General features: G+C 38.8%; 1 protein-coding gene across 1 annotated transcript; it reads right to left on the bottom strand.

Annotated features, from left to right (window-relative positions):
- Positions 1-60,546: 60,546 nt before the first annotated feature.
- Positions 60,547-65,936, bottom strand: PCDH20 (protocadherin 20). Its single transcript, XM_052786017.1, has 2 exons — positions 65,792-65,936; positions 60,547-64,663 (listed from the first exon to the last, which is right to left on the bottom strand). Exons 1-2 carry the CDS (start codon positions 65,930-65,932, stop codon positions 61,967-61,969), a joined length of 2,838 nt encoding a protein of 945 aa, XP_052641977.1. The 5' UTR covers positions 65,933-65,936; the 3' UTR covers positions 60,547-61,966.
- Positions 65,937-72,089: the final 6,153 nt, after the last annotated feature.

Genomic DNA, 72,089 nt, shown 5'->3' with positions numbered 1-72,089 from the left:
AATTTAAATCTCTATTCTTCCCCTCAATGTGTTAATGTCTTTCTCTTTCCTTTTCTTTTTTCTTGTTATTCTATTTCCTGAGCAGAAGCCTGGAAGTTAGTATTCCTAAAACATGCTGGGTATTTTTTGTGTGAACTGGAAGTGGAACAGGAATAACTTTCAGAATGAGTCAGATTGTATATTGAAAAATACATATGCAAAATCTAAAGTCAATTTAAAAGCCAGAAATGCTGTAAATAAAAGGATTATCGTGATGGGATCATTTGGTGCTGATTTCATGTTTTCTATCTTATTTGTTAGATTAAGATTTTTTTTTTTAATTAAAAATCATGAACTACACATGCTCAATTTATTGTTTTTGGTGACCACTGTCTTCAACCATTATCACTTTAATTCACAGCAAGTCAAAATAGAGTGATTAATCTTCATTAGTGAGTAATTTCATAATTTTTTTTTTCTTTAAATTCTCATTTTTTAACTGTTTGGAAAAGTGGAATGACTTCTTATGTAGGGGCATCAGCTCCTATGAATAGCCAGTCATATTGGTTTTATCTGTTCTAGTAACTCAAGAAATACTTACAAACAATCACAGAATCACAGCATTTCAGAATCATGGAATGACTGAGGTTGGAAGCTGCCTCTTGAGATCACCTAGTCCAACCCCCTCCTCAGAGCAAGGTCAGCCAGAGTAAGTTTCTCAGTGCCATGTCCAACCAGGTTTTGAACATCTCCACAGAGAGAGACTCCACAACTTCTCCAGACAGTCTATTCAGGTGTTTGACCACCCCCAGAGTAAAAACCAGTTTTTTCTTATGTTCAGGTGGAATTACCTGTATTTTAATTTGCATCCATTGCCTTTTGTCCTGTCACTCCACAACTCGAAGAAGAGTTTGGCTCCATCTTCTTTACTTCCCGCCACCATCAGATGTTTATACACATTGATAAGATCTTTCTGAGCCTTCCTTTTTCCAGGCTGAAAAATCTCAGCACTCTCAGCCTCTCTTCTATGTCAGATGGGCTGGAGCATCTTTGAGACCTGTCTTTGTGGCCCTTTGCTGAACCTGTCCCAGTAAGTCCCTATCTTTCTTGTACTGAGGAGTTCAGAATTGGACATAGCACTCCAGATTTGTCTCACCAGTGCTGAGCAGAGAGGAAGTATCACCTCCCTCAGCCTGCTGGCAACATTCCTCCTAAGGCTGCCCAGAATGCTGTTGGCCTTCTTTGTTGCAAGATGAATTGCTGGGTCATGGTCAGCTTGTCCACCAGGACTCCCAGGACCTTCTCTGCAGAGCTACTTTACAGTTGGTTGGTCCCCAGCATGTGCTGGGGCGGCATTATTCATCCCCAGGTTCCAGACTTTGCATTTTCCTTTGTTGTACTGCATTAGATTCAATTCTGCCCAGTTCTCCAGCCTGCTGAGGTCCCACTCAATGGCAGCACAACCCTCTGGTCATCAAACAGTACTCCTAGATTTGCATCACCTGCAAACTTGCTGATAGTGCACTGTGTCCCCAAAATAATGGGCATGTCAAACAGTATTGGCCTCAGTGTCAACCCCTGGGGTACACAACTGGTGACTTGCCTCTAGATGACTTCATAGTGATGACCATAATCTTTTGGTTCTAGCACATGAGCTAATTGTCAGCATACCTCACTATCCATACTTCATTTAGTTTGAATGTTATGAGAGAGAGTCCTGAAAATCATACTAAACTCAAGGTAGACAACAATCCCTGCTCTCCCTTCATCCACTAAGCCAGCCATCTCATTGGAGAAGGCAGTCAGGTTTGTCAAGCATCATTTTGCTTCATAAAATGATGCCAACTACTCCCATTACCTTCTTCATAAGTCTGAAAATGTTTTCCATGATTGTTTGCTGCACTACCTTCACAGAGATCAAGGTGAGCTTGACCGGTCTGTAGCTCCCTGGATCCTCCTCCTTGTCCTTCTTGAAGATCAGAGGGACATTTGCCTTCTCCCAGTCCTCAGGGATGTCCTCTGATCACCATAACATTTCAAAGATGATTGAGAATGTCGTCACAATGACATCAGCCAGCTCCCTCAGCACCCGTGGGTAGAGCCCATCAGGTCCCATGTGACAAGGGATGTTAGGAGCATGGCTCCTCCTGCAGCTCTGGCCAGCCCAGGACTTCCTCCTGCCTAGCCACTGGAGCTGCTGGATATGGCTGCTGCTTTCCAGTTTGCAGGTTCAACCAGCAGTGAAGCTGAGCATCTATCCCAGCCATGGGCTTGTCCAGCTGGGTGCTTGCTGCACACACGCAGCATTCACACACTCGTCCCACAGGCACCCCACACTTGTGGGTCCCCCCAAATACCAGCACAGACCCTTCTCCCACCTCATACCCCTGCCCAGACCTGGGGCCTCCTACTCGCCGGCTGCTCCAGCTCAGAGTTTCCCAGGGAATCCACACACACAGACCCCACACACACCCGGTTTGGGGAAGGTACAGACACTCACCCCCAGCAGCCGGCACCCGGCACACGGGCTGTGCCCCGCGGTCCCAATCCAGCTGCTGGTGCTCCTCACTTGTCTCACTCACACCCATCCCCCTAGTAGCTGTTTTTTGGGACACACAGCATTCCCGCCTCAGTGGCTGGAGGTTAAAGACCCCACAAGCACCAGTAGCTGACATCAAGTCCCCACTGGCTCCAGTAGCTGACACCATCCCACCATGTGGCACCCCCATCCCCGTTCTGACCCCAGGAGTTGGCACCCAGTCCCCTCACACCCGTTTTCCCCCCCAGTAGCTGGCACTGACTCCTTGCAACACTGACATTCATGGGATAGGGAGTGAGATTACACAGCGAGATTACACAGCGAGAAAGGATTTAGTAAAACAGGACAGACTATGGTGACTGGGCACTAGGCTCATTTTACACACAACCATCCCCTTTTATACCACTTTCTGTCTACCTCCTTTAGTTCCTCCTTGCTCCCCCTTTCTCTACACATCCCCCCATCGGTCTGTATAGCTCTATCAATGCCCACACCCCTCCCAGTCCATGTCTTCTCTGGTTTACAGTCTTATCACCTGCAAAGTCCAGGTTGATCTTCCTGGAAGTGGTGCCTGTGGTTTCTGGATAGCCCATCAATGAGTGTGACTGGTGAGGTTTGTGTCTTGACATTGTCTCCATGTGTCTTTTGTCAGGTCTGTGTTTGGTATATGTTGTTTCTGCTTTCCCCCTTTTCCCTTAGTTTCCTGATTGACAAGATCCCCCATCAGATAACCTCACTGGAATAAATATTCTCACACTCCCACATGCCCTCATCAATTACTGTGACAGACCAGGTTTGGTTCTCATCACTGCCTCTCCTATCATTTGTTAGTTAGGTTTGTGTCCCTGTTTGTTCTTGTTTATGGCTTCCTCCTTTTCTTATTATCCCCTTTTTGCAGTGAAAAAGGTCCTCAACTAGATACCCTTAAAGGAGCAGACACTTTCCTTCCACATAACCTGACACAATGGACTTTTTCATATCTAATTTGTTTAGACGTTCCCTAATCTGATCCTTCTCCATCAAGGTGTTTCCCAGTGGTCACAGGGGCCTGAGATTCATCTGGTCATACCACTAAAGGCTGAGGCAAGGATGGCGTTGACTACCTCAGCTCTTTCCGTATCCTTTGCCATCCCACCTCCTAATCTATTCATCAGAAGATCCATGTTTTCCCTAGTCTTCTTTTTGCTGCTGATATATCTGTAGATGCCCTTTTTGTCACCCTTCACGTCCCTTGCCAGATCCAACTCCAGGTGGGTTTTGGCTTTCCTATCTGCGTTCCTGCATGCTTGGACAATGTCACTATATTCCTCCCAGGTCACTTGTCCTTGCTTCCACCTCTTGTATGTTTCATTTCTACACTTGAGTTTTGTCAGGATCTCCTTGTCCACTCTTGCTTTAGTTCCTGCTCTCTGGGATGAACCATTCTTGAGCTTGGAGGAGGTGATTCTTGATCCTTCCAGAACCTAGGTCCCAATAACCTACACTGGAAACCAGCAGACTGCTCCTGTGCTAAACATTTCCTCCACACCTATCATGGGGCGGCACGGGCCACCAAGCTTTCTCAACAGACAGTTTGCGGGCTATCATCCTGTCTTGGGGGGTAAAAAGTGTGTAACAGGTTGTAGGCCATTTCGTACTGCTTGGCCTCTGTGCCACAGAACTGTTCCAGGCACATTCAGCTTACTGGAATTGACATAGCAATGGCATTTGAGTCTTCTGCTTTTAATCTTTCTGGATTGTTAATTGTCTTCAGCCCTAGATTTCTGCACTGCTGCTCACTTTTCCATTAATCCTTAGAAATCTATTGCTGGTTCGTTTGATAGATTTCATAAACCAAAGACGCACTTCTAGCTGGACACATGGACTATGACTGTACTGATAATTAAAGAAAAGTAAGGGCTGATTATGTGTCTTCCTCTCTAAGGGCACCTGGTGGAGACTGGTATCTGTGGTCCCTAAGGCTGACTGCTTCTACAGCACAGCAGCTGCATCCACGCTGCATCTCACCCAGCCCTCTGGGCCCCATGCTGCAGCAACTTGGCCCTATCATATAGTTATCAGTTTCTGTGCTTTTTCAGCTGAATGGGTCTGAAACAATTTGGTCGTTGAACTTGGGCCAACCAGAGGAGTGTTTTTATAGCATGAAACTGTTTCAAACCCTAGAAGTTACATGAGAGAAAGCAGTGATCCTTGAGGGTGAAAAGCCCCAGGTGGTAAAGGACTGTTCAGAGTGAAAGTAGCCAAATTGTGCAGATCAGTTCTGGTTTTCAGGGTGGTGCCCCAAATAATATTTCAGACCTTTGTTCAAGCATTGTCCTAGAGAGTGCTACCTGGAATGGTGTAAACGAATAAGGCAAGTGGACTGCCAGAGGCTCAGTTTATGAACTTGCTTCCGGTTCTCTGTTTTTCATTAGTTTCAACATATTCACAGAATTCCAGAGGAATGCGTGGAGGTTATTTGCCATCTATAGTCAGCTTAGTCAATACTAAAGTTTTCCTCCTGGGCATGAAGTCTAGGCCTGACAGTGGAAAGCTGATGGCAGAAAAAGATAGATGATGCTTTAAATGAGATAAATTATGATAATAAGTCTTTGGTGTCGGGCACATAGAAATAGGACAGAAACAACTGTCCTCTAGTTTCTAATCAAGACTAGCTAAGAGGGTAACTAGCTTCTAATCGGGAGTAGCTAAAATAATAGATTCAGCATTCACAAGTTAGAGAATATTGTTTTCAATGGAAACAAGTGGAAGTCTTTTAAATGCAACTTGAAAGTTTGTCATTAAATTTAGATAAAATGTAGGGTTGAGACTCCAGAATTTTTATCTCTTGAATCTGTGGAGGGGGTTAAAATATTTTTCTCCCGAACAGAGCAACAGTGAAAATTAAGTCCCTCAGGGATCACTTTTATCCAGATTTTTTTTTCTAGTTTCTGTGATTTGCTTTTATTTTAACACATGCCTCCTTTATTCTTGCCCCTGTTCTACAGGCCCCTCTCCATTGCATGCTTTCTCTTATTCTTTCCTTAGGAAAATAAGAGTTTTCATATGAAGAACTGTGCTCCATTCAGGGCAACACTGCGTTCCCTAAAGCTGCTCTTACAAATGCTTCTGGAGACATCACTGGAATCCAGGTAGCCAACTTTTATATGATGATGACCTGATCATGGAATAAACAGGTTCTTTATGGCTTTTTCCTCTCCTAATATGTGTTTATATTATTTCACCTGTTGCTGTCTGTGCATCCGTGAAATTATTAATTCCCTGTGATAGTCATCTCCATAATAACACATTCTATCCACTCTTCCATTTCTTCCCTTCACTTCCTGCATTCTTTTTATACAACCCATTCCCTCATTTTTCATTTAATGGGAAAGTATTTTGCCATCTATCTGGGTAAATATTTTATTTGTTTCATGGACCTGACCTATATATGTTTGACTTAACATTAATATCAGACCATTTATTTTACAAAAAATATATTTTCTACATATTCTATGTGTAGGAAATATATATTCTATATATTTTAATATTTCTATATTTTTGCTCATGCCCCCAAATATCAGAAAAAGCATCTTTAAGGTGTAGGTTCCTGATATATCATGCTACACTGGTTTCAATGAGATGCAAATCTCTTAATCGAAAGCAAACTAAAAACATTTCTGGAGCAATATTTTTGTGAGATAGCTTATGAAAAAATTGGAGAGTTATTTTTGTGATTTAAATGGGGTTATAAATAAAGCCACAGATCTTTTTAACTCTGTATCCTCTCCCCACAGAGAATCTTGAGGCAAAAATAGCTTAAAAAACCCTCTCCATGTCTCATCTGTTTCATGTTAAATGACTTCATGCTCTGCACATTAAGAGGTGTAGTTTCCTTTTCCTTTTACTGATAACAGCTCTTAAAAGACTTCTAAGTAACATTGCCTGGTCTGGGTAAATGTACACAGACTACCATCCTTGCTCATATTCAGAACTTACGCCACAAAACAAGCTACATAAAAAAAAAAAAAAAAGGAAAAAACAGCACTGCACCTAAGAGTTGCTGAGGAAAGGATGACTTTCATTCTTTGAAGTCACTTACATTGTTGCCGTCTCCAAACTTCCATTAATATTTATATCATATAGATTTGCATGTGGACCAGAAGAAAACCAGGTGTTTTACTTTATTGTATTCTAATAGTTTTATCTATCCATCCACAGTATGTGGAGTTATGCACTGGAATATATGATTATTTATAACTGTTTCTTGACAATTATTTCTAGTGATTAGATCACTAGTCACAGTTTACCCATTTTAAAATGCTTTGATATTGCTTATTAATCTTAGCAAATGATCCCCATAGAACAAATGAATAACAAATTCATGACAAGAATGACAGTGAAAGAATGTTAAGCCTGTCTGTCTGAGCACTGTATAGACAGGGAGCAACAGATTCAAGGTTTCATGTATAACCTTAGTGCATAATAAGTGTTTGTAATCTTTAACAATGTATACATTATCACTCAAAGCAATATCTTAGAATAGCATCTGTATTTTTCTAGTACTGGTGTCCTGGATACCTGTGATTATTTTTTTTTCTCAGTCTTCTACCATTAAAATGAAGTACGTGTAAGAAAAAGTGTCTTGTAAATCAGACCTTTTATATAGCATGTTCTTTTTTTGTCTATGGTACATATTTTAATAATATTATCCCTCAGCTGTTCATGAAAGCCCTAGAACACGTACAAAAGTTTCCTTAACTTCAGTAGAAATTAAGCAGGTGTTTCAGACTAATCACTTGCTGAAATGCTTTGTGGAATGGGATTTTAATCAGCAACTCTACTATATATTCCTTTCTAGAAGTATAGATTTCTTTCAATCTAATTGAGAGGGTGAGCCAGTTAAGTAAGCTAATTTAGTGGCATATGTCTGAGCAGTGCTAGTTTTATTAGGTGCCTTTTAGAAGCTATGTCCATTAACTACAAAACTAATAGCCTGATTCTGAATGCATTTGTTATAGAGAAGAAATACTTACTCCCATGTTCCCACTCACGTACTACTCACCAGAGTAAATGCAGGTCTTTGTAGGTTCAAATCTTTATTTAGCCCATTGTTGCTGGCATCTCTTCACTGTTGTTCTACATAGTATACTTAATCTGCAGTGCATTATTTTGTCACAATTTATGGCATGCTTTTCATTCCATAATTTCCAAGGACTGCTTCTTGGACTCTTTGCAGTACAGGTGACAAGTATCTAAGCTGCAGAAGCTGTTGATAATATCTAGGGACTGTTTACAAGCAAGAAATACACACAGTGATGAGCTTCAGGCACAGTTTAATTCCTCTCAACATGCCTTTAATGCAGGTATATAGGCGTTTATGCCTAATAAGCTGGGTCTCTAGTAGGGCCTCTAATGTTGGATAATTGTACTCGGGAGAGTCACCATTCATAAAGCATCTTCAGCTGGGTCTTTCTACTTCCTTTTCAGTAGTTGAGATAAGAATTATCTCTACATTTTGACACCAACACAAAAAGCTGATTTTATATATGATATATATATATATTTATATATGATATATATATGATTTTATATTTCCAAAACTGGTGGGAAACAGTTTTCCCTTGAACTGTTATGCTCTCTAGCTCTATGTAAGTGTTACTCTGCAGATAGGTTCCTTGAAGCAATGCTTTACTGGTTTACTTTATGTTTTACCTGAGGCAATAGAAGCTGGAATAAGGGTATTGCATGCATTTAAAAATTGTATACTCCTGTGAAATCAGAATAAGTTTCCTAACGTTTCCTAAGGGATTTAATGAAAGATCTATTGCTTCCAAATTTCTGAGTCCAGGTTTTAATTCTTCCAGTGGCAGAGATGATAAATTATGATAAATTATTTCCCTCTTTCTTAAGTGGAAAAGTATATTTTGTTACCTGGCTCCTATTAAAACGTAATTGTAGGGATTATTTGTTGCCTGAAAAAAATTTAAATCAAGATAGAGTGCCTTTTTGTAAGAGAATACACAGTTCAGTTGCAACTCTACTGAAAGCGGGAACTACTATTTGAAATGCTATGTCATATATTATACTGGAGGTCAGACTAGACATGCACAGGTGTTTCTTGATCTCTACATTTATGAAGCCTGAGGGAAAAAATAGACAAATCATCTTTGCTTAGAGTTGGACTATACGTAGCATCTGCCCAAAGCATAAAAAATTTCAGAAAGCTGCAACTCCTGAGACCAAGAATTCTGGATGAAAAAAACAGTTCACAGTTCTAACCACAGTGACTAGTGTGTCTAAAACAATAATTAAATATACCTTATCCGCTACTTTTCATTTTCAAAGCATATTATAAATGTTACATAATTGATTTTCACAAGAACCCAGTTAAGAAGATAAATGCAACTAAATGAATTTAAATTGTTCTTCGTATTCAGGTTGCTTTTTGATGTTATCAGGATATGGGAGGGAGCAGAACTCCAGCAGTCAGCTTCCTTGAAGCCCTTTCACACAACCAGGTACGTGCCCTGCCTGGTGTTTGACTCTAACATCCTGTGTTCCTCTTTATCATCTAATTCTTTCCCATTTTTTCTGCAGTTGATATCTTTCTTGACATACTAGCTGGTAGTTTGTGATGAGACATGGGAGCTGCGTCTACTATAGTAAGTATTTCCAGTTGGCTTAAAAACTGAGACTTTCCTTAACTTGTTCTTTTTTCTCCCTTTTTGGGAGAACAGTTTAGTCACAGCAGCTTTCCTCAGTGAGTCTTATTACAATTAACATCCATGATGATTCTATTTATTGTTGACTATAGTGAGAGGGTGATTGGGCCATTAACACTTAAGGACTTTTTTGGCTCATTAACCAAAATGGACACAAAAGATGTTATGAAACTTGTTTCATTTCCACTAGGCTCGTCTCTATAAAAATGACTTTTCAATAAAAATTAGTCTTTGCATTTAGTAAGTCAAAGAAACCTAAAAAACCCTTTAGAACTCCTTGAAAGATAATGGTACTTAATGATCTGTAGCTTTCTTAATTTGGATAAGACCCTTGCAGACACTTTTGTTTTGAACTGGAATCTCTGAACTGTTCTTGAAGAAGAAAACCCAAAACCAGAACTTGGTATAAATATTTAATTTTGGCAGAAGAGTGTGGTTAGATCTAAACCCAGGCTTTTTGTCAGCCAAGACACTTATTGTTTTCTGTCACTGTGTTTGGATCACGCTAAGAAAAAATGAACTGATGAGCAAATGCTGCTTAAATGGCTTGGCTAGCAAAGGGAACAGCTGCTGCTTCTGACTTATGATATATCCTTAGTCCACATGGCTATAAAACTGTTCTACATATTACTTCCCAGAATAGCATGCTTAGGGGTGTTTTATGTTTATGTAAACCAAGACAAATTTGTTTAAGTGTTTTAAGTTAGGGCCCAAATGCCCAAGCATTTAGCCATTTGCTTATGGGTTCTTCCAAACTCCAAATACTCTTTTGTTCAATAAATAAATAAATAAATAAATAAATTGTCCCCTCTTGTGAAACTGTGTGAAAAACTGTACTCCTGATTATTGTGAAGAAAAATCTAGTCTAATCAGGTTTTACACTAGGCTTATCATTGTGGAATTTGAGCACTTGCAGCATCCAGAATTATGAAAAGACTGCGGAAGAGAAACAAAAGATACAGTAAATGTGAACTACAGGGGCTCGGCAGCATGATGTAAATAACTAACAGAAAAAGAAATTAGTTTGAAGGTCAGAAAAACATCCCATTGTTGGGACTTATTAAACTGAGGAATTAGTTCCTCAAGAACAAAAACAACAAATGATAAAATACTTGAAAATAGAACAGAAGTACATGGAACAATATCTTGCACTAGCATTAGAATTTGAAGGATATTTCAATGCTTTGCGAAGCATGTATGCTGTAAATAAATGTATTTCTTATCTGCATAGTTATAATCACCTTGTTTCATTAAAGCAGAGGAGTTCTAAAAATCCAATGTGGTTGTTACGGTTTTATTGTCTTGACTGAATTAATGATTTTTTCCCCTATTTATATGAGCAATTCATATCCCGGACTTCTCATTTTCAAATACTGCAAATCAATTTTAGAACATTAATAACAAACATACTGACTACAAATGCAGTGCAACACAGGAACAGATTTCCAACAGAAGCTGAGGAATCTCCATCTCTGGAGGTTTTTAGGACTCAGATAAACAAATCAAGGCTTGGTCTAGTGTTTGGTGATAGTCCTGCTTCAAGTTCAAGGATGAACTACAGAGGTCTTTTCCAGCCAACAGTTCCATGATTCCATGAACTTGCATGAGTTTAAATTTCTATGGTCCTCATACTGATAAAAGTTGTTCTAAATCAGTGTCAGATTAAATTAGCTGTTCCCCTCTGATTTGCTGGGAGGGTGGAGAAGGCACTCACACTGTCTGCCTTTAGCATTCAACTTGAGATGCCTGAGATAAAGACTGAAGTTTTTGAGGCTTCTCTGCAAAGTGAGTGGAGAATGAAATGGTTCAGAACACCCTGGTCAGGCTTTGGTTCTTATTTGTCCTGTATGAAATCAAGTTCTTGCCATAGCGCTCTCTATAGGTGACCAATGGAGGCAGGGCTGTTAATTTAGGCACCTAGAATAGGTTTCATCTGATTGAACTTAGATAACCATATCTGAGCTAGTCATCCTAAGCTCTCTTTGCAGTCAATGGAGAAACAAAGTCATTTTAAGCATGTGCTTTATCTTTTCTTATTTCAACTATGAAGACAGTGTAGGATGACTAGCTCAGACATAAACATCTACAGGAGAAGGACACAATGCTGACTCAATCTAAATGATCTGAAGTTAAAGTTAGATGAGGTGTATCTCAATGATCTGGTTAAATGATTACAGTAGACAGTGTGAATAAACCCCATAGTTTTGATTACTGAAATTTTATCATAAAGTTAGACACATAAGCCTAAAGATATACATTGATGTAAGGAGATAAAAGTAGATGGTGCAGGGACCTGCAGCACTTCATTTATGATAAACATATATTTGCTGATCTAAGCTCACATTTGCACGATCTAGGACCACCACATTTTTCTGCCTTGGTTATCACCATGCAGATACAAAGAAAGTGTAACCAATGTAAAACAGGTTCTTTTCATTGCACATACTGCATTATGGTCACACCATAATCTGATAAAAGTTTACTGTGGACTTAATCTTTAATAGATCTATTCCCTAGCACACACTAAGCAGAGAAACTGGCATATGGCATGAGATGCAGATGGATCAGCTCTGCATGATCTGTAGTCTATAGTAGTTTAAGCTACGATCTACAGTAGTTGAAGCACACATTTGCAGATGGATTTTTTTGTGCCCACTTAGACTTACTCTTTGAAAAAAGAAGTAATTCCAGAAAGTAAAAAATAATTACCTACTGAAAGGTTCAACCCCAAAGCCATAAGTATGAAATTATCCCCTTATTCTATGCTTTTAAGAGAAGACATTTGCTTTAGTAGCTAGAATAACATAAAGAAGATGGCAGTCTATTTTGGTTTTATGCATGATAAAAGCATCAATGCAACATTTCAGAAAGTGGCCTTAGCAGGTGTGTACTCTGGAATATAAAAAAGAAAGTCTTAAAAATGGAAGAGGTGGTAGGAAGTGGACGGTTGATTCAAGAGAAAGGTGGTTATTTCACAGTTCTGTGACATGATTCTGAAAAAGAAAGTACACAAATTATACTGTGCTGCCTAGTGCCTAAGTCAGGCAAAGAGACTAGGAGAAAGAACTAGCTGCCATGTTCAGCTGCAAAGCCTTCAGTCAACATAGTCTTGTAGTATAGACATGACAGTAGGAAACTAGTCAGGAAAATATTATGGATCTGTGAAGACTGATGTCTAGATTTCAATAATAATTTTGAAGTATCTTCCTATGCCAAAATATTCTGATACGCCTTGAAAAGTGATCAAATACAATAAAAGATAGCCTCTGATGGACTGAGAATAGCAGCATCCCATTAGAATAGCCAATATTCTCTTTCTTATTTATCTTTCTTTTAAAGACATTTTTACCTTCTGTGGATGGTGATAGCAATAGGGACTGAAGCGCAGATAGCCTTGAGAAGGCAAAGTTCAGCAATAGGAAAGTAGAAAGGAACATCAATGTCAGTATCTAGGTAATAGATAGTAGTTTATTTGTAGATAGGCAGCCAGCTTTTAAAACATTTAAACTACTTATATCACTGTGTGGTTGCTGTATACTCCTAGTCTGTTCTGCTCCAAGGGATGCTGAGGGGATTTAAAAGCAAAAAAATAAAGATATTAGAGACAAGTCCTCTTACTCATACTAAGTGGAACTTTCCTCTCCAAATCCCTTGCAAATGTATTGCTATTTAACCTACACAATCTGGAACACAGGTATTTGACTGTTTTTTCCATTTATATACGCATGTGATTTGAGGCATTAACAGCATCATGTTTTCTCTCCTTCTGTTCAAGGCAAGAGGGCAGCAAATATATAACATGTTTCCAGGCCAGGCTCAGAATGTGTAAAAACTACATGTTTCCAGTCAGCCACATTACTGGAGTAGGAACAGAAATCCAGTCCCTGCTTGGCTTCGATACTTAATTTATTATATTTTAACCCCTGTGTTTAACCCCTGTGTTTAACCCCTAATGACTTTTTGATCTCTAAAATCTAAAGTTATCCTCAGCTGTATATTTTCTGATTTGTAATCGGAAATAATCAGCTCTTCAGCTGCAGGCAATATGTGTTCTATTCAGCAAATCTGTTGTATGACTCACAGTTCTGTACAAAGAAGCTGTTCTCTTACTTATGAATACTATCTCCTCTCCAAACTTTCCTTATTCAGGCAAAAATTGTATTGATCTCTGTGTTTACTTGAGTGAGTGTATGCGATTAGGATCTCCAGGTAGAGTCATGAAAAAAAATGAAGAACTATTATATAAACTTTTATTTAAATGACTGTTACTGTTTTCCAACTAAAAGTAATTCTTACACAGTTTATACATACATTCCTATGGCTTCCATGGAATTAGAGAGCACAAGTGATGCCATCTGCTGTGAGCAGGTCTTCATCCTTCTTCACAGCCACCTCATATCTCAAGTCCCATAAACAAAACTAGTAACCATGGACAAACACTTCATTCAGAGAATAAACACAGAGAAATTCCTCTTGAAAATCAATCAAATGTTCAGGAGGAGCCAGTCCGTCTGTAAATGTTTTTTTTTTTGGCATGAAGATGAAGCAAGCTTCCTTAGGAAATTATCTATACAATGTAGTCCCTTTCATACAGACTCTTACAAACTGTACTGTCCTCATATTCCATGCAGAAGAATTTTAGCATTCTTCTGGAGACAGGTGCTAAAGTGAATGAAGTGGGATGCATTTCCGAACACATGAACTCTCTTGCTGCAAATGTTAGACAATAGGGCTAGCTGTATGTAGGCTTGTGACAGAATAAGCTTTTCCAGATATGGCTTCCAGAGTTGGATAAAATAATTTTCAATGACACAGCATAGACAAAGAATCATAAACCAAAGTAGCTACTTTTGTGTCTCCCTGGAAAGAATGTAAGCTTTCTTTGACAGCTGAAAAGAATGTATTTTTCTGAATCCTACTCTCTGAATCTAGAAGCCAAGATGAATCCAGGAGAAACCAAAGAATGACCCTTACTATTATTACGAAAAGCTGATGAAAACCCTGAGTAACTTCATCCCTAATCTTGCTGATGATTAGAGTTGCCTCCAGATCCTGCCCCCCTCCCCCAACTTGCTTTCTTAACATAATTTCTTATCTAACTAAATAAATGTCTGAGTTAGCTTTATGTCCTTACCCAAGTAATGAATTCCTGAGGGAAGAAAATATTCCTTTAAAAGAGTATCATCGATGTCAGAGATAGCATTTGCATTTGCAGTCTTTTCTTCACCATTAATTATTTTCATGTGTGTTTAGAATATAGCTTCTATTTGAGAAAGACAAGATGTCAAGTAGACAGTTAGCTGAATATTAGGTTTAATTTCAGCACATCTGCATAATTGAATTACATGAGATTGATAAGTAATGCCGTTTGCTTAGTATTAAATAATCAATTCAATTTACTCTAATATACTTTCCATCGTTAAACCCACTGTTACCACTCAACTTGCCATCATCATTGCATCTTGCATATGATTCCCCAGGCGAATTCTAGTGGTGGTAATATGTCACCTTATTAGAATCTGTATTTCTGCCTATCCTATTGTTCTGAATTAATAAGCAGCAGATATTGCAAATTGCAAAATAAAGTGATACTATGAATTATTAATAATTTTTCAAAAAAAGAAAATTATTACTGAATGGACTATATGCAGTTTATGTTTTCTTATTTCTGATTGAAAAGTAAATATCAGAATTCTTGGGCTCTGTTGACAAACTTACTGGGTAAGCATTGATAGCGCTAGGCTTTTGTTTAATGTCAGTGAATCGTGGCTAATATTTATGGTACCTTAGTGAAATATTCACATTACAAACTGAAACCATATGGAATATGCCTGAGTTTAATTATGAATTGGTGATTTGCATTGGTATTTTTTAAGCAGAATAAGAAAACAAGCTGTGCAATGTAGTCTCCCACATACAATCTGCATTTGTGATTCCCTTGCACCTTTTCAACAATTCTGTCCTCAGACAACTTTCGACAAAATAGTGGATACAGGTCTTGGTACTTGCTGAGATATCTAGACCAGCTGAAAAAAAAAACCAATAAAACAAAAACCCCCAAACTATCAGAAAAAAACCAGCAGAGATTATTAATTATGGATTTAATGTAATTGACTATAGCATGCTTTTGAATCATATGCAATTTATTTCTACATTTTGATATAAAATCAGGTAAAGCTTGGTCATGAAATTATCTGAGTTTTCACTTAAGATTTGAATTTGTATTATATACATTTTCACTTTCTCTAGGTTTACTGAAACTACCAAGTCATTTAATTTCTGGGCTAAAGTGTTTTTGAATGAATACCTGAATAGATAAGAAACTGTCTGCAAAAGAAACAAATATGCATACATATGAAAAGAAATATCCCTTTACATAACAGGAATTTGTTGTATTAGAATCTGCTTTTCTGAGAGTGTCTAAAGAAATATGATTGGATGGGGTTGTGGCTAAGGCACTGGATTAAGAGATCAGTATTCAACTTCTGGTTGTGTAACACATTTCCTGTGACCTTGGACATATCACCTAGCCCTTCCCTATCTCATTCCTCTTTTTTCTTTGTATTATGATATGAATCCATTTTACTTAAAAATAATGCATGGGACAATGTTGATAAGATTTGCTAGCCAAAGACATGCCACTGAAGCAATTAATCAATTGAAGGAGACAAAGGTATATGACCTCACTCTTCACAAAAAGTGCTGTATATATACATGCAAATGCAATTACTTTTTGTAAAAGTGATGGAGAAAATTAAAGTCTGCTGTACAGAGCCAACAAATTTGCTTCCAGCAGTTTATTTATGACACTTCTATTTCTTCAGTCTGCAAATGATCTGGGTATTTTCCATTTAGGAATCAATTTCATAACTGGAATGCTAAGGAATAGAAGTAAAATAAATTTAATATTATCTAAAGTTCCTTGGACTGACCATTACCAGCTATCATCTTAAAAAGGTTCCATCCTTTCCTCAAGAATTTCATAAGTCCTACTGACTCAAAGAAAGAGTTACAAACTAAGTCAAGCTAGTACTTCAAAGATGTATTTTGGAGATAATATATTGTGAGAATTGACATGGTTTCACTACCATTATATGAACTTCATTTTCAGAGGATCATGGCCCTTAAGCTTTAAAAAATAGCTACATTGAAGGGCTAGAATAACCATTAAAAATAACTATATGGGTTGGAATGACCCATATATAGTTACTTTGCTCAACATTTTAATGATTCCTGTCAACGGTCTTTCTTTAAATCTTTGATACTTGGCTGAACCGACTGCTGAAAACTTGCTGTTTGAAAGAGCAGAAAGTGTCTTTTCTTAGGTCATGAAATTCTACAATGGCAGCATGAACTTTCTTTGTGCCAACTGAAAAGCAGATTTATGCTACAACTGGTACAGTCTTTTTGGGCCAAAGCAGCACATCATTTATGCGAAATCGAGAAGTTATTCTTAGTCTAATTAAAATATAAATCTAGTCAAAATGCAATAGTTATTATTAGTAGTCCTGGCATAATGATACTAACAGTTTTACTCTAAATTATCCAATTAATCCAGAAGGCTTCTGCTATCATCCTGTGCTTTTACTCCTTTACATCCCAGCATTATTTTAGGCTAATAGATCCTACACGGAATACCTTTTATCAATACTTGTTACTTAACAGAAATGAATCAAAGTTTTTATAACACTAGACGTTGCACCTACTATACAAAATTGTTTAAAGCTAAGCAGAACTAAAACAAAATAGGTAATATTCACCTGGCTACTGGACAAGGGCTGTTACAGCTAAGCAAGCTAAAACAAAGTGCCAGAAAAGCCCCAAATAAGCCCAGACAAAACAAATCTGAAAAAAACTCAGTCATGAGGCCTTACAGAGTTAGTACAATCTGTGGCCTGTTAAAGCAACAGCAATCCTGTAAGCTACTAGAAATAAACCAGTTGCTCAAGAGGAGTGCTGAAGGCTGGTGTTCCATACCTCCTGCCCACAACAGGGGGATGAGGGTGACAGCTGAGCAGAAGTCAACTTGGGTGTAGGGTTAATTTTTTCACTTGAAAAGATTCTCTAAAAAAATGCTATATCAAAAGACGGGTAGTCTGGATGCAAAGACCGGTCTGAAGAATTACAAAAAAAGTAGATCTATCCGATGAATTTCATCTTTGACACCTCTTGCATATAGACTTTGATACAACATCTGACCAAATTACTGTCTTTCTGAGGATCTCCTTCCCCTCTCCAGATCCTTGTTCTTGAAGAAGATGATTAAAAAAAGAATTCAGATCCTACAAGTAAATTTATATCTGCTGTAGCCTACCTATCAAGTCTTGAATTTTCAACATGTTTTCGGTGTAATTTTCTGTATTTTTCCTTTGAGGCCATCTGAAAATTCTTCCTTGATCAACTATAACAGTTGTTTATGTGGCAGAAAATACTCAGTGAATGTATGGTAACCTTGTGTTCTTTGGAAATTTTGGAAGTTTATTTTCAGTTTTTATTTACATAGGTAAGTAAGGAACAAGAAGAGGGAAATGAATTCCAGTCTGAAAGAAGAAAATGGGAAGCTGCTGTAAAAACAAAGCACCAACATTACCATGTCATTAGCAGAAGGGGTGCTTAGGTGCTTGTGAGTACTTGCTCATTTCTTTTACAAATTGAATGGATCTGACTCCTTATTCAATACCCCATGGACATCTAAGAGGCCTATGAGACCTTGAAAATCTGGCCTCTAGACACTTCTTCAATTCCAAGGAATATTTTTAATGTAGCTCTTACATAACCTTGCATATAGTTTAAAAATATATCAGTTTACAAAGCTGATGAAGGACATTCTCCATTTCATTAAATTTCACTGACCACAGCTGTAATTATGCCTTTCAACCAATATTTTTGTGCATGTGTTTTGTGATGATTCGACAGGCTCCCCACCAAAGTATGATCCTATCTTCCATTCTTCCTCTCATATTCTGAGGTTGTGATGAATGAAAACCAAGTATGAAGCTGAGACAAAGGAAATAGCATTAATTATATTGAGACAATCTGCTAGTGCATAGTGTGGATAAGGTTTTTTTACAATCAAGTTTCACCAGTATCAACAGTCCCATCAGCTTCTGTGCTTGTTCCACTGCATGGCCAAACAGCTAGGTAGGTCATTTGTCACAGAACATAAAAGAATTCAGTCTTTTTGAAGTGGAGAATCCAAGCCTACGAGCCCATCAGTAATTCATACTATAATTCCATCTTTGCATAATCAGAGAGATTAGCTGCCAGCAGCCTGTTTATGTGCAAAAGCATAGCAACATCTTGGAGTTAGTTTTCCTTGTAAGCCTATAAATTTTTATGAGGTTTATATGTTTTGATCAGCAAAACACATTTTGAGGAGGAATAAATACACTTTTTTAAACTAAATGTATTTCACTTTTTAGTGATGCATGGATACTGGCCTAGCTCTTTTTTATGAGAGGTAGCCAAAAGCAAATTGGGGTCTGTTTTTGTGATTGGTAGACAAAGTAAAAAGCTTGAATTTGGGACTGCGTTAATGCAGATGACCACTGAATGAATTTGACCTCTTTAGCGCTTGAATCAACTCAGCAGGACCTGACTGAAAAACAGATGTTGCAGCGCAATAGATATAGTTTCTGTAAACGAATTACAGGCAAAAACTGTGTGAAATTGCATTTAGTTATTGTAAAATGGTAGAAGGAGAAATGGATTTGTGATATTTTTTATTGGAAAACCAAGCAAAGGTTCAAAGAGATGTGTTGCTATGGTTCCAATATATCTTTGCAGTGAGTGGTTAAGTAGCATGGCATTGCAAATTTCTTGAGGGAGGAAAATACTTGAAATCTGGGAGACCTAACGTAATAGAAAATCATCTAATGAGGAATACATTTGGCAGAAATCAGTCAAAATGACAAGGTGAAATATCAGATACCTTAGACATTTTATTGGAATTTCAAATAATTAAAGAAATCTTTTATATGTCATTCTCATGATTATAGTCTTAAGGTTACTGAATCTTTGCTAGACTTCACACATACTTCTTATAATACATTTATTTCTGGAGGCAAGTAAATCATCATTTATGTTTTTCAGACAGTGATGTTGTTTCATCTGGTATAGGAAGAAACATAGGAACAACTGAAGGAGCTAGGTCTTTTCTCCCTGGAGAAGAGAAAGCTCAGGGGGGACATCATCACAGTATTCCAGTACTTAAGAGGTAGATACAAAGAGGTCAGAAACTCTCTTCTCAAGGAGCCACATGGAGAAGAAAAGGGGCAATGGACACAAGTTGCACTGAGAGAGGTTTAATTTTGAAATAAGAAAGAATCTTTTTACAGTGATAATCATTCACTGGAACAACCTCCTCAGAGATGTGGTAGAGTCCCTATCACTGGAGAAGTTTTCAAGATGCTCTTGGACAGCGTGCTAGACAATCTCCTGTAGGCCCCCTTTCCCATGAAAGATTGGACCAGATGATCTTCTGAGGCCCCTTCCAAACTGGGCTGTTCTATGATTTTATGATTCTAATTTAAAGAAAGTATTGAAACTGAAAATTTCATGCTAGCATCTTATCATTGAGCAATGATATAATTGTACTAATAATACCTTTCTGAAGAGACATATGACCTGAATTCAAACTATTAGTTTACCTATGCAGTAATATTTTACAATTCATAGTTAACACCAATTTGAAACTTCTTTGAAATCATTTTAAATCAGTATGAAAATAACCTAAAAAGGTATTTCCATAAATATCAGAGGTCATCTGAGTTAAAAGTGCTTTTATATTTAAAAAAATTACTATGTGTCATTGGCTCTCTCTTTATCAATAAATCTATGTTGTGTGCACTGAGTAGTGGATGATTTCAGAGCTGTAACCACCCAATTTAGATACAAGGAAGTGAGTAGAATTTTTCTGGTGGCAGTGGCATGCAGTACTCAGGTCATTAGTATGGATGTCTCATTGAAACTGAGGATGCAAATCTCAGTAGGTTTAATGGTATGAGTGCAAGCGAGCATCACAATTTATGTACCACTAAGAGAAGTTTTTCTCTAAATCCCAATCATTTATACAAATGAAACCCATTAAAAACTCTATGAAGAGATCAGGTATTCCTGCAGAATTGTTTGTTTACAAGAGAAGTTTCTGCAGTGAGAAAGACCAGTCTGAGTTTGGGATAGGGAGAGAAACAAAAATGTATTTTAAAATCATGAGAATTCACTATAGAAGTTACCAACATAAAATAGAGAAGGAAAATTTTTCTTTCAGAAATTCAGAAATTATGTTAAGCCAGTAGTAGTTAAAGTTTTGTTCCCCCTGAATTTACACATACATAGTACACTTCATTTCCATAATAAAGGATAGGAAGTGACATCTAACAGTCAAACATCGATTTCTTAACAAGGTCTACACACTGTAAGATGTCTTGTGTTACTCTCAAAATCCTGTTTATGGGCAAAGAAGAAAAATATCTTATACTTAAAAATAAAAAGCTTATTGTTTGTGGAATTGAAATCTTAAGAGTCCGAGAATAATTTTTAGTTCAAAAGTAATCATAGAAAGAGAATGAATAATTCTATGCAGAAAAGGTTTCAGTAATATAGTTAATATAGTTATACACACACTCTAGTCACCTTTTCCCGGTGTTATACTTACTCACCCCCTGCTCTTCAGGGTCCTAAGGTCGATGGTTTCATTCTTCTCATAATGGGAGTTGTCAGCACTTGCAGTCTGTGACTGGGAGAAATGTGGTGTTCATCTTAGTGGTTTTTTCTTCTTCTCTGTAGGATCCAGTTGGGATCCTTTTCATGTGTTTTCTAACACACTTTTACATCTTTTCTCTTTCTTCATTAGTCTGCAGCACCATATTACATCCAAATGTATTGTACATGGTGCCTTTTAGGTATGTTAGTTACTGTTGTCCTCTTTGTTACCCATAGGTTTGTCCAGCTCCAGGTCTGCACTATTATAACTGACTGTGGGGGACTTGTGGATGGCTGTGGGGTCCTCAGTGCCAGCCTGTGCCTGTGCCACATCCTTCATCATCCTATATCTGCACGCTCTGCATCCTGTGTCCCCACTTCTCAAGGCCTCTGTTATCATACCAGGCTCCTATTTCTCTATGCTACATCACTATGGTATAGTCATAAATAGCTCATTCTATATAGAATAACTGCTTGTAACTGCTATCTATATAAAACTATGTTTGTACTATACAAAGATAAACACAATTAAAACAAATTATCCATCACCACCTGCTCAGGTAGAAAAAAACGCTGTCACAGCTAAACTAAGTAAAGCATAGCTGTAGGCAGGTCAAGGTTAACTTCAGACAGAATAAGCCTGACAAGCCTCAGCTCTGAGGTTGTGCAAACTCAGTATAAATCTTATGGCCTGTTAATAGGCATGACAATACAGTATTACAGGGCTACATCATGGTTACACCTGTTTACTTCTGAAGTTTAGGATGTTTAGTAATTCAAAGGATGAAGTCAAACATTCAAGCAGAGGTAAGATGCTGTGATTCCAAAATCTTAATATAGTTGCATTGATTGCTTTAGTGTGTGCATGTATATATATTTTTTTTTTTTCCCCCTATATACTACCTGCCAAGCACACTTTGAGGAATTTGACCTTGTGATTCAGGCCAAGGATAAAGTAGTTGCATTTCTGCCTGAGTGGAAAGCTCCTTTAGTCATACTCCTTCTTCTAAGAAAAAAAAACAAACAACAGGTTTTTTTTCTACCTGGCTTTTTCTTGTGGGACCTGGTACAAAAATTCTCTAACATATTTGTTTCTACACTGTGCATTTTTATTTAGACAGCATATATACTCAAATTTAAGGCTGGTTTTCATCTATACACTGTACACAGATTAGATATTGATATGTAGATAATCAACTGTTGGTTTCAATCTTGGAATAAATTCTTTCTTGCAAAAACCCTGACAAAGATACAATTGAATTTGTCTTGGCATTACTGTGTTCTTTATATATAATCTGCAAAATAGCCAGATACCTTAAATTTATTTGAACTTCCTTGTCTAAAGCTTAGTAGATCCTGACATCAGTGACACCTCTGTGATACAGTAGAACATACGTGGTAAGATTTTGAAAGCTCAGCTATGTTTTCAGATGCATATATAATAACTGCTCTTGACTAGAGATTACAGGTCTCAGTGGCTTGTTCTTCTGAAGCATTTTTAGGCAGTGATAGACATACTGCAAAAAACACTTGAGACAGTGTTTATGTGCAGCCCTAAAGGTGCTTTGATAAGGCTCAGGGTTTTTGAACAGATGGTGCAATTTGCTTCCTGCTGCTTTTATGCATTGTCTTCCTTATCCTGAGGTATTCTAGTATACTCTTGTGCAAATCCTATTTGTCCATTACAACTGTTTTTGTTTCTTTATTTCAATTCTCCTCTGACTTATCTTTCACTTTTATTGTGTGGTAAATTTTTCAGGGAATTGCTGGCCTAATAAGCCTCATGCAGCCATGACATACCTGGCCTTGGATAGTTGTAGTAACACCCCTCCTTCCCTTTTATGATTTGAAATAACACATTAAAAAATTGCTTCTCTGAAATGACAAAAGAATTGCTAATATAGTGTAATGATGAATTTGTTACGCCATATTCCCAGAGCTTTCCTTTGAAAAGATAATGTGAAATCTGCCCATAACAAAGGCTAATTTTAAAGTGTCATTTAACATGGGTATTTTTATTCGTAGAAGACATGGCTTTTGTGCTCTGGAAAGCTGTCCACTGGCATACCTGAAGAATAGAACCCTTTCTGTTAAAATCCCAAGATGTTGAGGTAGAGAGAGCAATTCTTGAAATCCTTCCTTTCACAGCTGTGGTGCTTTTCCAAAAAAGAGAATGGCAGTCAGAGAAAACCATGGTGCCTGTTTTAGATCTGGCCCAATGGGTGGTTGTTCTCCACTGGAGACCACTACAACCAGTCAGGGCCATCATTTGTTAAGCCTTCTTATTGTCTCATGATCACATTAGTAGTGGCTTTCAGAGGAGGATGGTTAGGGAACCCCATGAGATGGCTGACTTCTGTAATGCAGATGATACCTTTATTTTTTCTTTAGAGTGATTACTGAACCACTGCTTCTGAAACTGAAGAAGCAAGGTCAGAGGTAGCAATGCATAACTTTTAAACTGTTTTATCATGCTTGCTTGCAGCTTCTATACCTATACTTAAGGAAATTTAAGTTTGTGTCATGCTGGAAGACAATGACTTCTCATGATATCTCTATTTTCTTTGCCTTCTAGATCTCTGGCAGAGAAACTGCACAACAAAAACATAAGTTGGTTGACTGTGTGTGACTTTGGGAATATTTGCCACAGGCTAAGAGTGTCTATCTACTTAAACATGTCCATATACACAGATATAGGCAGTTGTCTATTGGCACCTCCAACACTGAGCTGCCCAGTCATGAGTCAGCTGCAGCCCAGGAGCTATCTAACTTAGTTTGGGAGATGCTGTGTCTCATCTAAACCATTCCACTTTTACCAGTCTAGAAGGTGTACCAATAATTCCCAGTATTCTTGTATGGTAACAAAACCCTATTAATCCTTCTTTATAGATGCTGGTCTGAAGAGCAGATAAATGACTTGTTTGGAGGTCACATGGAAAATCTGTGAGGTACGATACATATCTCCTAAATTCCAGGCTAACACAACGGCCATTAAACAGCTATTCCTCTTCTTTGCTTGAAGTTGTGGTTATACAGTTACAAGCCTTGTATTAATGTCCTGTTAAATTATGGTTTTGTCTGCCATCACTGGAACAGTGCTGAAATGTGTTGGTAAATCTAACTCTGCCTTCAGGAAGGTAAAGGAGTTAAATACTTCTAATTTAAGATCTTTTAAGGTAACAGCTGTAAAAATATAGAAAATGGAGTAACATTCCTCTAGACTTCTACAGACCTGCTTAGACCCCTTTCTTAACCTTGATGGTGAGAGATGTAAATAGAAGAAGGGTCATGAGCACTGGTGATCATTAAAGACTATTCAGCCAGGTTATACTGATCAAATCCAATTAGGGTAATTATTAACCTCCTGCTCAAATGCTTTTTCACTATGTAAGACAATTTAGGCTTTTTCATCCTATATTACTGTTGCGATACATAAAGCAGTTGCAAAGTTTTACCTCAGATGAGCCTGCCTTTTAAGGAAATATTTCAGTATGGATAAGATACAGTTATTTATTGACATCCTTCATGATGAAAGGCAAAAATGAAATAGTGTTAATTATTTCACATATGTTATTGAACTGCTGTCAGTTGTTATTGAAATTTGGTCTTTACTAACCTACTCTGGAAGCTGCAGTCGCCCACAATGAAACATTCAAACCCTCCCCATTTTAGTTTCAGTAATGGTTTTCCCATAAATTAATTACTTTTATATGCTCCTGCTTGATCAAAGTTGTTTCTAAAATAGTGGAACTTCCTTTCAAGAGCGTACTTGTGTAGTGATCTGCAACTTTTTTTTAAAAGTGTGACAAGCAGAACAAATATACAGCTTTCTTATGAAAGCTAGGTACTTAACTTCAAATCATAAAACAAGAAAGGGAGAAGCAGATGAATTTATTTCACATCATAGTACAAATATTGATAAAAGGAGTAAGTGACAAACCAATCTAAATGCAACTGTATGTAGCTAATATGACTCAATAACTCACAGAAGGATGTCAAGGGCATACTGTACTCATTATTAATACTTAAGGTCCAAGACTTGTAAGTGGTTTCACTAGTTCATCAAACAAAATGGGGGGGCGGGGGGGGGAGAAGTAATTTTTGTAATATCAAAAAGTTCCCTCAGGAAGACCAAAGAAACCTGAAAATAATATTGACGTGTTCCAAACGTGTATCAGTTCAAACATCATAGATTATTTTAATGAAAAACACTTAAAAATTAAATATAACTTTAATGAATAAAACTACTTATTTAATTTTTGCACTTCAGTGGTTTGCAAAATGCAACGTTCCCTACTTGAGAAAAATTTCTTTTTAAGCATATTCTGTTAAACATAGCGCCCACCTGGGAAGCACTTGGAACAAAAATAAACTGATCTCAAAGACCCTAAAAGGTATTTTTTTAAAGTTTAATATAGAACTTTTAACAAAATAAAATAAAAAACCTGAGTTACATAACAACATTACTTTCATACCTGCATACTAATCATTGCTGTTACATGTACACTTCTGAAGAAAATGCATGGTAGTTTCTGAACGTTCTTACTAAATATTCCTGGAAGAAGATGCTTGTGAAGATGATATAAATCTCTTTCTTTTCCTACTGCTCCTTGCATGTGTGAGATAATCTCATACACAAAGGAACCCTGGTAGAGCTGAGAGAGAGGGAGTTTCATTTAACTGGGTGTTCTAAATTGCTCTGCAAATGTCTCCATTGGTGACCTTGGCAACAAAGGCTGATTTCAATCACTCTTTGAAAATGCCTATTTCTCTCTGACAATAAGAACTTCTCAGACTTAAAAATCCAATTTTTTTATGTCTAAGATGGGGTAGATATATCCCTCACTGTATTGACTCATACTGCACTGCATGTTAGGTGTGCATGAGTGAAATGGCTGTCACCTGCCCTATTCCTTGATTTTGCTCCCCCAAAAACATGGATGGGTTAACGCGCAGAAGTTTCTGAATGGCCACTGTACCCTAGCTTGGCACATTAGGAGGAGCAGCAGTTAGCTCCTGTTTACATCGTTGGACTAAATGGTAAACTGCAGCAGTTCAGGAGTTTGGAGAGGATCAGCATGGACAGGTCAGGGTGATAAATGCTTTAGCAATCCCAGTTTCAACTGCTGCCTTACGTTAGTCAACATGGGAAGTTACAGGCTTGTAATAGTTGGCATGAATACTGCCTATCTTTATGATCCTTCAAATCTGTGGATTAGCCCTGCATAAAATACAGACTTGTCTGTTAAACTGCATTTTTCACTCTTCTATTGTGAGCAAAAGCATTCCTGGGCATCCTGCTGAATCCTGACAATGTGTTAATAGTGACTGACAAGTTACCTGAGATCACATCAAGTAATCTTTCAAAGTAGGTACAGCAGTCTTGACTGCAGTTACCCCCAATATCCTCCCATGAATGCTATCAGTCACTAGGCTATCCTGTGGATTACCTGGAAAGCTGATCTTTTTTCAGTGAAGAAGGGAAAAATAGATCTTGTGTTAAGCATTGAGAGCTAGTCCCTTCAAGCAGTTATGGGTCAAGAGGTGAACCAGAACATTCAGTCCTGCTTCCTGCTTTGTTTGACAATGTACAGAACTGCATGAGCAGACAGACTGTACCCTTTAGAAAATAAAGTTGTTTAAGGAAGGGAAGACACATCTGTGATCCAAATGGGAGGCAAGTTGCACCACAGGTGGACTGGCTGTTACCCAATGCTAATGGGAGAGGAGCTTTGCCACGTCTTAGGAAATCCCTGCCTCTATATACTTCAGTGCAAAGAAAAGGGGAGCAAGATTTGTCGTGGTCATATGGTTACCTCATGTTAATAAAGGAGTGGTATATAATATAAGTAAGTAAGTACACTGTTCCTTTTTATGTATTCCCTACATGATGCCATTCTTGTATACACTTTTGTATTGTACAGGTAGGCTTATTTTCTTTTACTATTATTTTTATTCTTCATCTTTCATGCCATCTTATTTAGACACATGTGATTCCCCACCTCTCTCTTCACTTGTATAAGTTCAGGTATCCCCTGTTAGTGAGTCTTGCATTAATATTAACAATGATAAAGCTATCTGCTGAATAAATCTTAGTATAGCTTATCTTGGCTTTGCTGAGGGAAGTAATTTAAAAGTAGCAGGTGTGTACTGTTGGAGTGACTTTCCATTCAGATTTAAGAGCCTAAAGGACACAGAACACAGGGAAGTCTTTGTATGTCTGAGCTTGGTCCTACCAGCCCTCCTGGCCACCGTGTTTATTAGTGGGGACACATGGTTTAAGCTTCTCAGAGAGAAGGATAGGGGGGAAAAAGGAAATTCCTTGCTCCCTCTTTTCTTTATCCCTCGTAAAAGCCTGCCATATTATAGAAAAGAGTGTGGAGAAGACAGACGCGAAAAGTGAAAAGGAGATATACAACTTCTCTCCTTTTTTTGTTTTTCTTTTCTTTTTTTTTTTTCCCCCTAAGCACTGTGGTCTTGTCCAAGGATCGCAATACTCCACAACAGCTCAGCAGAGAAGAAGTAGATAGGTGGCCTGAGAGAACAGCGTGGTGAAGTTGAGGTTGCTCTACTCCTGGTGAGAAGAGAAAAGTAATTGGGCAGCTGTCAAAGTTTCTGCCCCAGGATCTGTATTTCTAAGAGACAGAAAACATGCACTGTCAAAGCAATGTTGAATACAAAGGAAGAAGTGAGTAAGACGTGCTGAGATACCATTCATCTTGCCTAACTTGAGCTACCTAAAAGCAAGTATTTAGTCTAACTAAAAACTTCCACGGCTGACAAAGGGAAACAAGGGTACACTCCAGAAGCTGAGTTATCCCATCCATTAACACACAGGAATAAATTGTTCTGTGGAATTGCCTGTTTACACTAACTAAAAAAAGAACCTAATGAGAGCATATAAAATGCGTAGCTTTTAGACAGTTAAATTTAAGTGAGATGAATATTGCTTTCAGTATTCCTTCAGATTCTCTAATTTGCCTGTCTTCATAGCTAGGTATTAAGATTAAATTACTTAGTCTTTCAAAAACTACTTAATTTGCATTACAAATTTATATCCATGTTATAATCTTGATACAGGTGACAATCCTGGCAAAGTAAATCTAACCCTGACCATAAATGTGATGGGATACCTAATTGGAAAAAATCAATTGAATATTCATTTACATATAACTCTTTGTGGTGATAAAAACACATTTCCTTTGACATGGTTGCAAATTTAATAGCTTGAAAAGTAGGGAGGCCCTGAGATGTAATAGCTATGGTTATGCAAGACAATGCTAAAATAGAAAGACTTTTAAATAAGCATAACCTTCTGCAGACTAGGGAAGACTATTCTGATGAATCGGCCATCACATTCAAGATACTCACAGAACTGACCAAGAGATTTATTTACAAGAGGTTTAAAGGTTAACATCAGAATTGACCATGAAATTATCCAACCTGATCCTAATATACCAAATGTCCTGTAAATAGCTTTTTCCTAGCTTTTTTTTACTAAAACATACCCTCTCAAGAGGCACTTTTTCATTATTTGATGTCATCAACAGATGACAAATCCACTACTTCAGTTTCTTCCAATTGTTAATCACTCTTAATGTTAAAAAAGTTGACCTAATCTCTGTTTTCTGTGTGTACAGCTTCGATAACTAGTTCTTGGGTCATTTTATGTTTTTTTTTATACCAGTTTAAAGAGCCTTTTAGTATTTACCATTTAATCTCTCCAGAGATACTCTACTTACTATAATCAAGACATTTCTCTTTTCTTTGATCAGCTAAAAAGAATGCGTTCTTTAACTTTTTCATCATACGGAATAGTTCTCCAACTCATGAATCATTTTTAGTGCTCATTTCTTCCTTCTCTCCAGCCTTTGACATTTTTCTTTTTTTCCCAGATGCACTTCTTGCCTAACTTATCAGCTGAGAGCAGAATTTTTGATTCATTCTGTCAAATGAATGAATCTCCCCAAGCATTTTCTGATGATTATTTATAAGTATTGCCATGTGAACTGCAAATCACTGAAGCATGCATGGGTAATTAATGCCCATTTCATATGAAATATGAAGAGTAAACATCATTAATTTGTTATGCATAAAAATCTTTAAAAAGCAGGATATGTATTTAATACTTTTTCATGCAGATAGCATTTCTCTAAGCTTCTCACCTCCACATTTAGTCCTTCTACTTTCTTAATACCATACATACTGTGCATAATAGGGCTATCAAATAATATATCAAATAATATATCAAATAATAATAGTGACCACTCTTTTTTTTTTTTTTTTTGCACTTGTAGCAATGGATTATTCCTCTGTAATCCTAATCTGCCTAGGGAAAGAAACACTGCTGCTTTTCACAGAATCTGTTGATATTAAGCTTATTTCATTTCAGAAACAGTCAACACCACCCTTATAACATGAAGATAGTAGGTAGAAAATAGTAGCAGAAAAAAGCATTAAAAGAAGGAGGGATGAAAAGACAAAACCATTATTCCCTTCAATTTTGAGAGTAAGTAGAAAAATTTTTACTGTTTGGAGGTTATTTTGAAAGACATTCCAAAAGTTTGGATGTCTGTAGAAGTGTTCTGTGGATAGTATTCCCAACAGACCTACTCCTTCTATTCATATTGAAAAACAAATTGAAACATTACAGATAAAATTGACTTCTGCCATCCTTGAGGGGCTGTGGGATAAGAACTATCTTTCCTTTCCCCTGATTAATTCTTCGGATGCTCCATCAGTACAAGCAACATCCTTAAAATGGAGAAGCAAACTGATCAATTAGTCAGAATGAGAAGTACTTGTACAAAATAAGAAAACTAGTACCTTTACTTGTTTTCTCTTAGAACTAAAATCCAAAGGGATTTTCAGAGGCATGGCCAGTTTTTCTAACTTCAAGGACAGCCAAGACAGATCAGTTCTGCACATTTTGAAAACTGCGGATTCTTCAATACTCTTGGTCACATTGTGTCTTTTCTGCCTGCCAGGTTGAGTAGGTATACCATATGCTTGAAATGCTTGTACTTCAAGCCTTTTAAACTCGAATTTAACAAACTTCTTTTTTAAGTGTGGTAAAGAAATCAGAGAAGCCTTGGACCTTGGTATAATTTCGGCTGTATAAGTAAAAGTTTTGATTAACTGTGGACTTCCATATGTGGACTGTTAAGTTGAAAGATGGTGGAAAAGGAAAATAACAACAGTTTAAAAAATAGCTTGAAGCCAGAGAGTGTTTCCTAACTAAAAAGAATAAAAATTGTTTTCAGAGATAGTAGCTATATTTTGCAGGAGTCTCTGCCTTTGGCTGTTTCTCAGCCACAGGCTGTAGTTCGCCAGAGATGTAGATCTGGATTCTTATGGCCACAGTATGCAAATGTATTAGCCTGGAACTTAATTGGAACTCATATAGAATAAAGTCCAAAAGTGAATAACATTCAGGGTTTTTCCAAGCTGTGATAACATCAGTCTAATTTCCATCACAGCTAGACCTGTCTTACCCTGTCTTGGTATCTGCAAAGAGACCAAGTACTGAGAAAATAAATAAACCATCATATATACACATACATATGCTCACTTACCATGCCAGTATTCCAGGTCATTAATAAAGTTATACACGAGAAGCCATCAGTGTCATTGCTTGCCTATGGTATACTGTTCTGCTTGGTAAAAGTGGGATATGGGGATGTTTACCTTTGGAAAAAAACTTGCAGGATAAGATAAATATTTTCAATATATTCTAAATAGCAATAAAAGGCCTTCCACTAGATGCCCACCTATATTTCAGTCTCTGAGTTCTGCAGCGCTTCAGAAACCATTCAACCTTTTGACTTCTAGTTTATGAAATCTGCCGAGTTCTTTCAGTGAATTACAGCCTTCTATTCATATGGTGGTCATCTCTTATTCAAAAAGTAATGCATTCCTATATTGCAGGACACTAAACAAAATACAACAAAATACTGCAATAATAAGCTTAAATGTAGGCCATTTTAGTCTAAAATATGAGAAAGTTATAAGTATTGTTCTTCAGTCATTTACAAATAAATTTATTGAGTAATATATGTAAATGTATTTCTAATGCTGTAATATGCGTAACAATTCTCTAGATATTTATTTCATAGTTGTTCTTTTTTTTTTTTTTTTTTTCCCCAAGCCTGTTTAATTCCATCTTTTTTTTCTGTTTTTAGTTTTGGCAAATGTCTGAATATACTAACTGAACTGTGGAATTCAGTGCTGTTGACTCTGTGCCTGGAGCACAAAATAGAGCCAGTAATGGAAGAAACTACCTTATATGAAAGAGCGGATGGGTAAGAGAATGTTTAGAATATTTATTTTTTGTTTCCAAATTCTTTCAAAGCAGATAGATCAGGAAAGGTCTAAGTGGCCATCTGAATAATAGGATTTGTGAATAACCTACTTCAGATGGTCTCATAAAGGTCATCAATCCATCATGGTCAGGATGTAACAGAACCCATCTTAGCTCCACAAAGAGCACTCTCTACTTCACCTCTCCAACTCTAATTTCACACATTTTGCTATTGAGTTATTTATTATTTTAGTCCTCTGAAACATCTGGTGTAAGAAGTTGTTGGAGAAAGTATCCTGGTTTTGATAGACCTTTCATCTGTTCTGCTGTGACTCATTTTATGCTCCACTTGCTCTGTCATACTGAATCACATTTAGAATCTCTTTGAAATGTTGCTTAAAAAATATCCAAATATTAACCAAAATGTGTACAATGAAGGTGTTTTCCTCACATAAAAGCAAACTTTTAAAAACATTGTATGCGAGATCTGGAAGCTCTTTTGTTAGAACTGAACATGGTATATTTTTCTTTTCCTGACATATCCAATGGTGACTGTGTGTTTTTCAAAGAAGCTGTAGCCATTCTAGTTGATGAGTGGGGACATATCAATATACTAACTTTTTTATTCTGGAATAGGTAGAAATCAGGTGTTAAAAACAGAGAACGGATAAAAGAATCAGAATCAGGTTTCTGTGCCATTAGCTGGTAGAATGATGCTTCCATTTATTCTGAAGAGTTACTAGCTCCTCAAGTTGTTCTAAGTCAATGGATTTCTTTTCAAAGTAGACTTCTACTAAGTCAGAATAAGCATATCAGAATTCAGTTCTAAATGTTTTGATCATTTTTAAAATGGAAGGGCATTCATTGTTGCAGGGTTATATTGAGTCATACACTGGAATAAAATGTCAGATCTGTACATGTGTATTTATAGACATTTTTATTCCAGTTGACAGTATTTTTCATGTATCCTGTCTTCTTGTAAATTCTTTCTGGTAGTATTAATGTAAGTGCCCGGTATTTATTTTCGCTCTTGCCATATCCAGTGTCATATGTCTACATTGTTCATGTTCTGAACAAAGAAAGGAAGGAATGTAAAGAATCTAAATCAAAACTGAAACAACAGACACAGAGAAGCAAAGCCAAGAAAGAATCCTTTATTGTTTCTTGTCGTCAAGTAACTAATTATCACTTTGTTTTTCTGCCCCCATTAGCTGGACTAAATGGCAGTACTTTTTTGCCAATGGGTAAGTAAGAATTTAGTCTCACTTTTCCATGAAGATGAAAAGTAAAACCACTTTGCCATGATGCAGGAGCTGCATCAGACTAAATAAAGGATGAGATAAATAATGCAAGCTACCTAAACTAGGATTTTTTATTAACCGCATTTAAATATTCTTTGATCTTGCTCTTTGACTCCTGCTCTCAGTACAATATGAGAGCCTGGCTGGGAGCAAAGTTAAAGGCATCCCCCTGAACAAATAGATTGTCATCTGTGATCATGGAATACATTAGCAAACATTCTACTAATGTGAAAGCTTGCACATCCTTTAGTTCCAAACTGCTACCGGTTATGTGAAGAGCAGAGTGAACTGTAGCAGTTACAGTATAAATGCTGGACAGAAGAAAACAAAGAAGATGCAAATTGTTTTGGTAAAGATTTGGATTTCCTTAAGCTGGCTAGCTATGAAATTCTCTTTGGTGAGGTCATTTAACATTTTCCTGTTTTTTTTCATTAGTATGTGTTGACAGTAGTTCAGTTTCTCACCTGTTTCTTTAGTGGTTGGCACTTTGCTTCTCACTGTTAAAAGATTGTGCCATGGATCTGCTCACAGGTCAGCCATTTTCTTACTTGCATCTGTAGGAACAGTAGCAGCATGTGGTCCAACTCTTCCAAGACCTGGATAGCCTCATGTTCTTCTATTCTTCTATGGAGAATGAGTGTTGATTATAATTTATTTCTCTTTTTTCTTGATGACCTGGAGAATCTAGATCTAACACCATCTTACAATAGCTGGAGGATGCTGTGGTAACTTCTTGACTAGAGCAAGATGTACACTGTAGCAACAGTTTCTTATCCATCCTTTTTCCATCTGAGGCTGTCGTCTTCTATTTTATGCTTCTGCCTAGGATGGGTTGCCCAACCTGATCTTTTGAGCAATCCTCATTACTCAGAAAAGAAGTAGTGGTGAAGGGGAGCTGGGAGGTCGTCTCTGGTTCTGTAGAGGTCTCCCGTAACACATTGCTAAGTATACGGAGATGATTGTCTCAAGGAATATTCTTACAGGGTGAAATTTCATGTTCTTTTCTCATGTTACTTCCTGTTTTGTAGATAGCATTTATATTTATACTGGTAGACTGTTTCAGAGATTATTGCACTGAAGTGTGGTATAATAATTATGACTCGTATGAAAGTTTGAAAGAAATGAAGCTGTCATGGTTTAAGATGTTAGATCCTCTCATGGATAAATAACTAGTTAAAAGATAAGAAAGAAGGATAAGGAGAAAAAATAAGCAGCCCCCCCCCCCCCCCCAATAATTTTTTCCTGGTCCTATTCAATCTATTCATAAATGATCTGGAAAAGGGAGTAAGTAGTAAAGTGATAAAAATTAACAATGATACCAAATTCTTCAGGACTTATTTAGTTTTCACTAGCTTTATATTGTCTCTGAGGCATCTACAGTTTTGAATGGCTGGAAGATAAAATGTCAGATGAAATTCAGTGTTGATAACTACAAAATAATGAATATGTGGGTAAAAAAATAATTGACTATATATACACAAAGCTGAGACCTGAATTAGCTGTTACCATTCAGGAAAGAGCTCTTGCTGTCATGGTGAATAGTTCTTTGTAAATGTTAGCTCTGTGCTCACTGGTACTCAGAAAGGCATGCTAAGAATTATTATTAAAAGATTAAAGAACACAAAAGAAAACAACATTATATCAGTGCATAATCCCGTGATGAGTCCACATCTACAACTGTTTGTGAAGGTCTTTTCAGGCTTTGTCTTCCTCAACTTCAAAATACATGAAACTTGAAAAGGTCCTTTGGCAAGAATGATAGGAGATATAGAAAGCTTCTTTATGACAAGCAATTAAACAGATGGGGAGTGTGTAGCCTGGAAAAGAGAAGGCTGAACAGATTTTCGTGGTGAAGACTTGTAAAATCATGAATGGTATGAAAGTGGTGAATAGCATGAAAGTGGTGAATAGCACAAGAATTGGGGGCAATTATTATTTCATCAAATGAAATTAACTGACAGTTTTTGAACACAGATCGGGAATTACTTTTCCATATAATCAATAATTACACTGTGGAAGTCATTGTCACAAGATGTGGGTGCCAAAACCCTCAACAGGGTTCAAAAGAAATGTCGGACAAATTAACAGAAGAAAGAGTTATTACATACAAAGTGACAAAGACACATCCATTTCAGGAAATCCCCTCTTTACAGAAACTGACACTGTCAACAGAGGTGATATACCAGACAAAAAAATAACAGTCTGTATTTGTCCCATTCTTATGCTTTTTTCCACAAGTATCTGCTCTGTTGCCACTGTGAGACAAAAGAGTAGATTACAAGGATATTTGGTTGAATCAGTACATACGTTCCCACATTTCATGGTCTTGTATGCCCTCTCAATTCTTTCTGACACAGCCTGCATGACAAATTTGTCTCTTGGTGACTCAGTACCTTTGGAGTGGAATCTGTATACAGTCATTGTCTTCACAAATGAAATCTATAGATCTATGGCAAGTAAAGGCCTTGTGAGGCGTACAGTGTTTCCAGAAAGAGGTTAATGCATCTCTTCCCAGCCTAAGAGAGAGCATTTCTTTTATCTCCTCTACTGCCTTCCACTTCTCCTCGGTATTCTGACATGACTTTGCAATAGTTTGGGATAAATCTTCTCTAGCCCTCTGTTTATTTTGAGCTTAGAAACAGCACTAATTAAATTTTCCATGACAGTTTCTTGCCTTCTCTAAAGTAGGGACAAACTCATTATTTTAGTATTTCAGAAGGACATTAGATGTCCTTTAAGGATGACATTAAGAGCCATCTCTTCTCCTACAGGTTGACTGTGTTGAAGTTAATATGAATTTATTTCCGAGGGACAGAGGAATGAGAAAGACCTCTTGGGTCTTGGAGTCCAATCCACTACAATCTCAGCAAAGGGAGGTCATTTAGGCCAGAAATAAAACACAAATTAAATGCTGGTGGAATTGCTTAGAGCAAAACCCCCCAAAAATCTTCAGATCAGATTCACGTCACCTAAGTTAGCACTGCAGTCATCTCGGGTTTCTGACAGAGTCAGCAGAGAGTGATGAACAACTCCAGAGTTCGACTGAATCCACCAAAGTTGTGGATTCTTTCTGGAAGTACCTGTCTCTTTCCACTGAATACTGATGATGCCTTGCCAGTGACATTCCTATAATAATTTTCTTCACTGTCAAGAGATCTTAGTGCTCTAACAGGCCTTAATGGCCCTGACCAGTGTCACGTCAGACCCCCCACTCCCTGCTCACAGGCTCAGGATCCCACTTCAGCTCAGGTCTAGGACCCTAGTCCTTGTCTGAGGTATGTTGTGAGCGTGTCTGTCTTCCGTCCTGTGCCCTGATGACTCAATTTACTGGTTGATCTTCCTGGACGTCCCTCATGGTGTAACTTTGGATCCAGTCTTATCTCTGCCCCTGTCTTGTGGATGGACCTCAGAACTGTATTACAGGTAGCCTTGTCTCTAGTCCCATCTCTGGCCCTGTATCCCGCTGTTCCAGACTAGTCACCCTGGATGGACCCTGGACACGACTGCTCACCTCGATTGTCTGTCACTGTGGGTGGCCCCTGTCACCGTCCCCAGTGGTGCCTGGCTCACCTCCTGCAGTTGTGCAGCTGTCAGTGGGGGCACCGCGCCGCCGGGGCCACCCTGGGCTCTCAGCGCACCCTCCCTCAGAGAGCTGCCCCACTCCCGCTGCTCCCTGAGGCTGAAGTCCAGTGAGATGAGACTGAACCATGCCAAAACCCTATACAAAAAGAAAAAAAAAAAAGAGTTTTATTATGAAGAGAAGTTCTTGGTGTCTGAGTGTATTTGAAGTTCACTGCTTCTGACTTCAGTAGCGTCTTAATACTCACAGCTCTGGATTTCAGGCGAATAGACTTTGGCCTGTTCAGGGTTCTGCTTGGAAGAATCATGCTTGCTCCAGGATGCTTATTTACTTAACAGTAACATTTACCCAGAGTATTTAGATCTAACCATTGTTTTCATAAGCTCACCCTCTGGAAATGCAGAATGTAATACTTTCTTTGCTGCCTTTTCTGTTTAGTTCATGGGCATTCAGGTCTGAGAATGTGTGGAGAAGAATAAAGTATGATCTTGGTACGGCCTTTTGGATTTTACCACAAACTACAGCAGTAAGACAGTATGAAGCCTTTAGTGTATAAAAGTTGTTTAGAAAATGGTAATAAACTGAAGAAAATAAAGATGTCAGAGAATAGGTTGATAGGGGTTAGAGTTAGCTAACCTGGCTCTGAACATTAGAAGAAAAGGGGAATTAAGAAGTCTGTAAAGAAAGGAATTGTGCAAACTCAGTTCAAACCAGAATCAAAATAAAATCGGGAGTAAATTCTACCAAGACTTTAAATGTGACAAGAAATATATTTATATAGAAGAGAGGGAAACCAGAAAAGAAATTTGAAGTAGTACAAAATGCACAGGACTAAGGAAGAAACTTATGGTTCTTCTATTTTAAGGAATGTAATAACCCTTATATAGTATGTTATCGTTAACAACACATAAATCTAGAATGTGTCTTTACTGGAGATTTCTGCAATGTTTTTATATCAAAGTTACAAGAAGATTAAAAATCCGTTTCTGTTCAAAGGAATTCCCCCCCTCACTCCATCTTCCCTTTTTTTCCCTTTCCTTCCTCTCTTCCTTACCCTCTTCTGTACTGCTTGCCATTATGATAGTTTCCTGCAGTTTTATATTTCTGGTTGATATTTATTGGTTATCAATGTAGAAAGTATTTTTGTGAATACTTGTTAATTTCAGTATTTTCTTAACAGAAAAAAATAAGCAGTTCAATTAACTTAATTTCCCTTTTATGTAACTAATCATGTTATCAAAGCCTTGAATGTGGTCAGAAAGAAAAAAAAAGAAAAAAGAAAAAAGGTACATTTGAATTAGTGTTTGCAAGCTGCTTTTCATAGAGCTGTTTAAAAGTGTCAGAAAGAGCATATTAACAATACTACTAAATCAAGACTATAAAGACTGCAAAGTCAGAACATACGTAAGCAAACTCAGAGAAAGGATGCCTGAATTATTAAAAAGAAGAAAAGCAAGAGGGAAAGTTAATTTGTATCATAACCAGCTCACTGTGCTAATCATGATTTCAATCCCAGGTAATGCTACCTCTTGCTTTATTGGCCTGGTAATTGTTTCTGTTCATGCCATAGATAGAACAATAATGCCTATCTAGAAATGTGATCAGTCTAGAAGTGATACTAACTACTTGCTGTCCACACAATTAAATAATTCAATGTAATTTCAGATACTCTAGTTTCCAAAATGGTTTGGTGAGAGGTAAGACAATATTAACTGCTCTGCAAAATCAGAGGAACGGAAGGAAATTTCCACTTTGGAGCAATACTAGCCAAAGGTGCTTTAATTTTCCTCTTCATTTGCTGTATCTTTACCAAAAAACCCACTGTTCAATTGTCAAATATATTATGTTTGTTCTAAAAGTAATGGTGGCATTTCTTAATAAAAGCTTTCTGGATTTTTACACATCCCACAAGTATGCAGAAAATTAGACATGCTACCGTTTGGTCCCTGCATAATTTGCAAGTGCTAACAGAAATGCTGAAGGCTGCTGAGTGCTAGAATTATACGGTAAAATACAGTAGGGAAATTTTATCAGTCTCAAGGTGTATATTTTATTTTCTCTTAGTGATATGAATGCAAAATTCAGTGATCTTCAGCACTACAGAACTAGTTATTCAATGCATTAATTATGACTTTACTGTCTCTTTTTGATAAGAGACAAGATGACACTTTGTGTGTGATGTAATATCTTCTATAATTATATTGCCTCCCATCTAAATCTAAGTTCTAGCTTCAAAAAAATGAAATTTTGGAGGTTAGTGGTGCCTGCATTCACATTGTTTTCCTAAAATATCCTTTTAAAGACAGAAGAAATGCCATATTAACACTACTTGATAATTGGTACAATTATTTTAGATTAACACTTTACATTTCTACAGAGATGTGCAGATGAATATTTTACTGCTCTGAGACTCATCAGTGAATGAACCATCTCACTACCTTTCTGTGTTTCATATTATCATCTTCTTCTCTCAGACGGGGAAGGTAAGATATCAGTAATTTATCCAGGACACTGCAACAAATTCTGAGCAGAACTAGGATTACAATTACATCTTTCTTCACCCTCTGTTTTAAACATTAGGCTATGGGTTTTTTATTCTCATTCTTCAGAAGATCTAGTTAGATACCTAATCTTAAAATGAATTTATGAGCATATCATGCCCAGTGTATAATTCAATATCAAGTTTAATGTTTTTAAAGTGATAAAAAATAACCTGAGCCATGCATTGTAAACCAGAGGCAACTTTTATTTCAGCAAGCTCTGCTCATGAGCAAAGTATTTCTAGCACCACTGACTTCCCTATGGATTTTCTTTCACTCTGTTTTTTCTTTTTTTTTTTTTTTTTTTTGTGTGTGCGTGTTTGTGTTAAGCTAATAAGAAATCTTTGCATATAATAATCAAAACAAGTCTCAGAGATGGTGACAAACAGCCACCAGGACTGCTTCAATAAAGTGTTTTTGTCCTCAGAAAATGCCATTTTCTTCAAACTAAGCCTTTTTGCTGTGATGAATTGGTTTCAATTAAATACTTTTGGAAAAGTTTCCCAGGTGTTGGATAGAATACCTAGCAAGGAAAAGAGAACAAGTGAAACCCCAGAATAATAAGTAACCAGGTAGGAAGGGTATTTAACTGAGGTGTAGATGACCTGGCTTAAATTCCTTCTATAAGGGATTTAATACTTCCATACTTCATATGCCCTATCAACTTAGTTATTCAGAGGCCAAAGTTACAGTGCCATGTATCATTACCACCTAGGAATTTTCCTAACATTCCAAACACTCTAGTAAATTGGAAAAATTATTTTCTACTCAGTTCTCCCTCTGAGGAATGAAGGTAAATTTTCTTACAGGATTAAAAGTGACAGTAGACCATATTCTGATGGGTTTAATAGATATTTTAAAACATATATGAACTTTAAAATTAAATCTGATTAAATTGAACTTCTGCCAAGGAACTGATCACACAGTGGTTTTTTTGCAAATCAAATATTTGTGTCATGGCCTCAAAAAAGAATAAGAAAAAGAAGAAATTCCATTTTATCATGTTGTAAGTACTAGATGAACTCTAGAATGAAAGCTGTGTGTTCCTGAAGTCCTATGACTTGGGTGAGATATGTTGTTTTTATAAATTGATGTATATTTAATCAAAATAAATTTGTTTTTGTTTCAGGTAGCTGCACTATACTCCATCAATGTAATGAGGTCATGGTTGAACTTAATTAATTTTACATGGATAACCTGTTTCCTTCTTAACTTCTGGTTGTACTAGTGAGTACAAATAACATTGATGGATGATAGATGCAAACTTTCCAAATGGGCCAAGCAGTAAAGTTCAGTCGTAAATTGATCCTTTAAAGAGCAATTTCATTATTAATTCTCAGACTAGTAGCAAGGTTTACCAAAAAACCCCACCCAAAATAAAAACCTCACCTTGAATAACAACCCCAGGGTAAAACCTGTAAATGTGAAGAATTTGCCTGAATTTCTGAAAAGTTTTTGTCCACTGAGTAGAAGATATAGTTCACCCTATATGAGATCAGTGTATTGGAAATGGAAGGCATTGGTGGATCCTAGTTCAGTAGAAGGATGTCAGTTCCATTCTGATTTCATTAAATTAAATAGGAATTTTGTTGTTAATGGGTATCATCTCCTTTGTTTGGGCCTTCTCTGTCATTACACTTGCAAAAGATTTAATAAGCAAAAAAAACCCCAAAGAATAAAATGTTGAAAATATTAATTTTGAGCCTAGCTTTCCAGATTCTCATTTTCATTCGTGAAAGAAATCTGATCTTCTTTTCCACAAATTTCAGCACTCAGTGCTATGGAAGGTAAGAATTTTTGCTTTGACTACAAGGAGACCTATTGTCACATCCTGCCTGTGCAGAGTGGGGGGTGACTCAGATTCGCAAATACCCTCAGTGTGGATTAAAGTGAAATAGCACTCGAGGTCTGTACATAAACATCAACTTTAATGGGAAACTTCTATTGCAACAAATATTCCACAAACGTTGGCACGTTCACAACTAGATCTACCTAAGCTATGTGACTTTATGGGAAATCAAGGTCAGCCTTGCATTACTTAAAGATTTTAACTGTTACTTACAGGCTACTTAGAAGAGGAGAGAGATAGAGATGGGGGGAGGGGATGGGGGAGGAGAGAGAGAGATCACCAGTCCTGGATCCAGCGTTGGACCTGCCAACGGGGGTGTTCGGTGCAAAGAACCTGCCGAGAACTTGTCCTTCCTTCTTCTACACCTGAAGCGTCTGCCCCTGTAGATGGGGATTTGTCGTCATTGAGCAGGTGCAGTGTGTGCTCAGGAATGTTCCAGAAATGAGTCAGTGGTCTTGGCGTGCTCAGTTCACGTCTCTGGAAATGCGTCGGTGGGTTGTCGGGGCGTTGCTTCTCCCTCCCTGTGGGCTTGACCGCTGTCTGACCTTTCTTCTTGGCACAAGCGTCATGCCTCTTCTCATGGTTGCTTAAGGTAGGGAAGTGTGACTTCGGTGAATCACGGTCCCACCCCTGTGGGGCCCTCTCCTCCAGACACATATTCCTGTTTACGCAACTCCGGTGCTTTTACAGAAGCCATCTTCTCCACTGAAGTTTTTCAATGAATGTTTGAGACATTGACTATAAGTTGTCAGACCGTCACACCAATATATTGTTTAATACTCAAATTCATGAAGGGCTGAGAGTTAATTTCCTGAGTCTATTAATCCTGGCTGCATAGGCCAGCTTGAAACAAAGGAATAGAATTTAATAGGATTCAAATTAAGATTTTTGTGGCAATTGGAGATATGCGTTCCAGGACTTTGAGACAACTGAGGGAAATCAGTACAGCTTTCTCATTTCCGGGCAACTGCTTTAATTATCACACTGCCCTTCCCTCACTTCTCCCCCTCAAGCTCTCCCAAAACTTGAGAACCCTTTTTAAATGGATTTATTTTGCTGTAAAAGGACAATGGCTGCCTTGTGTTGTGTTCATCACACACATGTAACTTTGAATTTGAACTTTAACAGAACTTAGGTGAGGGTGAATAGACTACAATTCACAGTGTTTCTGTTTATATTCAAACATGTGGAGGAAGTTTTGGTTCCAACAATTCTGACTCAGTTTAGGCAATTTAAGGTAGTATTGAAAAAACAGAATCTGAATCATTCTCTTTGACTTACGCCACTATCTGTCACCAAAGACTTGCTTTAGGTATGAAAATAAGTGGGCTAAATCTTTCCCTTAGCCCCAAGTTGAGCAACAGGTGCTATTGTAAGATCCTTTAACAGTACCGGGGGGTGCAAGATGACTCTGAAAGGCAATCTAAAAAAAAAAGCCACACAGGTATCTGGGGTATTCATGCTAGAGAAGAACTGAACCTTGGTCTATAGCTTCCAGAGCAAGTATCCTAGCCATTTCATTATTACAATAGGAGGTTGTGCTAACTGCAACTCCACTGCCACATCAGAAAGCAATTCTTCCTGAGTTTTATGAGGGCCTTGTTCCTGTTGGTGTATAGAAGTCTAGTCAGAAATGCCTGTAGGTTTAGAACCTCCACTGGGAGATTTGCCTAAGGATTGCCTTCATTTGCGGAGCCCAGTGCGGCTTGCAGAAAAGCCAACATTTATTTTCTGGGACTTCAGAATTTCTAAATATGTAGAAAAAACAAACGGGTTTGGGAGTAGGATTCAGTCTCTCTAACTATAAAGATCTCAATCTGAGTTAGTGGCTCTAAGTTCCCTCTAAAGCAAGTAGAAACACACAGACAATTTGAAGGAGTGGTTTAACTGACCTATTTAAGACGTCTTCTTCAGCAGATGAACTGGACCCTAAGTGTGCCTATTCCTCTTCATTTTGACTGTACTAGAATCTAGGCTGCTGTAGATGTTGACATGGTAAAATAAACTGCTTTTAGGGAGCTCTCAGGTCAGAAAGGAACTACGTGGTTGCTTTTGGAAATGCTGTGGAGACAGTCATTGAACAGCAATGTTTTAACTTGCAAGTTTGTATTTAGAGGTGTAAAGGTCAAATTATCATCAGGTCCCTGAGGTGAATGAAGTTCCCGTTAGACTTCTGCCTAAGTCAGAAGTTCTGAGTAGATGATTTAGAACTAGAGTATAGCTAACCAGGACTGTATTTTTCTATCACCCTAATTCCTGCCCAACTTTTAGATTCATTCATTTCTAATTAGTTTTAAATAGTGGTTAGAGTGAATGCATTGACTGCAAGCCATCTGACTGTTGATGGCTTACAAAAGAAAAGTACAGTTACAGGCAAATTTAAAAAATAAATTTCCTCTGAAACTAGCTTTTCTAATATTTACCTCCTCATTGTAATGCCTTATCTTGCACCTTCATTTTTCTCTGTTGGATACCTGCCTCTGCTGATTTAGTAATTGAAGAGTGTCATTATGCTAACAATACATTGAGATAAAAGATTATTACCACAAAAAAAAATTACAAAGAAAATGTGATTTTGAATCATTTTTGCACTCTTTTCAAGGCTGTAAATTGGCATACTTGGGAAAATTTTCTTTTTTTATTGTTCATTTCTTTTTAAAGATAAATGTACTCATGAAAAATCTTAAGACTAACAGGACTAGAGATTTTGCCTACCCAAATTGCCGCAGAATTTACATCTGTTCCTTCCCTAAAAATTTGTGTGGTCCTCTGGTGCATTTTTAAATCATTAATAGATAATGACCTTTAACATATATGAAATGGTAAGTACAGAACTATCTGATACTTTAGCAACTAAGAGTTATGCTGCAAATATTGACTTGAATTATGATTAGGTGAAATATTGTGGTTCATTAAGTAAAATGGTCTATTTTTAACCCACTGAAAGGATGTATGAAAACACTGTGATATAACTTGGATGATGTACATAGCTTCTGGATGAAGAGGACACTAATGTCACAGGGCAGAGCTTAAGTAGGATCAGGTTTATGAGCTATAAATACAAGAAAGGAAGAAAAGATGCTTTAAAGAAGAAACCTCACTGTTCTTTTATTTCTCATGCGAGTAACTGAAAATTGTATTTGTATCTGTAATCTCTTACTTTGATAAACTAGCATGCCATACTGCTTTTGATTCAAGTTCACTGCAGGGAAGGAAGAATGAACTCATAAAAAGAGATTACCTCTGACTTTAAGACTAGGTAATTATAGAAGAACAGGAAAACATCTATTTTTCTTGTATGCTTCACTTGTCCTCTAGTCCACAGAGGTACTTGGGAGGAAATATGGACTGAATCCACAGAAGGACCCACAATTTCATAATTTTCATGTGGGATAACTCATTCCCTAGCCCCTCTGCTCAATGTCTTGGAACTAGAGCATTGATCTAGGTTTCTACAATGTACTGGAAAACCAGGATCTCATGAGCAGAATCCACCAAAATCTGAAGAAAACATACTGTTCAAATCATTGTTTGCACCTTCTGATCAGAATGATGGCTTTTAAAAAAAAAAAAAAAATCTCTTCTTGTCTTCATTTATCCCTGGTGTACAAGAAGGAGTTTCCATTGAAGTATGGGCTGGATGAATAGACAGTGAGGTAGACTGAAAACTGGCTGAACAGCTGGGCCTAGGGGGTCACGATCAGTGGCACAAAGGCTAGTTGGAGGCCAGTAACTGGCAGTCTATCTCGAGGGTCAATACTGGGTCCAGTCCTTTTTAACATCTTTAATGATCTGGATAATGGTGCAGAGTGCACCTTCAGCAAGTTTGCTGATGACACCAAACTGGGAGGAGTGGCTGATATGCCAGAGGGTCATGCTGCCAGCCAGAGGGACCTTGACAGGCTGGAGAAATGGGCTGACAGGAACCTCAGGAAGTTCAACAAGGGAACATGCGAAGTCCTGCATCAGGAGAGGAACAACCCCAGGCACCAAGATACGCTGGGGGCCACCCAGCTGGAGAGAAGCCTTGCAGAAAAGGACTTGGGGGCCCTGGTGGACACCAAGTTGAACATGAACATGAACCTGCAGTGTGCCTTTGCAGCTAATGGTATCCTGGGCTGTGTTATGAGGAGTGGTGCCAGCAGGTCAAGGTAGGTGATCCTTCCCCTCTGTTCATCACTGGTGAGGCCACACCTGGAGTGTTGGGTCCAGTTCTGGGCTCCTCAGTACAAGAGAGAGATGGAATAACTTGAGAGAGTTCAACAAAGGGCCACAAAGTTGATTAAGGTGCTGGAACTTCTCTTCTATGAGGAAAGGCTGAGAGAGCTGGGACTGTTCAGCCTGGAGAAGAGGAAGCTCGGGGGGAACTGCTCAATGTATATAAATACCTGCAGGGAGAGTGCAAAAAGGATGGAGCCAGTCTCTTTTCAGTGGTGGCTAGTGACAGGACGAGAGGCAATGGGCACAAACTGAAACACAGGAGGCTCCCTCTGAACATCAGGAAACACTATTTTCCTGTGAGGGTGACTGAGCCCTGGCACAGGTTGCCCAGGGAGGTTGTGGATTCTCCATTCTTGGAGACACTCAAAAGCTGCCTGGACATAGTCCTGGGCAACCAGCTCAATGTGGCCTTGTTTGGTGTTGGGCCAGATGGCCTCCAGAGGTCCCATTCAACTTCAGTGATTCTGTTGTTCTTGCTCAGATCTGGAACCTGTCATGTATACTGCACTGGCCGATCTTTTTTTCTCGAAAGCGGACAGATTGTGGCTACTTCTTTTCATTCTCTTACTCACTGGTTCTGTAAGTTACCTGACATGTGAAAGACCTGTTACTGGCACAACCTGTTGATATCAAAGTTTTTTACATATCATTCTACAAGGTATTTTGGGATAGAACTCTCTAGCAAACTCCCATGATGCTGTTAACTTCATATGCAATATCACTGAGTCAAAGCAAATGTGAGAGAAGCTTGTTAGAGTCCATTGGTCAGATCACTCACTTTGAGATCATTGAAGATCTACTTTCTAAACCTATTTTTTTTCAAATCTAATGGAAGGATCCAAGTTGTCACAAAATTTTGGTCAGTGAAAGAGTTTATGAGCATTTGGGGCATCCATTTTGGATTTTGGTAGCTAAACAGAGACTAAGAGAGTGAAAGCTTTTCATAGGTCTATCTATCAGCTGAAGAATAAGTACTGAGTTCATCTGGTTAACCACTTCAAAGGGAAATAAATGCAGAACCAAACTACAGCCCACCCAACACTGAAGAGGATGATGGGGCTCAGAAACTATGGTCAGACCCTCAGTGCTTGTCTACTTATTTTTCTCTGCACACATGATTATACACTCTCTTACAAAGAGCTCTTACATACAGAACAATAGATGAAGCGCTTCACAGTATCTGCAGACAGACTTGTGGGATTGCTTCCTCCTGCCTCTTCACTGTATATGGGATTTACTGATTACACAAGATATTTCTACTTGATGTAAAGGCTGTTTATTACTCTGGAATTTAATCAGGCTTTAATTACTCATTTCCTTTTATTCCTCTCTCTTAATCTTATCCTTTCACTAATGTTTTCATTATTCCTTCCTTTAGAAAAATCACTTAGTATTCCAGTGTATAATATAGCAACTATAAATGTATTCTTTTATTTATCCATGCACAAAGGAAGAACCTAATTTGATACAAAAATCAGCAGCAAATTAGGAACTTTCACTGTTATCAAACAAAGGAATGGAGACAGACAAGCAAAGAAAGAGCCTCATGGTTACTATTCTTTCCCAGCAGATAAGACATTTGAACTCTATTTAATATTTAATAGTTTATTCGCAGTACAACAGCAGTAAAAGAGATTAAGAACATTCAGCTACACTAAATAAAGTAATAGGGTATTTTCTTTAGATATGGGTTTAAATATCTTCATGCAAAGAAGGAATGTGAATACAGGTCTCCCACAAAGAGGGAGAAAAATAAGTAAATAGGACACATAATAAAGAAGAAAGTGGTAACATCTTCAATTCTGTCAGTACTCCCTTGCTGCCTCACTTCTTTCAAAAGAAACCAAACCTGAAATCTTTCATGTGCTCTGAGGTAATTCTTACTGTGTTGGGATATGTGTGTGTGGAAAGTTACCTTTTAATTATAGGTCAATGCAAACCATTTTTTTTTTTTAATATTTTTCCTTAACTTGTCTTTCAAGACTTCAAATCAGGCAGATGCATAGCTGTTATCACCACAGACATGGGACTGACTGTCCTTTGGCTCCTTTCTCTAAATGTATCCTTCTGATTTCTAGAATTTTGTCCCCAGCTAATACAGTCTTTGAGCACATGATTTTTTTCTTCTGGAAGACCAAGTCTTTGTCTACATTATATTGTGGATTAAGTGCATTTACTTTAACAGTATAACTGCTTTCAGCAACTCTAAGTCTTGTCTTAGTGAGCAGGTGACTACTGATAAGCAGAGTGATGAGATATCCTCAAACCAATTTATTGTTTCATTTTCAGAGAGAACAAAGTTTAAATTAACAGAAAAAAGTTATTAAAAACTATTGAAACTCTATATTTAAAGGCTTTCTTATTATAACAGGACCTGGGAAATTCTTGGTTTTTACATGGGGGTGTACCTATCCAGTCTCATCCCTCCCTCCAACATGCTTCTGACAACTGCCTTCTTTCAGAATAAGAAAGTACCTATTAACATTTAAGCATACTTAATGGAAATACACAGTTATTCTGTCAGGGGGTGGGGTGGGGGGTGTCTGGCTGGTTGGTTGATTTAGATTAGTCTTGGTTTTGGTTGGGTTGGGTTGTTTTGGTTTTTTGGTTTTTTTTTTGCAGCAGCCCATTTCTAGTTAAGCCAAAGTAATAACACAGTGAGCAAACCCTGCCATAATCACACCAATTTCTAGAATGCATAGTAATTCTTGTATGTCATGGAGCAGCCTTATGTCCTTCACAGACCCAAGATAAACCAAGATACACACTTCCATTTGAAAGTGCTTATCTCCTTACTTCCTTGGGTTCTCACCATGTCTGTTAGGAAAATTAAAGTCCCACTGGTGACGTACAACACAAAGTAAAGCAAGTTGTCTGACATAGAGATCAGCCGAGAGGGTGGCACTGACTGAAATGAAAATAATTAAAATCTGGCCTTCTACAATGAGCTTATTAAATTTTAAAAGTCATTGTTATAATAGCTCAATAAAAACCAGACTTGGTTATGTTTGATGTCAATTTAAAACAATGATTTATCTGTGATGGATAACATGAGGTGAGTAGGAGCAAGATTTTAATGTATAACTGCAATCATTTATTTCATTTGAAACTCTTGAGGATTATCAAAATATTTCAGAGCAGCTAAAGGGATAACGATAAGGCCAGTATATAACTGCTGACAGTACTGTTTGTGGGAGGAATGACAGTCTCATAAGAGCAATAGCTGGATATTGGACCTATCACTTCCAAGTTAGTTCAAACCAGGCTAGGCCACAGTTATACAGTACTGCTTATATTCCCCTGTTTAATGTCCCCATTTATTGCAGTCATCTGCCCACTAATTACTGAGTATTAAGATCCCGCTGGACTTCTCAGTGCTATGAAATGTCCAATTAGATACAGCTGAGTAGAATTTTATTTCCAACCCATCCTGCCTCAGTTGTCCATGTAATACACCAGTTTACCTCACCTACAGAGCTGGGAAAGGGGAGCCCTGTACAGGGTGCTTCCACCTGAATTATGGGCAAGAATCCTTGCTCTGATCCTCCCTTCTCTGTATGGGGTCCTCAATGGCCTCTGTTTTGAATTTCAGAGTGGTTTCCTTCAGCTTAACCAACCTTGTAGATGAAACTACATGGCCAGGCTGTTCAGGAAAAGTAATGAAACTGTTGGTCTGTAGTAGGAGGCCCAGGGGTACAAGAGACAAGGCTTTCACAGAAACCGGAGTAAGGTTGTACAACCTGATACTTAAATGCAGAGTTGAAATGCATGTCTCCAAGTTAGGATTCATGCTGTGTAGTTTTCACATGCATCACACATCTACGTATGTATGCACACCTAAACACACATAAATATTAATGCTCACTATACCCCTCTGCTTGTACTTGACATTGGCTAATTGCTGCAGGATGAGAAGAGGCAGAAAGAGATTACTTTGCTTAAAAAAGTAAATAGAGAACTTCAGTAATGTGCAAATTTATATTGATGCATTTGTACTCAGTGTACTTCTCCAGAAGTAGTTCTACGTATGGAGACTGATTATGGGCAAGGTTATTTTACATGTTTAGAAGAAACGATGTCCTTCATTCTTTTTCTGTCTCATCCCATGGAGTACTCTTTGTGACAATGCCTCTGCTTTAATATTGATCTCTTTTTTTGGCCTGATGGAATCTGGTTACATTAATCTGTTTCTCAACAATAAGTGTACAAATAGGCTGATGGAAAACAGTTTATTTTCAATTGCTTGAGAACGTCTCTGTGGTGAGTTGACCTTGGTTGGCCACCAGGTGCCCACGAAGGGTTAACCCACCACACTGTCTAGTTTTTTAAATCTAAGTATTTAATGATTACAGTGATAGGGAAATGTTAACTAGTAAACATATCAATGAGTGAATATATGAAACAAAAGAATTAATTTTTTAAAATCTGGCCCTGTAGCTGAGATGACCATAGGTTTTATTGCGATTGCTATAGTTCAAAGTTCATACCAGACACTTTATTAAAAGTGGTCTTGCTTTGTAATGCCGTATAAATATCACTTGTATTTGATTTCAGATACATTACCAGATACTTTTAGTTTGTTCATCTAAACACTCCAATAACATGGGGAGAGGAAGAGAGGAAAAGAGGTAACTATAAGGTAATATAAAATGAATCTATGTCATAGTTTCAAAAAGTTTAGCACCAGATCACTACATCTAGTCTGCCTGTTGTTCATCATAAATTACAAATGCACTGTATTTAATCCAGCAGGTCCTTTGTTGATCTCAATTAATTATGCCTGACTTTGTTTCAGTGTACCTTTCAGAATGTCATTCAGATTTGAGCTGGAGACACGAAAGCTCTACTCCAGTGGATCTTTTACTCCTTTATTTTTGCTACAATAAAAACTGTGTTATGTTTAGAACTTATTTGCGATGTAATCAGCTCACTCATTTCTTAAAAAAAATTAAAAACACTAACTCTCCAGTTTCTCAAATTAATTCATTTTCTCTAACTTTCAAAATAAATTTGTGACTCTTTTCTGCAGTGTATCTCTCATTTTCAATGACATTTAAAATATGACACCAAAATTGGACACAATGTTCCAGCACTGTTCTAACTAATGGCTTGTACAGAATAATACTACTTATTTCTGGTTTTACTTTTCTTTTTATAGAACAACAGCAACAACAAAACTTAGGCTTTTTCTTCTTTTTTTTTTTTCTTCTTTTGTTTCTTTTTGTCATTACATTGGAGTTCAAGTAGAATTGCTTATTCATTTGGGTTTTCTTAAAAACCAATAAAGTTAAAACTTATATCCACAGAACCTCTCCATAAAAACCTTCATTAAATGACATTTTCCCACTGAAGACTTTTTTGTCCGACATCTGCCATTGAGGGATACTAACTCCATTAACTTTAGAAATTACTAAAATTGGTTTACTGAAATCACATAATGCTAACTTTTGAAGTACATAATCTGGTTCAAAGTCAAATATCTTACATCAGTTTGACTATTACATCTTGACTTTACAAAATTTGTGAATTAATCAAGGAGTAAATTCAGGTTTGCTGTACAAGATGAGTTTTGCACAGGATCATTTCTGCTATGTATTCTTATCCTTTAATTCATAGAACCATAAAATGGTTTGGGTTGGAAGGGACCTTAAAGATCACCCAGTTCCAACCCCCCTGCCATGGGCAGGGACACCTTCCACTAGACCAGGTTGCTCAAAGCCCCATCCAACCTGGCCTTGAACACTGCCAGGGATGGGGCATCCACAGCCTCTCTGGGCAACCTGATCCAGAGCCTCACCACCCTCATAGTGAAGAACTTCTTCCTGATATCTATCCTAGATCTACCCTCTTTCAGTTTAAAGCCACTACCCCTTGTCCTATCACTACATGCCCTTGTAAAAAGTCCCTCTCCGGCTATCTTGTAGGCCCCCTTTAGGTACTGGAAGGCTGCTATAAGGTCTCCCTGGAGCCTTCTCTTCTCCAGGCTGAACAACCCCAACTCTCTCAGCCTGTCTTCATAGGAGAGGTGCTCCAGCACCCTGATCATCTTCATGGCCCTCCTCTGGACCCACTCCAAAAGGTCCATGTACTTCCTATGTTGGGGGCCCCAACTCACTACCATCTTAGTTCCAAATCAGCTTTATCTTTATTTTGCCTAGGTTTTATGAATTATTGGACTTGTAGATGTTTGGGTCATCCCATCTGGCCTTACTAAATATTGGTATAACATCTGTACTCTTCCTGTTACTCTGTGATTTAAACTAACCACCAGCAAACCTAGAAAAAATGTTCATCTCTGTTGTTCAGTATTCTGTTTGGTATGGAAAATACATTTTACTCCCCATGAAAGAAGTAATATTTTTTCTTTTCCACTCACTCATTACCAGATGAATGAGAGTTCCTCTCTCTACTGCAGTTCAATAGATGCAACATTCTTTTAGGGAGCAGCAGTGGTTCAAACCCCCAGATGTACAGACTATGTTCAAAGGCTGCAGATGAAGTGGATACACATTATCAAAAAGCTACAAAAGTACCCTGCGGTATCTCTGTGCTCCTAGGTAGAAAGAAGAACCAGCTTCTCTTCTAGAAGTTTTGTGTATCTATGCCTTAAAAAGTATTTTTCAGACTAATGTATTTAACAAATTTGAGCTAAGTTCAAGTTACCAAGTTTGAGCTAATATTTGGGTGTCCAAACTCACTTTTTTAGCATCTAGATTCTCAAAGAAAAATGCATCTCACTGAACCCAGGAAATATCTACAATAATTTTGTTGTTTTGTTTTTATTTCATGGCCTACTGCAGTTTTATTTGTTGTCCAACATTAAAAATAATGCATTTAATTCTTACAGCAGCATCTTTATTGTATCCTAGTTATGTGTCTCACCTCTGCCTTGTGTTAACTCTCCCATCTGTTAATTTCTCTTCTCCTGGGAGTTTCAGTTCTTAAGCATATGTCAGATGTTTCACTACAGCACATATTTATCTTTTGATCTTCAGCTATATTTATTACCTGGAAGAGGTCACAAACATCTGATTAACAAATGATGAGAGACCACGTCACTATATATCAATGAAAAAAAACTTTCTGAGAAGAAGTCAAAGGAGGGTGAACACATCAATGAACTGATATATAGAATACCTGGAATTAAGGTGACATTCACTCAAAGTCATAGGTGGCAGTCCTATAAGCTAGAGGAAAAAAAAATGATCCACGTGCATTTGGGTGTATAATTTTGGGAATTTTTTTTTTTTTTTACTTACACATGAATTCTTGAAAACCTTAATTTTTTCTTTTCCTGCCCCTTTTTACCAACACTTGTTCACCTGATAGGTTTTTGTACCTTCTCTATTTTAATTTCTGCTGATACTTTTTACCCTTATTGTTTATTTTTTACTAGTACAGCAACCTGTTTCATTGCTCCTAGCTACATCTAATTTCTTGGCATTCTTTCACATACTTATTTTCTTTCTTTTTTTCTTTCTTTTTTGGGGGGGGGGGCATTATCTGATTCAATAAAAATTATTAATGGCTTCTTAAAAACATCTTATAAAGTAATTATGTGTCCAAATTTCAATTAAATATAGCCTAATGCATATTAGTATTTCTAATAGGTGATTTGAGTTTGACCCTTAGAGGATGTGCTCAAAAGGGTCTTACACTTCCTTTTATTGTCTTTAATGCATTTCAGATCTTTCAAATTGTTTATTATGTTACTCCTTGTATTTTTTAGTTCCTTAAAGTTGATGGCAAGTGACCAAAACCCCATAACACTGTGTAAAAGTTTTCAATTTTACAGTAGCTTATTGTCAACCGTTATCTGAAAACAGTTTGTAAAAATTGCATGTCTTGTGATGATAGATTTCACATACCAAATAATTGTTTTTTTCACCCAGGTCATCTTGTAGAACACTTAATACAAAAGTACCCTGAATTTAAGTAAATTCTTTCTAAATAGTCTTTACCTTCAAAGTAAAACAACTTACCTAATTTTGCCTATGACATTCTGGTATTTGGTGAAGAGGTAATGATGCTATAAGCTGTTGTGCTCTAACTATTTGACCTGTGCAACAGTTCAAAATCTTACCAGGAATCTGTGCATTTTTATTAGGATAGAAGGATTTTTTTTAACTTCCCTTCTGCATATTTTTACATACTGGTTTTGTCATTCCTGCACAGCGTTTCTTATGACACATACAACTTCCATCAAAGAAATGCATAGTCAGCACACTGCAATCTATCACCTGCAGACTCGGGAAGACAGAGTAGGAAAGAGACTCCTCTCATTGCCTCTAAGTCTGCTATATTTCATTCTTTTTAAGATTTGTGGGGTTTCATTTTTACAAACAGGAAGTGACACGGCAAAAAATGTGTCACTTCTGTCAAATGCAGCGGTTCCAAGCCATCTACATTCCCAGTGAGTGGCTTGTAGAGTTGCCTTGACTAGAGAAGCAATGTTAGGTGTGTGTACTCCTAACTTGTTTATACAGATGCTTGAAGTTTAGGTTGCATGAATATGAGCTGGGAATCACTCATGCCTTGGTATTTCTGGATGTTGTTAAAACTTAAACCTCTGCCTTCAGTGGTTTTTAATTTCATTAAATTTCAAGACAAAATTTAAAAGTGTATTTGGAAAACCACTATATACCTCCAAAGACTATGAAAAACTTATTAAGAGAAAAATCTTTGAATGTTCTGTAATGCCCTTACAATGTTGTATCATAGCTGATAATAACAGGCAAAAAAAGATATTGCTTTTTAATAATGTAACTTTTTTATTTCAACAGCTAAAATTGTGCAAAAAACCATCTTGGGGATCTTGTTCCAAGATTTTGTAAGTGATCAAAATGTTGTTGATTAAACTATTTGTCCAATGTATTCTGGCAAATAAAGTGACTGTTGGATAGGTGTTGAAAGATTCAGTTTCAGTATCAAAGGCAATAGAAAACTTCATTAACAATCAATAAAAATATTCTGACCCTTTAAAATTTCATTTTGGATGTCTTCAGAGCAGCTGCAATGGGGATGGACAATGTTGGCTAATTTTGTATTTGCATATTAAACTATAGTTTAATTTGAGCACTTGAACACTTTTAAACTGGATTTACATTAGTGAGAGATGAGGCTACTCACCTCCTGAAAGGACTGCAGCAAAGACCCTGAGGATGTGTCCTAAGTACATACAGCTGAAGGTACTGAATTGTTTTCATTGTGTCTGAGGATACCAAAAAACATCCTTGAGGAGCTTAATACATTAGTTATGTTGAACTTCCAAGACTGACTTATACTCCAAAACATTTCTTTTTCCTGCATGCTTGCTTCCTTTATTGCTTTTTCAGATATTCACATATCTACCATTTAGGTGCATAACCTTATATATGATGTTTCTGAAAATTAAATTCAAATTCAAAGAAAAGCCAGTTAAAGATGAGCATTCTTGTATTTTCAATTCAGCTAAACTTAGTTTGGTAAACAGAAATAAATAAAAGAGAACACCAATACAACTGTTTGGACATTCATTTTCTCTTATGACTTATAAAGAAAAAAAAAAGACACCCTCAAAACATGTAGATGACTTTTAAATTGATACGCAAAGCAGCCATTTGAATATATTTCAATAGAAAACATCTACAGGATCTACAGTGTGTTAACACAGTGGTATATCAGAATCCTCTTCTTCCTACTGTAATGAAATGTTTATTCTGTTTATAAAGATGAAGAGGAAGGTTATCTTATCATTATGCATTTTAGGAAAGCGAGCACAGAAGCATGTCTGCTATTTGTGTATTGTTGCAAAAAAGATCTCGTTTCATTAACAGCATTCACTGGAAACATTATGTCACAGTATCAGCTTTTATTTTGGTTGAGAAGACGCTAATGTTTCTAATAAGATCTTTTTGTCCTGAGTTAGCAAAAATGAATGCACCCAACGTAATAACACTGCAGAAAATCACCATGAAAAGAGAATGCTGTTATCATAATGAAACAGACTCTTTAAAGATATTCTACTCAAAGCCTTTATTTCTCCATACAACTGTGACCTGCTGACAGTGAGAATCAGTTTTTAATGTATTTTGTGTTAGTACTTTGTGCCAGGAAATCCCAATGCTCTGCAACAAGCTCTCATCCTTACAGATTAAGAAAAGGGATGAGGTATTGCTGAAAGGGGACTATTAACACTGCTGATAATACACAGTAAATCCAGTAGATCCAGAACAATTCTTTATATTGTTTCTGACCACTTCTTTTTGTTTCCCACACGCAAACTTTGTAAAGGGCCTTTTCATTTTGACTGCATTTATTTGTTCTTGCTGTCTTCTGCTCTTTTCTGCTTCAGTCTGTCCTTAAGTAAAACACATCCTGAGAAGCAGTTCTGCTTTGTACTCTGATTGTCAGCCAGATCCTTTATAAATACATTCCTCAGAAAGTAGAGCCTTAGGCAGAGGAAGACCAACTTCTACCACATAACTGTCTTGAGATTGCAGTTTTAATGGGATTACAGCACGAATAAAGAGAATAGGATTGAAATTATTCTGAACAATGAGGAGACTAATAACTCTGAAGAAGTTCTATGAGGTAACCGTTTCAAAGTTTCAAATTCCTTTTTTTTTTTTCTTTTTAAATATCAGAAGCTGCTCATCATGGAGGGAAGAGCACAGGACTGTGTTTTCCCTGGTTTTCTCCCCCATCAGTCCCCACCAGCTGTTTAAAGAAAAGTTTTGAAAGTGCTTGGAGCACCATCTCAAGGCCAAATATCTCCAGTTCCTTGGAATGCTCGTCTAATAGGCATGCATGATTGTATCTTCTCAACCTTAGAAGATTTTGACATTTGAGTCTTTGTATTAAACACAATAGCTCAGTTTCCAAAAGAAGTGTCCTTACCAAGAGATGCCTTTAGCATCCCCTCCAAATACGCAATTGAGAACACTCGCTGAAAAATAACAAAATTTTCTCACCTCTTCAGTGAGTGCTCTGCCATCATATAAATCAGAGGTACGTCTTTTATTGTCTTCCTTAGGAGTAAACTTGCATGCAATACTTCAGGTAAAAAAAAAAAAAAAAAGGAATAACAAGAAAAAAAGAAAGAAAAAAAAAGGGTAAAGCCATAGAACCTTTGGACAGTGAAACCTAAATGGATGGAGCCTTGCAGCCTACAACAAAGTGTTTTAAAAACAAGTTTAAAGTCATGTGAGCTCCAGGCACCTGCACTGACTGCAAGTGGCTTCCTCCCCAGTGTGCTGGCTGTTCTGGTGCCGTCTGAGACACCAGTTTTATTCCATTCATTATATTGCTACTGGGAGTGCCCAGCACTGTGATCTGTAGTTCGCTTCATGGCCTAAATTTCTTTTCTTTGACTGAAACACAAAGTGAAATCTTAGTTACCCTGAGTTACCTGTAAACTTAGTGGAGAGAAGTAAGCAACCCCAGTGTTTACCGAAGACCTGAATTGCCTGCAAAAAAAGATTCTTTCTGTCTCTGCTCACAGCAGAGGGCACAGATGGCTCCACTAAATCACTAAAATAAGATGGGATGAATTTAGGCTTCAGAGCTTATCAGTTAGGTATGACAGTTGTTACGTATTAGACTTGTAGGTCTTTTTTTGGCTCTGATGCTAGGGATCAGATGTCTCTATATGATCTGGTTTATGTTCCTATTATAGTCTGTCAAGCTCTACTCAGTGGAGCTGAGAGGTTGATACACTTGATGTGTCACCACCAGCGGGATATGCGTGCCTATCCATAGCTTTGTCATGTCATTTTAGGTGCTGCTTTCCACTCTTGGCATCTAGCTACTACTCTAGAAAGGCACAAGTCTTCCTGACAGCCCCATGCAGAAGTTTGAGATGCTCAAAGGCATTCTAGATAGTACTCGATATCAATTTTCAGAGCAGCTAAACCTTGCCTGGAATGCCTACTTTAGAGCGAGCTGAAGCACCCTCTAGTTCTATTGACTGCGTTGACAAAACTCACAGACTATAGTGGAAACTCAGACTACTAGCTCACTGGCCGATACCTGTCTGTAGACATTTCAACATAGGTGTGTAAATATTGAGCTGAATCACATGAAGGACTCACTTCAACACACACAGGTGTTTAGTGAACCCTTCCCAAAATATCCAAAGCATCCACACTGGGCTTGCAGATAGGATAGTTCATTAATGGAAAGCCTACACTCTTCCAGACTCGCAGCTGGAGGCCAGGTGGGATACCTTAAGGCATCTCAAGTAGCACTCGATGCTGACACATAGGCAGAGGAATCAAGCTGTCACTCCTGTTCTGCATAAAGAGGTAAGAGTTCTCACTTCATTGACTTGCTCTGAGGATGAATATCTAACCAAAACTTTGAAGATGGAAAAATAAGACAAAAGCGTTAGGACAGAAGATTGAATTGACATTGCTAGGGCTGCTGGGAGTAGAGCAACATCCAACTTGATGCTTAAAATGCAAGTCCTCTCAATTTGAACACACTTTAAATATTCCCATATAATGTAGTTCAGTTAAATTCTTATTACTTACCAGCAGCATTAGCTAGCAACATGAAAACCTGCAACTAAAAACACTTAAGCATGTATTTGTTTTCACAAGCAGTGGAATGAATGACTGAATGCATCATAAATGATTCAATATTTCTTCATTCAGAATGATGTTTTCTTAGCACCTGTTCAAACTACTCTGTCATCAGAAATACTTAGGAGTTGAAATTTGGCTTTTAAAATTCATTCCCTGATGAAACTGGAATGAAAACATAGCAGAAATCACTGAAACAGTCGTATACAGCATGTTAGAAAGAGTATGCAAGCCTATCAATCTGTGGTGATAAGAATGAAAGCATTTTTCCTATCCATGATGTGAAAAACAGAGCTGTTTAACTTTACATTTTTTGATGAGACAAAATCTTTGAATCTCTCCACCTCAGAATGCAGACGGCAGTTTTATCTTCTTATCTGCTGGTTCAGTCTGGTACAGAGACTGAAAAGGAAATAGCAACACTGCCTGCACAGGTATTTTTGCACATGTTTTAACTCAGGAAACTGAAATTATGACATGTTGCCAATCATTTGAAATTTCATCACTCTGAGCAACGTGTTAGGAACCTACAAGTTAGAAGCTTTTAAATAGTTTTCTCAGCACATTTCCCACACTATTAAAAAAAATCCTGCAACTTTTATCTGTCTGAGCAACTGCTACGCATATAAAAAGTCTAGGACCCTGCTCTATAGGAAGTATATCTTCATTTCCACTTAAAAAAATTCACTAGACATCTTCTTTAAAATCAAATTATTTTGGTAAGGTAGATGAATGTGCTTAGCTCCTCAAATCCCAGTTCTGAAGGGGAGTGGTCTGAAACAAAGTTTTACATTTCAGATGGCTAATGTTTCATAATGAATTATTTTGCTTTGTTTTTCCTTGTAAGTTATGTGTGTGAGAAGGAATGTACACAGAAACTAATGGCTGCAAGAAGCTGGTGACAAGCACACTACAGGGAAGGAGGCAGTCAGCTTCCTGCACGGCTCTGCATCGCTTTATTTTAATGAAACCTTCCCAAAATAGCAGCTGGGGGCAGAAAACTTACAATGAAACCCCAGTCAGCAATCAGGGGGTTGTTCATTGCTTTCAGGAAGGCCAAGTTTTGCTCTAACCTGTACCTCTCATTGGACATCCTAGTAAGATAGTGGGAGCTTTTTACATTGTCCTCGGTGGACTCTGGCAGAGTTGCATGTTTGAACCTTGTTACTGAAAAATGGACTTAAATGGCCACAAGATTAATTGTTTTCTGAGTTTTGACGTAAGAAAAAGCAATGTGCTCTAATTCCCTTTCCACACTTTCAGATCTCATCCTTTATTGATATTCAGCCAGGTGTTAGGTTAATTTTGCATCAAAACAGTATCTTCAAAGAGTTCTTTTAAAAAGAATAAAATGAAACAGAAAGAGAAGACTGAGCTGATTTTCTCTGTTCACTGCCACTGGGCTCGCTGCCCACTTCTTGTCTTTTATTTTTTAATTTGTAAACTCTAATGAAAAAGTGTTTGCAGGGCAAGTTTAGGAGGCTTTGGCAATACAAAGCTTAGGACAATCTCATTTTTTATAAAAATGAACAAAGAGCACCCACTCACTCTAAGATTGTTCAATGGATACTGTAAATGAATGAGACGTTTATTTTTGTGCCAGCTCAACTACCAGTGTAGACAAGATTTGCATATATTTTGGCAAGTGCACTGCACAAGGTGGTAATAAAATAGGCCTTTTATATCTGAGTCTAATTTACTTTAGTTATACTCATTAAAAATGTGTTTTCACGTGAAAGGGATTTCAATAAGGGATACTTTGGAAACGGCAATGTCACAGAAATGTTTGCCATACAGCCAGTATCGAGCATTTTTCCACTGAGAAAGAGCATTTTTTTGAGAAGAAATTCCCAGATCCTATGAATTTAAGATTCCCATTTTGTTTTCTTTAATCACTGTTAGGCTTAACATTGCAGGCTTAAATATCATGCTTATTACTTGCTGCTACCAGCTGTATATTTTTTAAGTAACACAAATTATGGAATTAAAAAAAAACCAAAACAACTCACTCTGCATATTTTGCCATCTTCAGTGACATTACCTATCCAAAGGCTACTCACAGGAAGGCAAAAATGTGCTCTTACTCTATGAAGTATTATTCAGGGTAAAGTCTTTTTCACAAGTAGTGGTGCTGGTACGGCTGAAGGTGTGATTTCAAACCAATTTTCTTTAAATGTGTAGAAAATTGTGTGAGCGAAATGCTTCATGAGCAGTACTTTGGTTTTAACAGGCTCATACCATTACATTTTATTACGCATTAGGAACATGCTTGAACTAAACAAACCAAAAAAACAAAGCAACAAGAACAGCACATTTCAACTCAGGAACCTTAATCAAACAGGTTCAAGACTCTGTATTTGTCAAACCTGAATAAAAATATCTGCCCAGTGTCACATGAACACAGGCTGAAGGATCAGGTTTATGGTTTTATTGTATTTATTAAGTCTTGGGTTTGCTCCTGTTTAAATTGTCTTGAGGAGATATTGGACTGCTAATTCAAATAAGAGCAGAGCAATGAAGAGAATCCTGTCTTTCTTTCAGTTACATTTCCTCCTTACTGAAGAAAAAAATGCAGAGGATCTGGCTTCCCCACCGCAGCAATACAGAGCATCTGTAATACTGAAGCCATTTCCAAAGCATTAATGTAATTTTTCTTCAGAGATAATAAACAATGTCTCTTTGTGACAAATGCATTTCAGGCATACATACCATTTTCATATTTTAATACTAGGAAAATAAATGAAAAAAGGTGATTAGCCACAAACCTCTGACAGGTTGAATTAATTTTTCATGAAACACAGCTACCAAACTGTGCATAAACAGAAAATACTCTAACCTGAAAAAGCAGCTATTTCTTATAGGTAGAATGGCAAAATCTGGGCATTTTGTAAATACTCTTACTTAGGCTAAGCAGGACCAGTACCTGTAAGAAGCTCCAACGTTTCAATAGGCTCAACGTGAAGTAATGTGCCAGTCACAGAGAGAAAAAAAATCAAAAACTGCCTCGAATTGCATTCCCTAATTTTAAAACAGGTATCAGCTGCTGCCCCACTTAGATCAGCTGAAATACAATTGTCCTTGCCAGTAATTTCAAGAAGTACAGCATAAACTCTCATTAATGATTTTTCAGTGTACTAATTTGGGGAAGTATTACGACATGTCAGACAAGATAGCCAGCACCCAAGCATTTGTGAAATACACATTTCTTATAACTAAAATGATATTTAGCTTTATAATTAAAATTCTAGGAGAGAGACAGAGAATAAGTTATTATGAAAATATATAGCTTTAATTTGCAGACATATAAACACTTTTGGTACATTACAGACATATGATGCCAGAAATCAAAATAATCAGTTTTAAGCATAACACTAATTTATCTTGTTCACACAGAGAAATCTGATGTAATCATCATACAAAAGATAGTTCTCAGCTCTTAAAATGAAGTGAAAGTGATACATCACCGATAAACCTGCTGCTTTGTTGCAGAGGATACAGCAAAGAATAAATTATCAACAAAATATGCCACCAGTCTTACAAGTCAGATTTTGGATTTAATCCAAAAATCAAAGCCAATGAAAAGGAGCCAGGAATGGTCACCAAAAGTCAGAAACAAGATCTTTCACATGAAATACCAGTCCAGAAAGGAGCAACAGTCAGAATAAACTAAGTCCTATAATTCCTTAGAATATGAAGCGATTTTTGTTTTCATCTGGCAGATCAGATTCAGAAGTATCACATGAAAAAATCTATTACACAACAAAACTGATGGAGTACTACTGACAGATTGCTCAAAGTACAAAAAATATCACCACTTCTGTGACAACTAAAGATTTAGCCATTCCCTTGCTTCCTTGCATCTGGCATGTTTATGAGGATGAGCATGGGGTTCTGTCATTATTTGCTGTAGGAAATATTAAATAATAATTTTTCCATAAAAATGACCAGCAGATTGCTGGAGCAGATGATAATGTGGGTGAAATCTGGAGCAAATGAAAGATGATATGTCACAGCAGTTCAGATTCTCATTACAATATCTTGCATTCTTGCTCAACAGGAATTGCACTTCTTGTTAATGCCTTTTCTATCCTACTGTATAAGCTTTACTTGTGAGGTAATAAACATTCTGGTTTTGTTTTTTGTTTGTTTTTTTTTTTATATTACTAGTGCATTTTAATGTCTTTATTCTTTTAATTATACATACATCGGGACAGACATTTCTTTTTTTTTTTGTGATTAAATGTCTGTATGCCAATGTGTATTTTATATTAAAACCAATATATTTAAAATATACTCTGTGTTTATCTCACTGACAGTACCTCGAACAGTTCCCTGCTCAGGAGCATCTGATGCCCTCTTGTGGTTAAAAAGACTTTTAAAACTTGAGTTTAAAGAATTGTCTTACCTTCCCCTTTTTTATGATCACTGATCTTACTGGTTTATGAAAGCTGCAAATGATGTCCACGTTTTTATAGACAGGGTGCTAGCTGTTAGTTACTAAGGTTTCATAAAAAAGCTGTACACTGAATTTGAATTTAAAAAACTGTAAACAGCTATTTACAATTATAATATTATTAAGTTATAAATTAGCAGTCCTTCATTGCAACCTCTGTCAATACAACCCACAGCTAGGTGTTTCAGAGCTGTCCAAGGTTTTTCAGATGTTGGATTTATCCACAAAGAAACGTCAAATGTTAGAAATCTCCACTGGTTTCTTCTCCAACATGTGCAGGTTAATTCTTCCATTTAGTGGGATTTGTACTTCCAAGTTTTCATCTGCTCTGTGATGTTTTTTTCCTTTTCTTAGACAGATGTAAATGCCCATCCCTGTTACTAAAGCGATTGAACCCAAGCTTATTACTGACAGAGCTACCAAGGTAGGCATGCAGGATGCTGACTCCATTTTTTTATGTGTAGGCTCTATAGATATTTGTGGCTGCTTTTCTTCTATACTGATATCAGGCTCCTTTCTTAACAAACTTTCAATGTAGCTCTCATTGCTAACAGTGTCATTGACGAAAAGGTTCACCATGACAGTGGAATGGAGAGGTTCTGGATAGCCGTGATCACTAACTTTGACAAGCAGTCGATAGAGGCCGTAGTCATTTTGCATCAGTGACTCTTCCAAGGTGATATTACCAGTTTTGGGGTCAATCCTAAATGACTCCGGTCGAGGGCCTCTTCTTCCTATGATGCTGTAAGCTATGACTGCATTCATGCCAGTGTCCTTGTCGACAGCATAGACCTCAGTGATGGGAGACCCAGGAAGGGTAGAAGGAAGGACCAACAAGTAAGACATATTAGATTGAGGAAACAAGACCAAAGGGGGGTTGTCATTTATGTCCAGAAGAAGGATAGTTATTTTTGCTGTAGAAGACAGGGCAGGATCACCGCCATCAACTGCTTCAATCCACAGAACATAGGAGCTTTGCTGCTCCCTGTCCAGGGAGACTTTAGCTCTCAAAACTCCTTTTCCAGTATCTATGACAAAAATATCACTTCCATTCAGAACTGAAAGGGCAACCCATCCATTTTGCCCTGCATCAGCATCTGTGACACTTATAACTCCAATTTCACCAAAACCTGGAAAGTTTTCTGGCACGAAAAAGCTGAAATCCTTATTGATAAATCTTGGACTATTATCATTTTTATCCAATACAGTGATGGTGACAGTTGCTATTGATTCTCTTGGAGGGAACCCAGAATCTACTGCTTTCACAGTGTATCTGTATTTCTCTTTTTCTTCTCTGTCCAGTTGGGTGGAAACTGTAAGAACTCCTGTGGTTTTGTCTAAAGCAAAATAGGAAGGGGCATCAGGACCTAAGAAATAGGACACTTGCCCTCTTTCTCCGCTGTCAGCATCGGTAGCATGCAGTTTGGTCAAGAAAGCATTGGGAACATTGTTCTCCTCAATGGTTAATTCTATCAGCTGTTGAGAGAAAACTGGCGAGTTGTCGTTGTCATCCAGAACCTGTACTTTGATTATCTTGTTGACATGAAATCCTTCTGAGTTCCATGCAACTATGGAGATTTCATACAGCTGCTGTGTCTCATAGTCCAAAGGCTTTGTGGTCTCTAACAGGTATTCATTGTTGTATGGTTTGTACGGGGAAAGTCTGAAAGGCCCATCACCATCCAAATAGCAATTGACTTTGTATTTTTCGTCGGGGTCTTTGATGGTAAAAAATGCTATTGGTGTGTTGATAGGCTCCAGTTCCTTCAGGTACACCACACCTTCTGCTTCATTAGCTATGAAACGAGGGACGACTTCAGGTGGCCTCATCATGACTTTGATGATGGTCACTAGCACTGTGATCACGGCAGGGATACAGCCAGGACCATTGCCCAATATGATCAGCCTGTGGAGCCTTGGAGTGTCCCCATCAACTTTACTGGAGAGTGTGATGGCTCCTGTGCTTTCGTCCAGGTGGAACAAGTCTCTGGACGGCTGGGGGACCTTCTGGCTGTAGGAGTAGGTGATCTGGGCATTGGATCCAAGGTCCACATCTACCGCGTGGACAGTGGCCACGTGCGTCCCTAGGCTGGAATTCCCATAAAGGGTGATGTTGAGCTGCGAGTCGCTGAACTGGGGGCAGTTGTCGTTGATGTCGCTGATGCCAATAGTGAGGGTGGCACTGCCCACGAGCGGAGGAGTCCCCCCATCCTCAGCGACGATGACTGTGACGTACTCCTCCCGCGTCTCCCTGTCCAGAGCCCCCATAACAATCAGGTAGGGAGTCCTCTCCCCACTCTCATTCTCCTCCACATCCAGGGTGAAGACACCGTAGTTCTCTCGCAGGCGGTAGGTCTGGACACCGTTGATGCCCACGTCGGGGTCAAGGGCGGGGTGCTCGATAGCCAGGCGGGTGTTCACGGGTGCGTTCTCAGGCACTGAGAGGCGGATGTGGGGCACAGGGAAGCGGGGCGCGTTGTCGTTGACGTCCCGGATAGCGATTTTTACCTTCACCAGGCGGAAGTACTCCTGTGGCAGCACCAGCACATCCAGCAGCAGCAGGCATGACTCGGGCGAGGGCGAGAAAGCGGAGACAGCGGCCGCTCCCCCAAAGGCGGCGGCCCCGCCGCTCTCCACGCACAGAGCTTCCCGGTCGATCTCCACGGCCGAGGTGTGCAGCTCCCCGGAGTGGTTGTCCAGCTGCACATACTGTCCCCCTAAGCCACGGGAGGCCAGGGTGAAGGAGAGCGGGGGCTGGGGGGCCCCAGGATGCTGCCCACCAGCCACCGGCAGCCGCAGGTCACGGGCCAGGCTGCCGATGAGCACCCCAGCAGGCAGCCCCTCGTTGAGGCTGTAGAAGAGCTCGGTGGCACGGCTGTAACTGGCAAAGCAGTTGAAAGGTCCAACGAAGAGCAGGAAGAGGAGCAAGTGCTGAGGAGAGAGAGGCACAGCGGGGTGGGGAGGGGGTGGTGTTAGACGAGGGGGGGAGGCAGGAGGCAGCCCCCCCTGCCCACTGCCTCCCCCACTGCCACTGCCAGCTGGGAGTGCGGCATCTGCAACATGAAGCCATCCTCCCTCTTCCCCCATCCTCTCCCCCCCCCCAGTACAGCAGCTACTTCCAGGGCATCGCCATCTGTACCCTCCAGGCAACACCAGCTGCGTTCCCCACGGCAAATACGCACTGCCAGGGATGGCCCGGGGGCACCCTGCCTCCTTCCCCCCCCCCCCATGCTCGCCCACCTTCTCACCAGCAGCTCCTACCCTCCCAACCGCACACACATCCCAAGCCGGGGCATCCCCCCCGCACACCCCCAAACATTCGCTCGCCCCCTTCCCTTTCCACAGCAGCAACGGGAAACGCGTCCCCCCCGCTCCCCCCCACGCCACCCCACTCCTCCCCGTCCCAAAGCCTGTTCTTCCCGCATACCCACGGGCCCTGCGGTGCAGGGGGGGGACCCGGCCCGCACCGCCCAGCCCCGCAGCCCGCCCGGCTCCCTGCCCTCCGCGGCCGCGGAGCCGGCGGCTCCAGCCCCACCAGCCCGGACCCCCCCCTCCGCCTCCGGCCGCCCCCACGCCGCCCCGCCGGGGTCCCCCGCGGGCTGCCGGCTGGAAATAGGACTTAAGGAGCGGAGCCGCGGAGAGGCTGCGCGAAAGAAGTTGCCCGCGTTGGCTAGCGCGTCCCCGGCCCCTCGCGTATGGCAAGGGGCTCCCCGAAAGTTACTTCGGGCATCGTCTCCGCGGGGGGTTTTTTCCTCCTTCTCCCCTTGTTAAGCTCCCTTTTCCCTTTTTCGCGGCTCCCCGCCACGACCCGCGTCGGCAGCAGCAACAAAAAAAACTTTTCACGGCTGCTCTGATCCGCGGAGATCGGAGCCAAGAGGAAAAAAAAAAACCCAAAAAAACCAACCAAACAACACAGCAAACAAACATATATATATACGTATGGTTTGGGTTGTTTGGAGGGGTTTTTCTGCCGATTTTCCTGTTGCGTGCGAAGCCGGGCTCGGGGGGGGGGGGGGGGTCAGGACGCGACACCTCCCCTCCCGCCGCCCCAGCCCTCACCTGCAGGCTGCCGCGGGCGGGGGGGCTGCCGCGACCGCCCGGGGGCCCCATGCCCGGCTGCCGCCGCCGCCGCCGGCTGCGCCCGAGCAGCCCGCCCGCTCCTCCGCCCGCCCGGCGCTTGTCCTCCCCGCGGCTGCCCATTCCCCCGCCGCCGTGCCGTGCCGTGCCGTGCCGGGCTGGGCTGGGCTGGGCTGTGCGGTGCGCGCCGCCCCGGACCCTCCTCCGCCGCCCGGGAACCCGCCGCCGCCGCCGGGGGGAGGGCGGGCAGGGAGGGGGGGGGCGCGGCCAATAGTCACGGGCACGGGAAGGGGGGGGCGCCCGCGGAGGCTGCGGCAGCGCCGCAGGGTTGGGGGGGGGGGGCGGTTTGGCTCGGAGTGGGGGGAGGGGGGGATGCGCGGAAAGCCCTGGGACCAGGGGAGGATGATAGTCCCGTCGGGAAACTAAGGTGGGGATAAAAAAAAAAAGAAAAAAAAATTAAAATAAAATCGTCTTGTCCTTCTTCTGTGGGAAGATGTTGCGATGGGGGTGTCGGCGGGCGAAGCGAGAATTAAAAGCTGGCTGGGGTTAAGGAGCGTTGCGGAGCCCCGGTGAGGGGTGAGCCGCTTGTGTCTGCACGAAATGAAAGTAATCTTTTGAGGAGTTTGCAAGTGTTTGGTTGGCGGAAGATGCGCGGCCTGCCCAATTAGAGCAGCAACTGCGATTTCCTGCTGGCTAGGAACCCGAAGGTCCCCTGCAGCAGAAAATTCTGTGCTCTCATTTTATAGTCTCCAGTCGCTGTTGGCTAGACTATGAGACTGCCATAGAACTAGACATGAAATTAATCAGCGCTCAGGACACTTTAGATAGCGCAAGACCAATTACACATTTCCTTAACATCTTGGACTATCAGAAGGGCGGCTGACCTGCCCTGCGTTCCTTACACCGGCTCTCTGCAAGATCTCAAACGGAATTTGAGATGTCCATCTTTAGCCTTAAAGTGTTCAATGGGCTGGCTCCAGGCCACTGCTGAGAGCTCCCATATTGGGACTCTGGTAGGCAGTTGCATTTGTCAAGCACAGCGGAGCTGCCCTTCACAAAGGTAAAGTTTGTACAGGAGATTGAACTGTCTAAATCACATGGTCTGAAGACCACCTCGAACATCTCCATGCTCCACGGCAAGCACAGTGTGCAGGTACCTAACGGGGGCCTGCAAGAAAGCTGGCGAGGGACTTTTTACAAGGGCATGTAGTGATAGGACAAGGGGTGATGGCTTTAAACGGAACAGGGGTAGATTTAGATTAGATGTAAGGAAGAAATTCTTCACTATGAGGGTGGTGAGGCACTGGAGCAGGTTGCCCAGAGAGGCTGTGGATGCCCCATCCCTGGCAGTGTTCAAGGCCAGGTTGGATGGGGCTTTGAGCAACCTGGTCTAGTGGAAGGTGTCCCTGCCCATGGCAGGGGGGTTGGAACTGGGTGATCTTTAAGGTCCCTTCCAACCCAAACCATTCTATGGTTCTATGATTTGATCTCAGCTTAGGTACTAAAAACATAGAGGACAGCAAAAATTTTGCCTTCAGTCAAAACAAAAAAATAGTCTTCCGTTTTCCTTCTACGACTCCTTGAGACAATATCCACGTCCAATCCAAAATGGAGAAACAAAAAAACCCCATAATTAGAATCCCAATCCAAAACCAGCCTTATCCCCAAGTCTTTTGTAATACTGTATCTTTCAAAAGCAAATCATAAGTCAAAAATACAGAACATATTGTTTAGTAACTCTTGGGATGTTCTTGGATGTTGTGAGGATAAGGGCAGCAGCACAAACTGAACTGAATAAAATAGAATGGAATAGGACAAAACAGAACACAGTAGAAACAAAAACTTCCAAGAGTGACTTCCTCCAGGGCTGTAAACAAATCATATTAATTCCTTTGTCTCATATCCTCCATGCTTGAAATATAAATAGTACAATACTGTTTGTCTAAATTAGAGCTTTACCCCGTTCTTGCTAAAGTCAGTAGCAGCGGAATCAGGCTCTGTTTTATTCAGTGGATCTCTTTGAAACATACTATGATTTTAATATCCATTTCATCCCCAAAATGACATTAGCACAATAATCATATGTGACTTAAACAGTTGAGCATTAGGGTACGAACAAAAGGCCCAGCTATATTTATTATTCACTAATCTCTGGGGTTTGAAACCACTCAGTATGTACTGCCCTTATAAATTGTTTATATCTTTAGCATTCAATTCTAGCACAAATAGAACAAGCAATACAGTATATACAGTTCAGAGCAAACGTATAATTTAAGAGAGAAATCAAACTACCCAAGTCCTTTACTAAATTCTCATCCATATGCACTGTTCTGCAGATTGCTCAGTGTGAAAGGTGCCCATAAACTCGATCCTGTTTAAGTTAGTTTAGCTGGACACAACAGATGCTTTTAGTTGACTCACATCTGCTCTAATTTTATTCATTTCAACAGAGAGATATTGACTCATTTGGATTTCAGTCAGATTTTGACACTGATTTATGTGGAGTTTGAATTTCATAGACTGATTATAATCTTAGTTTTAGTGAATCAGTAGTCCTGTGAATGAATATGAAGTCCTTATAAAATTCTATCTTTAACTTTTTTTTTCCCTGATGTCTCAATTTATCTCCCTTTCCTCTTATGCTCTTGAAATTACTTACCTATTACTATACCATTCTTCTTAACCATCACAGCCACTGCATTTCCCTGAGGCCTTGATAGGGTAGGCGATGCCTCTGCTATTACAGTATTCAGATTTTCATTACACCTGATACATTTTCTTTTATTAAACCACAGGTGTAACAGCAGAATTAAGTTTTCTGGAGCAGCTGGTACGTCTATAATATTTTATTTTGTTAGACATCAGCAACATCTAATAAGTCTTAAAGGCTCCTTAAAGACTAACGTGTCCAATAAATCTCCTGTTTAAGGAGAAGTACTCCAGCTGTGTATGGGATATGTGGGAGAGAAAAAGCAATGCAGAAGAGATACAAAATTGGCACATTCATTCCTGGCATTTTGTGGGGGGGAGACCCCCTTCCAAACTCCCAGGAAAACATTAACTGATTTCATTATATTTATATATGATGTTTCTAAACATATGTTTAGAACCATAGAACATAAATGTTCTATGTTTCTAAACATAAATTCAGTTATGTTTTCTGGGGATAAGTTGTTAGCAGTTTGTAAACCCAGTCCCATTTGGTCACTTTTATATTTTCAACTTGCACTTTACTACATCAAATCTTATTATCGCTGAATATATCCATATAATGGCACTGCATCCAAGATTCTGGCTGCAATTAGTGAATAAGAAGGAACAAGTAGGAGCATTTCTGTGGGATGCCTGATTGCCTCAGGTAAGTTACAAAGCACAAGACTGAGATCAAGTGACAAGGCATCCAAGAATGTCATAGTTATTTATAAATACATTAGAATACTATACATTATTGCTATAGTAAAATAGAGTATTTATTTGACTTTATTAAGGTAGACATGGCAGGTATTGATACTCAACTGAAATGTCTTGGTTTTGTGGGCAGTGTTCCAGTGGCAGATGGAAGTGTTTCCAGATGAATCATTCAGGACCATCACTTCTGAAAGGGAATCTCAAATAGTATTTTTTGGTACGGCTGGCAACCCCAACCAACTTTTATAAGAGATGGAGATGCAGGTACATGTTGTCCCCTCAACCTAACAAAAAGCTGTCTGTTATAGCCTGTGGTTCTACTGAGGAAAGTTGTGGTGTGAGATTCCCTACCAGTGAGATTCTACTGATGCAGCTGACAAACTTCGTAATATTTTAGTCAGTGTGACCCTATGAGCTAGGTGCTTTTCAGGGGGAAAGAGTCAAACTGAGTCAAAGCACTGGTGTTAGTATTTATTCCTGGTCACAGTAAAACAGAAGGGCACAAGACTAACAGACTGCCACTTCTCTGAAGAGCTTAAACTGCAAAAGATACAGGGCAAGTAAAGGAGATCCTTTTAACTATTAGCTGTATAAGCTTTTTATTGCTTTGCTGCTCAGTAAGGAAAATGCCTTGCCTCCTGAACTTCCTGTGCAGGACAGCGGATGACAGTGTGAAAGACTCTATGAATATTGGATAGTGACCTTGCTTGCAGAAGTGCCAAGCATCTGGTGCTTGCATTTGTACTGAAAGCTGTGATCATTCCATGTCACTGTAGATCAGCCCTAGCATGATCATCCTGTTCTCAGCACAGAGCGGGAGAGGGGTCTTGGCACTGCTTTCCCTTGTAACGCTGAAAGACCGTAAAAAACTCTGGGTCCAGCTTAAATAGAGCAGCAGTGGAGCTGGAAAGCGGATGACTCTGGAGTTTATATCGCTCAAATCTCCAGTCATGCTTTCAAAGGGCTGGTTCTCGCAAGCTCTTGCAAGGTGAACCTGCAAGGTTCTGCTCAGCAGTCTTTCATGAACAAAACCCTGCTGCCATCATGACAACCTTGCAAGAAAGTAGCTAACATGTGAAAGTGGTTTCTAAACTTCAGAAGAAATACCCCACGAGACAAAGCGATGTTTGATAGGAAGGCTGACAAAGGTGGATGAGATTTTCCTGTCTAGTTAGCTTAGCGTCTACTGGGGCCGACTGTGGTGAAGCATCAGAAACCCGAGCTGTTAAACACTGGCAGAGAAAAGGAACTTGGAAAAAAGCTTCCTGCGGTCTCTGAACCAACTGCATTTGATACATTTGGCCAACTTCTTCCTCAAATTCTTGTGAGGTTTCATAAAAATACGAGTTCTTTGGTTATGATGTTTTGCATATGTCTCCATACGCTTTGCGCATGTCTCTCTTTATCTGGAAAAATGCCAAAATATTCCAGCAGTGAAAAAGATTGCCTTCAATATATATCTAGTCTGATCACAACTTTATTTTCAAAAGAAAAACTAGTTTAAAATTTATTAACTAGGCATAATTTTCTAAAAGTAAGTAGGAAGGAAGGATTTAACTCAGATTTATATTCCACCACATCTTTTTTACCAGTGTTTTTTATACTATATTACACAGTGTATTAACATTCGCTTTCACTGACTTCTTGTGTAAGGCTTAAAATAATAATGATACAACTTTTGTTTTGTACAAGTCAAAGCACAGGCTGAGGTACAGTACTAATATGATACTGCTAAAAACTATTAATACCGTAAGTCTTTCATTATGGTCCTTATCACATTAGCTCAGGGACAGCATTCCAGCTTCTGCCAGCTCACTTTCTACCTAATGCCTGCAAGTTAGAAGAGTGTCATGAATATGTATTTTTTAATCGACTTCTCATTGACATTAAGCCATGGCTTCTGAGCTGAAGTTACAACCTCCCGATGCCAGAAATGAGCTCTGCGAGGAGCACACTGCTCCCAGCAACAGAGCACAATGCATTGAAGAAGCCCTGTGATATGCCAGGTAGCTATCACATGCGGAGGCACATGCCTGTCGGGCTCCATGTGGGCTACCGTGTGTCAGGTAGTTCCTCTAAGCCAACTAGCCACAGCCTGCAGTCCCGTTTCATTTTCTGAGATGGAAATGGTTAGAGAGTAGATATAGTGCAATAACATGTACCATTTTTCCTATGACTGCTGCAGCTCCAAGAGTAATCCAGCTTCTCTTCTCTTAGTTCCTCTGGAACAGACAGTTGTATATATTTTACCTTGTCAGTTGAAGTGCCTAGCTTTGCTCTGAAATATATACAATATGTTGTAGTTTCACCTGAGGTCTTTGGCCACGGGGGATGAACATTTGCTTCCTTGACAATAAATCATTTTGAATTTTCCAGGGACCAGATTCTGTCATCTTCTTTCAGTGTATGTTTGGGTAAAAATTCTTAATGAAGATGTTAGCTTTAATTCTCTAATACTAACTTATTCCTTGCTCACCACAATTCTTAAAGAACCCCAAAAGTTTTTACTGAACATGGGATAATTACTACGTGATCTGGGATTTAGGTCAAATTGCTTCTTTTATTTAGGCAAGTGAATTGACCAACTCTCAGTGGGATTTAGTACATTTTTATGTCTGTGATGAAATGAAGATAGTGTAACCAAACAACTTAATGGACAGTCAACTTTTTACATAATGGGAAAACATATTGCCTGTATGCTTCAGAAATCTTGCAGCTGATAGTGGCTTTATTGTTCACATTGTCACTCTGATCACTCAGCTCCCTACTGAGATAAGAGGCAATAGTGTTTTCTCTGTAGAGGCCCTGGGTTCGCTCCGCAGAGCTGAACAAACAGTGGGAGCCAAACCTACTCCGAGGTTCGTCCAAATAC

This window comes from Harpia harpyja, chromosome 4 (assembly GCF_026419915.1).
Source record: "Harpia harpyja isolate bHarHar1 chromosome 4, bHarHar1 primary haplotype, whole genome shotgun sequence".
NCBI classification, from domain to species: domain Eukaryota; kingdom Metazoa; phylum Chordata; class Aves; order Accipitriformes; family Accipitridae; genus Harpia; species Harpia harpyja.
Note: the sequence above shows the minus strand (reverse complement) of the source record. Positions and strands in the feature narration are given on the sequence as shown.

Coding starts and splice junctions, on each gene's coding strand:
- PCDH20 (XM_052786017.1), bottom strand. CDS start 65,932: ATGGGCAGCCGCGGGGAGGACAAGCGCCGGGCGGGCGGAGGAGCGGGC. Junction 64,664..65,791: donor CCGCCCGCGGCAGCCTGCAG/GTGAGGGCTGGG, acceptor CTCTCTCCTCAG/CACTTGCTCCTCTTCCTGCT.